The sequence below is a fragment of the Balearica regulorum genome, chromosome W (genome assembly GCF_011004875.1).
Source record: "Balearica regulorum gibbericeps isolate bBalReg1 chromosome W, bBalReg1.pri, whole genome shotgun sequence".
Taxonomy (NCBI): domain Eukaryota; kingdom Metazoa; phylum Chordata; class Aves; order Gruiformes; family Gruidae; genus Balearica; species Balearica regulorum.
Genome location: NC_046219.1, coordinates 6666682 through 6738036, shown reverse-complemented (window position 1 = coordinate 6738036; position 71355 = coordinate 6666682). Strand labels below are relative to the sequence as shown.

Below are 71355 nucleotides of genomic sequence, written 5' to 3'. Positions count from 1 at the left end.
AGGGATGGGATCAGGAAAGCTAAGGCACGGCTGGAGCCGAATTTGGGAAGGGATGTGAAGAATCATCAGAAGGGCTTCTACAGGTGTGTTGGTCAGAAGAGGAAGACTAAAGAAAACGTACACCGCCCCCACCCCCCTCCGATAAATAAGAGAGGAGATCTAGTGACAACCGACATGAAGAAGGCTGAGGTACTCAACGATTTTTTTCCTCCGTTTTCACTGGCAATCGCTGTTCCCACACCCGTGATCTGGATGATGGGTAGACAGGCTGTACCCTCAGCGAGTTTGCTGATGATACAAAACTGGAAGGAGTGGCTGATACACCAGAGGGTTGTGCTGCCACCCAGAGGGACCTTGACAGGCTGGAGAAATGGGCAGGCAGGAGCCTGGTGCGGTTCAACAAGGGGAAGTGCAAAGTCCTGCACCTGGGGAGGAACAACCCCATGCACCAGTATATGCCGGAGGCCGACCGGCTGGAAAGCAGCTTTGCAGAAAAGGACGTGGGGGGCTCCTGGTGGACCCCAAGTTGAACACGAGCCGACAACGTGCCCTTGCCGCAAAGAAGGCTAAGGATATCCTTAGCCCGATATAGAGGAAAGCAGGGTTTATATATGCTACAATACAGTTGTGTAGACCAATCAAATTGCTCACTATCCCCGGGGGTGCAGGGGGCACCACAGACCACCCTTGGGCAGCTTTGGGGGCACTACCTATTTTTCTAAAAGCCTCCCACCCAGCTTAGCGCAAATCCTATCTTGATCTGCCCTCCAGCCCTCAAGCCACCAGTGCTGAACACACGCTTTGTGTTTTATGTTCTCCCCGGAGGCGTGCAGCTTAGAAACGTCTGCAACTGAAGCGGGGCTTTCAGGGAACAGTTTAGAGCAACTTCTGGCCTGCCCTGCCCCGGCAAAAGCAGTCATTTGACTGGAGGGAGCAGCACCAAAAAGCCACAAGCACGTTTGGGGTGGACTTGACTCGGTGCTAAATAACAATAAGTAGTACTTGTAGCTACAACAGCCTCTTCTGAGACCTCGTTGCCCGCCCACAGGGTCGCAGCACTACGCGGAGCAGATCCCTCCGCGGACTCGCCCAACGTCTTCTCCCTCCACCCCCAGGTCGGATCCCTCCGCGCCCCGAGGCCACGCAAACTCCCTGAGCCCCGGTAAGCACCAGGTCGACGAGGGCGGACCCGCCGAGGGGGCGGGGACAAGCGAAAACGACAGACGAGACAGCCAATCGAGACGCGGGATCGGCCGGCGGCGATCTGGCGGCCCAATGGGCGCCGCGGAGGGCCTGGCCGAGTGGAGGAAGCGCGGGGGCGACAACGGGCGTTGTCGTGGCTGACGAGATTATTGGGGCGCGGGCTGCCCGGCCGGTGGCGCCACTGCTGTCTTCGGAGAGGTCACCGGCAAGGTGCTTCGCCGCCCACGTCATCTACGAGGACGAGGAGGTAGCCGCGGCTTTGCTCTGTGCGCGGTTCCTCTTCCCTTCCCCCCCTCCTCCCGCGCTCGCAGGCACCCTGAGCCGAGGACCCGTCGCGCGGTGCCCGGGAGCGCGGCAGGGCGAGTGGCGGCGTTGCTGCGGGTCGGTGGAGGGATGGGGGACGGACGGGGCCTCTCTGGGTTGTGGCGCTCTCTACTGCACCATCCCTAAAGCATCGCGCTTCTTCAGTGCTTCCTCCCCCCTTCCCTCCCCCCTCCCCTCCCCCCCGGCTGCCGCGGCGCATACTGGGTTGCTGGCGCTTTCCGGCTCGCCTCGGTTCGCAGCCCCACCGTGTCGTGCGCGTGCGTGCGTAGAGGAGGGCCTGTGACGGTAACGCGCTTGGTGGCAACCGCAGACGTTTGCCGCGCGATATCCCTTTGGCACTGCAAGTCGCGCACAGTTTGCTGCCGAGGGGTGGGAGTGGTCCTACCTCGTGTAGGATGCTAGTCTTGAAGCCTTAGATTAAGCACATGCAGTCAGTCTCCTCGGGGATTCTGGGCTCTCTGTGTGTGTGTGTAAATGGCGAGCGTCTGAGTAGTGACCGTAATGAGTGAGTTCCGCATAGGAGACGCGCAGGTCTTGATGTGCCTCGTGGTAGCTTTATAGAGATTTCACAGCTCTGCTGGGCTAGGCTTTGCTTCTGAGCCCCCAAACTTGGATTATTAAAGCAAAGAGTTACAGCTTTTCTTATTTTTCTTGCAACGAAATCTAGGAACCGGTCATCCTGCAGGCTGTAAAAGCTTCCCAGACCTTGTTTCTGTGGTGAAGCGGGACTGTGATAACAGCATGCTTGCAAGGTTCACGGATGCTGGTGCACCACAAAGTGCTAGGAACTAGAGCGAGCAGCTTAGACCGTGGGGGGAAAAAATGCAGCCGTTGCCTACAGGATGTTAACTTTAAGTTAGTATCCCGTATAATTTTTTTTTTTTTTTTTTATTAAAATGCTGAAGACTAGCAGTTAGGGAAGTCTTCTGCTTTTGAAGGTAGGGTTTATGTGCAATATAGAAGACAGGCTCGTACTATGCACTTGCAGGCTTCCTGTGATTATGCTTTTGCTCAATACTTGAGTTCCCTGTACCATGGAAGATGAATGGCCACTGATCTTCCACTTCACTAAATTCTTTGCTGATTCAGTTAGGCCGTTTGCCTCCTGCCTCTGTGTGGACCGCATCAAATAGGAAAAACTGCTTAGGAAATGATGAACCCAAATTAAAACATACCGCAGGTCGCTAATCTGAAGTACTGGCCCGTCTCCTTGCCCCCATCGTCTTGCGTGCTGAATCCCGCTTCTGGAAGGGGCTCTGTAAATATGTTGTCATTTCTGTATAGAAAGTATTAATAGCACGGAAGAAAAATCAATTTTTTGGCTTGTGTTTGGGGTGCCTGGTAATCTGCTTCTGTACGAGTTCAGTGGGGCATGTTGATTTGCTTAAGCTCTTCCCTTTCTCTGAAGTTTTAACTGTTTGCTCTTCCTCCAGTGCCTTGCGTTCCGTGATCTTTCACCCCAAGCTCCGATGCTTTTCCTAGTCGCGCCTAAGGAGCCAATTATCAGGTTATCTGAAGCAGAAGATTCTGGTGAATCTGTAAGTACTGTGGAAGCTTTCTGTACGCTAAACTGTACCTGTAATTAGTTCCTAGTTTACTGGGTTCTTTCCCATCCCCTCTTTTCCTCTTGACAGGGCACTGTAGGCTAGTTTGGGTTTTCTGGCGCTATAATCTTTTGCCTCTAGCTTGTAATGGAATTGAGCTTTCTGACTAAAAGTAGCGATATAAAGCAATGCTCATCCCTGGGTACGTACTTCTGGCGCAAAATGCGGTGTCGCTTTGGAGCGCAGCCTGATGCCAATTGTCGTGGTTTAGAGTGAGAGTAGTAGTACTTCTTCTAATACGGAGAAGAGGGCTTGGGGTTTTTGGCAGGTCAGGGGTGAGGAAGGGCAAAGCTGGTTGAGAGGTGCTGGATGCTTCGCTTTTAGCTGTAAAAGTCAAGTTCAAAGACTTTGTAAACCCACGCAAAATGCAGCCTAAAGTTTATTTCCCACCGGAATTGCTTATGTTGCCTGAAGATATAAATGGGGGCTTTGACCCGGAGACAGACTTAGCTTCCGTGGCTGTTCTGTAGTCTGTTACTGTCTGGCTTGGAAAAAATTGCATAGCGTGCTTCCCCCCTCCCCCCCCCCCCTTATAGCATGCATAATCGGTCTCTGTAGCTTTGCTTGGAAAATGTCAGCGGCAGGCGGACAGACAGTAATTTGAAGCGCAACGGTTGAATTGCTAGGAATTGGCTAACTGGTTTCTCTGGGTGGTTCTCTGCTCTCATTCCTTCCCTTCCTGCCCTCTCCCCTCTTTGTGTGTGGCTTTTAATTTTATTTATTTATGGTTTTGTACTTCCTTCTCCAGCTTCTTGGGCATTTAATGATTGTTGGCAAGAAGCGTGCTGCTCACCTGGGGGGCCTGACCAATGGATTCCGGATGGTTGTGGATGAAGGGCCCGAGGGTGGGCAGTCTGTCTTATCACGTACATCTACGTATTCTGGGTGGCCGTCGGTTGGGCTGGCCGCCTGACTAAGATTTTGGCACCACAAGAGTTGCTGCACGTGTACAAATCGCCACTGAATGGATTTCATCTGTTGCCCGTCAATCTAGCCGCTGTTGATGTCTAATATTTTGTGACACGTGTCTGTGGAAGGTAATGAAAGCTTTGAGCAGCAGTTGCACAATAAAGATTTAGCATGGGGATATCACCTCTGTCTTGTGTGTCTCACTGAGGGAAATAGTTCTGTAAGATAAAATGGTGTCTCCCCGGAGTGGGATGTATGTGGAACGTTTCAGTCTGTTAACGGTGTTCTATGGATAGATAGTGATTTGCCCGGTCATTTGCAGCGTGACGCTGGAACCGCTTAGCGGTCTCCTGCGTCTTGTAGGAAGCAAACTCTTAGCTTTTTGGAAGTGGTACGCAAGTGTATAGCAGCAGCCTACGCTGGCTTTACAAAACTTTAGAAAATACTGTACGTGACGCTACAGGCATGCCATACAAGGGTGGTTTTGGCAGAACCCTGCAATGTGTTGGAAGCATCCGACTCCTGTTGGAGCACTTTATCAATGGCTGTGTGGTAAGGCCCCGTTGATGTCCCTTTTCTGGTGAGGAGGGACGTGGTAGGAGAAAACAGTGGGTCTGAATGGCAGCTGTGGTGGTTCCATAGCATAGTGGAATATCTCTTTTGTTAAATTTGGGTCAGCTGTCCTGGCTCTGTCCCCTCCCGACCTCTTGCCCACCCCAGCTTACTGGACTTGGGGGGCGGGGGGGTTGGAGAGATGGCCTCCATGCTGTGGGAGCACTGCTCGGCAGTAGCCAAAACATCGGTGTGTTATCAACGCCCTTCTAGCTACAACTACAAAGCACAGCACTCTGAGGGCTGCTATGGGGAAAGTTAACTCCATCCCAGCCAGACCCAAACCAAAGCTACGTCACAGGGAGACAGCAAACTTCATCTTTCTTTAACAGCTATTAAAAAAGGGAGATGGGCAAGGGAAAGCAGGGCGATCCTTTGTTGCCCTTGAACGTGATGTTACTGAGGCAGTGGAGGCGCCCGCTGGGAGGCGTCTTCATCTCTTCTATATCCCCAAGCCATCAGGTGAAGTTTGGTGACGCGGGCGTGTAAGTAACCTGAGGACTTCACCTTTATTTAATCTTCCCGAGGAGGAGATGGAAATGATTTACCTGAAGTAGATGGAAACTGGCACGTGATGTTTCCTTGAAACTGCCCTGCTGCAGTGTTTGCTTCCTGAATGACTGAGCTAGGTAACATCTATTGTTCTGTCTGTGTAAACTCCCTAAGGCATCACGAAGGCGCTCCCGCTTCTGGGGGTGGGGGAATTTTGAAGCAGCTAGGTATGGCTTACACATTCCGAGAGACTGGGTGATTACCATGGGTTTTACAAGTCTGTGGTGCTGTATTGGGTCTGGCTGAGATGGAGTTAATTTTCCCCATAGCAGCCCTCCTAGTGCTGTGCTGTGTCTTGGTAGCTAGCAAGGTGTTGATAACACACCAGTGTTTTGGCTATTACTGAGCAGTGCTGGCACACATCGAGGCCGTCTCTCCAACATTTCTCCCCCCACTCAGCAGTAGGCTGGGGGTGGGCAAGATCTTGGGAGGGGACACAGCCAGGACAGCTGACCCAAACTGACCAAAGGGATATTCCATACCATATGACGTCTGCTCAGCAATAAGAAGCTGGCAGATAGGGGGAGGAAGCGGGGGGGCGTTCGTTCTTTTTTACGACGTTTGTCTTGCGGAGCCACCGCTACGCGTGCTGAAGCCCTGCTTCCCGGGAAGTGGCCGGACATCGCCTGCTGATGGGAAGTAGAGGATAATCTTTTGGTTTTGCTTTGCTCCCGTGGGCGGGGGGAGCTATTTTGTGGGGAGGATGAAGGAGCTTGGGAGCATGCTAGCACAAGCAATGGTTATGTGCCTTGCCCTGGCATTTCTGTTATTGCTGTGCTGGGGGAGCTATCTTGTGGAGACGATGGGGGAATACATCTCTCTCCCCCTACCCGGGATGGATGTGGATGGTTTTTAATATGCAGGCTCCCAAGGTCCTTGTTCAAGATATCCATTGAAGGAAGATCTTGTGAAGTCCCCAGGAAAGTGGACTACCGCAGATGAAGGCATCCAGTACCTGAGAGAATTAGCAGTGCTGGGAGTCATCCATAGCGATCTAGATGATGAGGAGGCCTCCAAAGATCTGGAGGATGTCCTGTGCACGCGCGCCACGTGGAGGAAGGTGATTCAAAGTGCCCCAGCGTCCTAGTCTAACAGCTTGGCAGCGATGTATTGCCCGGATATGGACACACCAACTGTGGAGAGAGTGTCACCTTGGCTCCAAAACTTTGAGGAAAATCTCTGTACCTCCTCCTCCTCCTCCCTACGGGCCAGTGCATTGGCTATCAGGGGCACCCCAAGAAATCGGTCCTCTCCTGCCCCGGTCAGAGGGAAAGGGAGCCCCAGGCGTATGCCGCGTGGTGCGCTCTGGTTCTTCCTGCGTGGCCAAGGGGAGGACATGAGGAAGTGGGATGGTGAACCCACCTTTAAGCTGGAAGCCTGTGTACGCAAACCGAGAGGGAAGACAGCTGTTAAGAAGGGGTCACCCAAGAAGGCTGTCTGTGTAGTTGCTGCAGAGCCACAAGGTGGCAGTCGGCGCTCTCCCAGACGTAGAACTAAAATCACCTCCCTTGATCCTGGTGAGGGGACTTCTGGTCTGGCACTGTGAGGGTCGGACAGTGAATACTCTGACCAGGAACAGGAATAGAGGGTCCCTGCCTTTGGCCAGGAGGAGGAAAGGGATGACCAGGTATACTGGACTGTGTGGATGCGATGGCCTGTCACGTCAGACCCACAGAAGTACAAGTCTTGGGTAGACACTGGTGCACAGTGTACGCTGGTAGCATCAGGGTATAGGGGCACAGAACCCACCTGGATCTCTGGAGTGACAGGGGCATGTGAAGAATTGTCTGTATTGGAGGCTGAGGTGAGCTTAACAGGGGACAAGTGGGAGAAGCACCCCATTGTGACCGGCCCAGAGGCCCCTTGTATCCTTGGCATAGATTACCTCAGGAGAGGGTACTTGAAGGACCCAAAGGGGTACCGATGGGCTTTTGGTGTAGCCACCGTGAACGCAGAGAAGATCAAACAGCTATCTACCCTGTCTGGTCTCTCGGAAGACCCCTTTGTTGTGGGATTGGTGTGAGTTGAAGAAGAACAGGTGCCAATTGCTACCAAGACAGTGCACTGGCAGCAATATCGCACAAAGCGAGACTCCCTGGCTCCCATCCATGAGCTGATTCATCAGCTGCAGAGCCAGGGAGTCATCAGCAAGACTCACTCACCTTTTCATAGTCCCATATGGCCAGTGCAAAAGTCTGATGGAGGGTGGAGGTTAACAGTAGACTATCGTGGCCTGAACAAAGCGATGCCACCACTGAGTGCCACTGTACCGGACATGGTTAGAGCTCCCATATGAACTGGAGTCAAAAGCAGCCAAGCGGTATGCCGCAACTGACATCGCCAATGCGTTCCCCTCAATTCCTTTGGCAGCCGAATGCAGGCCACAGTTTGCTTTCACGTGGAGGGGTGTCCAATACACCTGGAATCGACTGCCCCAGGGGTGGAAGCACAGTCCTACCATTTGTCATGGACTAATCCAAACTGCACTGGAAAAGGGTGATGCCCCTGAACCTCTGCAATACATTGATGGCATCGTTGTGTGGGGCAATAAGGCAGGAGAAGCGTTTGAGAAGGGAAGAAGAGTAATTCAGACCTGCGCAGGAGATCCAGTCCTTGGGAATAAAATGGCAGGATGGACGCCGTCATGTGCCTATGGATGTGGTCAACAAGATAGCAACTCTGTCTCCACCAGCTACCAAGAAGGAAACACAAGCCTTCCTGGGCCTCGTGGGGTTCTGGAGAATGCATGTTCCAGGTTATAGTCAGCTTGTGAGCCCTCTCTATCGAGTAACCCGAAGGAAGAACTATTTTGAGTGGGGCCTTGGGCAACAACAAGCCTTTGAGCATATCAAACAGGCGATAGCTTGTGTGGTAGCTCTTGGGCCTGTCCGGGCAGGACCAGCTGTGCAAAATGTACTCTACACTGCAGCTGGGGAGCATGGTCTCACCTGGAGCCTCTGGCAGAAAAGAGCAGGAGGAACCCGAGGTTGACCATTAGGGTTTTGGAGCCAGGGGTATCGAGGATCAGAAGCCCACTACACCCCAACAGAAAAAGAGATACTAGCAGCCTACAAGGGGATTTGAGCCGCTTCAGAAGTTGTCGGTACAGAAGCATCTCTCCTCTTGGCACCGCGATTGCCCGTGCTACGCTGGACGTTGAAAGGAAATCTCGCCTCTACGCATCACTTACCCACTCACTCCACGTAGCGCTGGTTAGCATTGATTACGCAACGGGCTCGACTGGGGAAACCCAACCACCCAGGAATCCTGGAAGAGATCGTGGACTGGCCAGAAGGTAGAGATTTTGGAGCGCTGCCTGAGGAGGTAGCTCGTGCCCAAGAGGCACCGCCATGTAACGAGTTACCAGAAGATGAAAGGCGTTATGCTCTGTTTACTGATGGATCCTGTCGTGTTGTAGGAAACCATCGGAAGCGGAAAGCTGCTGTGTGGAGCGCCACACGACAAGTTGTTGAGGCCACTGAAGGAGAAGGTGAGTCAAGTCAGTTTGCAGAAGTGAAAGCCGTTCAGCTAGCCCTAAAGATTGCTGAACGAGAAAAGTGGCCGGTACTCTATCTCTATGCTGACTCATGGATGGTGGCTAACACCCTATGGGGGTGGATACAGCAGTGGAAGAAGACCAAGCGGCAGCGCAGGGGTGAACCCATCTGGGCTGCTGAGTTGTGGCAGGACATCGCTGCCCGGGTGGAAAACGTGCCTCTAAAGGTACGTCACGCAGACGCTCGCATATCCGAAAGCCGTGCCGCTGAAGAACATCAAAACAATGAACAGGTAGACGAGGCTGCCAAAATTGAAGTAGCTCAGGTGGGCCTGGACTGGGAGCGTAAGGGTGAGCTATTTGTAGCTGGATGGGCCCATGAAACATCAGGACATCTAGGGAGAGATGCAACATACAGATGGGCTCGTGATCGAGGGGTGGACCTGACCATGGAGGCCATCACACAGGTCATTCATGAATGTGAAATGTGTGCTGCAATCAAGCGAGCGACACGAGTAAAATCTCCCTGGAACAGAGGGCGGTGGCTGGGTTTTCGATATGGCGAGGCCTAGCAACTTGACTATATTGGGCACTGCCACGAAGGCGCCAAGGCAAGTGCTACATACTTACCGTGGTGGAAGCAGCTACTGGGTGGCTAGAGACATTTCCTGTAAACCATGCCACTGCCCGAAACACCATCCTAGGCCTTGAAAGGCAAATGTTATGGCGACACGGTACCCCAGAAAGGATTGAATTGGACAACGAGACTCATTTTGGAAATAACCTCATAAGCTCCTGGGCAAAGAAACACGGCATTGAGTGGGTGTATCGCATCGCCTATCACCCACAAGCCTCTGGAAAGACTGAGAGATATAATGGACTGTTAAAGTCTATGTTGAGGGTATTGGGCCATGGGGCATGGAAGCACTGGGATATGAATTTAGCAGAAGCCACTTGGCTGGTTAACACCAGAGGATCTGCTAACCGTCCTGGTCCTGCCCAAACAAAACCCCTACGTACTGTGGGAGGAGATAAGGTCCCCGTAAGTGCACGTGGGGAAGTGGCGGGGGAAGGCGGTGTGGATTGCTCCCCCCATGGGAAAAGGCAAACCCATTCCTGGGATTGTCTTTGCTCAAGGACCTGGGTGTGCTTGGTGGGTGATGCGGAAGGATGGGGAGACCCGGTGTGTGCCTCAAGGAGATTTAACGTTGGGGGAAAAATAATCTATAACGTGTGTTGTGTGTTGCGTGTTGTAGGAAGTAACGTAGCAGGAATGACCTGAACGGACAAAGAGTGAGTTTTGCAAGGAGCCAGACGAGTGCAACAATGACCCAAAGCAAGCCGGTGTTGGTGCCCGACAATTGAACATACTGCTTCTCCTGTCCTGAACACCCATCCTGACGGATTGGGCCCAAGTCATAGGCTGTTAGTGAACATCTGGAGGAGCGGAGGAAGCCCATGGAACGGGAGAGTAACATCTATCTGTTAAAGGACTGGGGATAGTGGTTAATGAGAGCTAAATACAATGGAGTGGTTATAAGATATGTATACACGTATTAAAGCATGCGGGACTTGAGCATGACGCAAATGGTATGGCATAAGGGGTGGAGATTGTCATGGGTCTGGCTGAGATGGAGTTACTTCTCCCCATAGCAGCCCTCCTAGTGCTGTGCTGTGTCTTGGTAGCTAGCAAGGTGCTGATAACACACCAGTGTTTTGGCTATTACTGAGCAGTGCTGGCACACATCGAGGCCGTCTCTCCAACATTTCTCCCCCCACTCAGCAGTAGGCTGGGGGTGGGCAAGATCTTGGGAGGGGACACAGCCAGGACAGCTGACCCAAACTGACCAAAGGGATATTCCATACCATATGACGTCTGCTCAGCAATAAGAAGCTGGCAGATAGGGGGAGGAAGCAGGGGGTCGTTCGTTCTTTTTTACGACGTTTGTCTTGCGGAGCCACCGCTACGCGTGCTGAAGCCCTGCTTCCCGGGAAGTGGCCGGACATCGCCTGCTGATGGGAAGTAGAGGATAATCATTTGGTTTTGTTTTGCTTCTGCGCGTGGCCTTTTGCTTCCGCTGTATTAACCTGCCTTTCTCTTGACCCGCGAGTTTGGAGTTGTGTTTTCCATCTTATTTTTCTCCCCTCCCTGTCCTGCTGAGCCATCCAGCCAAGGTTAAACCACCACAGTCATTTTGGCGCCCAAGGTGGGGCTCGACAACAGCAGTTTTGTATTAAGCGTGCTATAGCTATAGTAGTTATTAAGTGGCGAGCTCCTATGTGGGTCACGGAGTTTGTTAGCTGCAGTGCTTAGGAACATGCTAATACAAATAATGGCTCTGTGCTTTGCCCTGGCATTGATGGTCTTACTGTGCTGGAGGGGGGAGCTATTTTGTGGGGAGGATGAAGGAGCTTGGGAGCATGCTAGCACAAGCAATGGTTATGTGCCTTGCCCTGGCATTTCTTGTTATTGCTGTGCTGGGGGAGCTATCTTGTGGAGACGATGGGGGAATACATCTCTCTCCCCCCTACCTGGGATGGATGTGGATGGGTTTTAATATGCAGGCTCCCAAGGTCCTTGTTCACCCTTACGTGAGCTGTTTAATATTACTAATTAATACCGTTGGCCTATTATGTGTTTTGTGGAATTCGGTCTCGTCCTGGTTTAAGAGAAGACAACTTTTGGGTGAGGCGATACTGAAACGTGCCCTGAGGCGGCCGGTCCCTGGGTGGCAGGGTGTGTGGAAGGATTTGGGCAGGTGCCTAGGATGGCTATCACCTCCCATAACCTGGGACGTGACACCTGAACAGGCAAGCAACCCTGGCAAAGTGACGCGCCACCTGATAGAAGGGTGCCTTGCCTACCCCAATGAAAACCGACAGCTTCTAGCACTGTGCTGGGGCCTGGCCTGTGCCTATCGAGCCACAGTGCAGTACTCTCAGAGGACTGTGGTCGAGGCCGGGACCCAAACTGCATCTGAGCACGCCCTGGTTGAGATAGGGACCCAAACAGCAGCTACGGTAATTGCCCCAGTAGTAAAGAAGAAACAGTGGACCAGGAGGTCGACGGGTCCATATCGTTGATTAGTAAGGGAGGAGGAAGGAGAGGAGGAAAGGTTTGATCAGGAAGCTGGTCCTTCAGCAAAGAAGCGGGAGGAAGGAGTGAGAGAAATCAGACAGGAAGCAGAAACTACCCGGTCCCTGACCTCATCAGAACTTCGAGATATGCGGAAAGATTACAGCCGCCAGCCAGGTGAGCGGATGGCTGCCTGGCTGCTCCGCTCCTGGGATAATGGGGCTGACAGTCAGCAACTGGAAGGTAGGGAAGCCCAACAGCTGGGATCCCTTGCTAGAAACCAGGGAACTGAGAGAGGAATTGGAAAAGAGGCAGCAATTTGCAGTCTCTGGAGACGGCTCCTCTCAAGTGTGAGGGCGAGATATCCGTTGAAGGAAGATCTTGCGAAGTCCCCAGGAAAGTGGACTACCGCAGATGAAGGCATCCAGTACCTGAGAGAATTAGCAGTGCTGGGAGTCATCCATAGCGATCTAGATGATGAGGAGGTCTCCAAAGATTCGGAGGATGTCCTGTGCACGCGCGCCACGTGGAGGAAGGTGATTCAAAGTGCCCCAGCGTCCTAGTCTAACAGCTTGGCAGCAATGTATTGCCCGGATATAGACACACGAACTGTGGAGAGAGTGTCGCCTTGGCTCCAAAACTTTGAAGAAAATCTCTGTACCTCCTCCTCCTCCCTACGGGCCAGCGCATTGGCTATCGGGGCACCCCAAGAAATCAGTCCTCTCCTGCTGAGAGTGTCATCTTCGCTCCAGTGTGTGACCTGCAGGGGTGGCCTCTGTGAGAAGAGGCCAGGGTCTGCCCTCTGCCAGATGTAGCTGGTTCCAGTGAGCTAGGCACCGGGCTCACCGCAGGCCACAGCTGAGCAGCTCAGCGAAACTGGTGGCGCCCCTGTGAATACATATTTAAGAAAGGGCAAAAGGCTGTCTGAGGCAGGTATTTCCCTGCTGCCCGTGGATCCAGCACATGGCTATTTTGACCACGAGCTAGCGGGGCTCGTTGACAGAGTTTTAAACTAGGCTTGAAGGGCGAGCATCATAATATCAGGCTTGCCTGTGACAAATTGTGGGATGACATGCCTAGGTTGGAGTTGGAGACGTGTGCAGGCCTGCAGGGCTGTGACCTTATTGGCATTACGGAGATGTGGTGGGATGGCTCCTATGACTGGAGTGTTGGAATGGAAGGATACAGGCTCTTTAGGAAGGACAGGCAGGGAAGACCAGGAAGGTGTTGCCCTCTATGTCAATGACCAGCTGGAGTGCATGGAGCTCCACCTGGGGATGGATGAGGAGCTGACCAAGAGCTTATGGGTCAGAACTGAAGGGAGCACTGGGGCAGGGGACATCATAGTGGGGGTCTGCTACAGGCCACCTGATGAGGGAGACGGAGCGGATGAGGCCCTCTATAGACAGATGGGAGCAATCTCATGTTCACAAGCCCTGGTCCTTATGGGGCACTTCAACCACCCTGACATCTGTTGGAGGGGCAACGCAGCAGGGCACAAGTGATCCAGGAAGTTCCTGGAATGTGTTGATGACAACATCCTCCTCCAAGTGATAGAGAAGCAAACGGGGAGAGGTGCCATGTTGGACCTTGTTCTCACCAACAAGGAGGGGCTAGTAGAGGGAACTGGCAGATGAACTGGCTAAGCCACTCTCCATCATATTTGAGAAGTCGTGGCAGTCCAGTGAAGTTCCCACTGACTGGAAAAGGGGAAACATAACCCCCAAGAACATGGAGCATATTGTCCTGGAAACTATGTTCAGGCACATGGTGATTGGTGATGGCCAACATGGCTTCACTAAGGGAAAATCATGCCTGACAACTTTGGTGGCCTTCTATGATGGGGTTACAGCATTGGTGGACAAGGGAAAAGTGACAGACGTCATCTACCTGGGCTTGAGCAAAGCATTTGACACTGCCCCACATGACATCCTTGTCTCTAAATTGGAGAGGCAAGGATTTGACAGATGGACCACTCGGTGGATAAGGAATTGGCTGGATGGTTGCACTCAAAGAGTTGTGGTCAATGGCTCAATGTCCAAGTGGAGACCAGTGACGAGTGGCCTTCCTCAGGGGTCGGTACTGGGACCGGCACTGTTTAACATCTTTGTCGGCGACATGGACAGCGGGATGGAGTGCACCCTCAGCAAGTTTGCCGACGACACCAAGCTGTGTGGTGTGGTCGACACGCTGGAGGGAAGGGATGCCATCCAGAGGGACCTTGACAGGCTGGAGAGGTGGGCCCGTGCGAACCACATGAAGTTCAACAAGGCCAAGTGCAAGGTCCTGCACGTGGGTTGGGGCAATCCCAAGCGCAGCTACAGTCTGGGCAGAGAATGGATTGAGAGCAGCCCTGAGGAGAAGGACTTGGGGGTGTTGATTGATGAAAACCTCAACATGAGCCAGCAATGCACTCTTGCAGCCCAGAAAGCCAACCGTGTCCTGGGCTGCATCAAAAACAGCATGACCACCAGGTCGAGGGAGGTGATGCTGCCCCTCTACTCCACTCTCATGTGACCCCACCTGGAGTACTGCATCCAGCTCTGGGGGCCCCAGTACAAGAGAGACATGGACCTGTTGGAGAGAGTCCAGAGGAGGGCCACGAAGCTGATCAGAGGGCTGGAGCACCTCTCCTATGAGGACAGGCTGAGAGAGTTGAGGGTTGTTCAGCCTGGAGAAGAGAAGGCTCCGGGGAGACCTAATTGCAGCCTTCCAGTACCTGAAGGGGGCCTACAGGAAAGATGGTGAGGGACTGTTCATCAGGGAGTGTAGTGACAGGACAAGGGGTAATGGGTTTAAGCTGAAGGAGGTTCGATTTAGATTAGATGTTAGGAAGAAATTCTTTACTGTGAGGGTGGTGAGGCACTGGAACAGGTTGCCCAGAGAGGTTGTGGATGCCCCATCCCTGGAAGTGTTTAAAGCCAGGCTGGATGAGGCTTTGGGCAACGTGGTCTAGTGGAGGGTGTCCCTGCCCATGGCAAGGGAGTGGGAACTAGATGATCTTTAAGGTCCCTTCCAACCCAAACCATTCCATGATTCTATGATTCTATTTCCTGAGGGAACTTTTTCATCCTATTTTCTCCCCCTGTATTGTTGAGGAGGGGCAGTGAGAGAGCAGCCGGCCAAGGTCAACCCATCACAAAGCCTAAAAGGCAGATTCCTCCATGTAGAGGTTGAAGGGGGTTGGTGGTTTAAAGAATGATAGTGACAGGGGTAGGAACAGGACGTTTTGGAGATGGGAAAGTCAGGGAATGTCTGGGGATCCAGTCACTTTGAGGGGGGAGGAATTTCAAGAGAAAAAGCCTTCTTTCTGAGCAATAAGAGGTTCTTGTGAGAAAAAGGATCTAGACTCCATTTTTTTCCTCACTTGGCAATAAAAGCGACAAAGAACTGGAACTCCTGCGTGCAAAGGGATGAAAATGTACAGAGCCTGTTGGATGCTGTGTGTGTGTGTGTGTGTGTGTGTTGGAAACCCAGTAACATCTATAAAGAGGTCATGGAGTAGACGTGAGCTTGGTTACCTTGGTCTTGCTAAACTTGATTAAAACAGAGCCTTAGAGAAGGCAATGCCTTGAGGATGTGAAGGGTAAAAGGACAATAAGTAAGGCTGGAGATGTAGTTCCTGACCCTTTTGTCGGGAAGGATTAGGACTGAATGTTGATTTGACTGAAGTGCAGGTACCAGTCCGTCTTCTGTAACTGAAATTTCAGTAGCAAAGGAGACCCAAAGCTGAGAATTGGGCACCAATGATGCTTTTGATACCGTCCAGGTGTCGCAGGAGAAGAGTCAGAGATCGCTCAGACCGATCTGATCTAGTAGTGAGTTTATTGAGTGCTAATCAGTACATTTAGGTATGTAAAATATCTAATAAGTACAGATGGATTGGCGGTCAATACTCTGCTATTTACTACGCTTAAAGTTAGTATGGGATACAAAGGTTATCGCGCAAGCTTACGATACGTATCTTAAATGTTGCATGCATGCAAAAAAAAGTCACTTGCCAACCCACCGATGCCTGGTGTCAGGTAAGGGATCTCGCAGCCTCAAGGGGTAACCTTGAGAGGCATCCCTATTCAAGGGGAGATCGCCACCGCGCAGCCAGCTGCTATGGAGGGAGAGCTCAACGGACCCTGATGGCTGCAGATATTGCTAGTGTAAAGTGGTTGACTCGTAGTCGGATTTTCTGCTGTGTTCATGCAGTTTTGGCCGCTTATCAGCCCAGTCTCCAGCCAAACCGGCTTGTTGGTTTTGGTGCTGGGTTCTCGGTGATAGCCTCGCACAATCGGATTAACTTTGGTTAGGCCTACTTGTCGAGCATCTGCCTGGACCAAAGTTCAGTTAGTTCAAAGAGGAGGAGTGCATCCGTCACACCAGGTTTCCCCTAGCAATGACCCCAGAGCTCTGAGGGTGGTAGTCAAGGGCATGGGGCCCCAGGTGGTGTTCTCCTCGGTCCTGCCAGTGAGGGGAAAGGGTGGGAGGAGGAGGGCACTGATAATGCAGGTCAATAATTGGTTATGGAGCTGGTGCTGGCGACAGGGTTTTGGGTTCTATGACCATGGGACCCTGTTTGTGGATCAGCGTCTGCTTGGGAGAGAGGGGATCCACCTCACTAAGCGGGGCAAAGGTATTTTTGCCAGTAGGATAGCCGATCTCATTAGGAGGGCTTTAAACTAAGAATGGGGGGGGGGGGGAGGGAGAGAGTAACCAGCAGCCCTGTGAGGGAGTGGCGGACAGGGTCACTGAGCAAAGGGCAGGGGGCGATGTGACAGGAAGGGATCACAAAATCAACAAAATGGGGCTTAAGCAGGGTCACCTCCAGCATTTGCATGTAAGCAAGGAAGTGCCTACAAGGCACTGTTGCGGGGAAATCCCCAAAACCCTTTCTAGGGAGTCAACATGCTGGGGTGCCTCTCTGAAGTGCCTGTACACAAACGCACGCAGTATGGGGAATAAGCATGAGGAGTGAGAGATGCGTGTGCAGTCGCAGGGCTACGATCTTGTTGGGATCACGGAGACGTGGTGGGATGGCTCCCGTGACTGGAGTGTTGCAATGGAGGGATAGGGGCTCTTTAGGAAGGACAGGCCGGGAAGATGAGGAGGGGGAGTGGCCCTTTTAAGTGAGAGAACAGCTGGAATGCATGGAGCCCTGCCTGGGAATGGCTGATGAGCCGACTGAGAGCTTATGGGTAAGGATTGAAGGAGAAGATGGGTAAGGGTGGCATTGTAGCAGGTGTCTGCTATAGGCCGCCCGACCAGGAAGAACAAGCGGATGAGGCCCTCTACAGACAGATAGGAGCAGCCTCGCGTTCGCCACAAAGGACTGTCCTGGTTTTGGCAGGGATAGAGTTAATTTTCTTTCTGGCAGCTGGATTAGGGCTGTGTTTGGGATTTAGGATGAGAATAATGTTGATAACACACTAATGTTTTTAGTTGTGGCCGAGTAGTCAAGGACTTTTCAGCTTCTCATCCTGCCCTGCTAACGAGAAGGCGGGGGGCACCCAAGAAGCTGGGAGGGGACACAGCCAGGACAGCTGACCCAAACTGACCAAAGAGATATTCCATACCATACAACGTCATGTTCCGTTTATAACTGGGGGGTGGGCTGAGAGGCGCGTCCGCTGGGGGCCTGGCGCGGCAGCCGGGGGTCTTGTGCAGCATCGACTTCGGAGTGATGGCGTTTATCTTCCCGATTAACTGTTACGTGTGATGGAGCCCTGTTTTCCTGGAGACGGCTGAATACCTGCCTGCCGATGGGAAGTGGTGAATGAATTCCTTGTCTTGTTTTGCTTGCGCATGTGGGCTGGGAGGCTGGGCGGCTGGGGGTCTTGTGTAGCATTGACCTCAGGTAGTAAGAAATGGTGCTGTTCATCACTTGTTTTGTTTGTATTATTATTATTATTTTCCTTCTTGTGTTTGTCCTATTACACTGTTTTTATCTCAACCCAGGAGTTCTCTCACTTTCACTCTTCCGATTCTCTCCCCCATCCCGGGGGTGTGGGGGGAGTGAGCGAGCGGCTGCGTGGTGCTTAGTTGCCAGCCGGGGCTAAACCCCGACAGGTATTAGCAATTGGAGATTCCCTACTGAGAGGCACCGAAGCACACATTTGCCGTCCAGACGGTTGCTCTAGGGAAGCCTGCTGCCTACCAGGAACTTGCATTCGTGGCGTCACCGAGAGGCTGCCGAGCCTGGTGAACCCTACAGATTATCATCGTATGCTCCTACTATTCCGTGTAGGGTCTGACGAGGCAATTTAGAACCCTCCAAAGAGGCTATATGTCCCTCGGAGCAATGTTAAAAGGATCAGGAGCACAGGTGGTGGTCTCCTCTATCCTCCCGGTCAGAGGAAGGGGTCCAGGAAGGAGGAGACGAATTGAACAGGTGAACGCCTGGTGGCGTAGCTGGTGCCATACGCAAGGTTTTGGCTTCTATGATCATGGATCTACCTTTGAGAAGCCGGGTCTGTTGGGAGCTGATGGATTCACCTGACCAAGCGGGGCAAGAGGGTCTTCGCCAACTAGCTGGCCAGATTTACAAGGAGGGCTTTAAACTAGACTCAGCGGGGGAAGGGGATGGAGTTTTGAGCAACAGAGAAGAGCCAGGGGCTGCTGATGCGTCAGGAACCAACACCTGAGAAATGCTGCAAAGGCTTTGGGCCTTGATCCTCCAAAAAGGTGACATGGTCGACAGCCCAACTGAAGTGCCTCTATACCAATGCACGCAGCACGGGTAACAAACAGGAAGAGTTGGAAGCCACTGTGCAGAAGGAGCAGAAGGGAGCTGGCAGCTCTTTAAGGACGTTTTTCTTAGAGCACAAGAGCTCTCGATTCCCATGCGTAAGAAATCCAGGCAAGGAAGGCAGGAGACCAGCATGGCTGAGTAAGGAAGGACCTTCTGGTCGAGCTGAAGCGCAGGAAGGAAACGCATAGGCAGTGGAAGCAGGGACATGCCTCCTGGGAAGAATATAGGGATGCTGCCCGGGTGTGTAGGGATGGGATCAGGAAAGCTAAGGCACGGCTGGAGCCGAATTTGGGAAGGGATGTGAAGAATCATCAGAAGGGCTTCTACAGGTGTGTTGGTCAGAAGAGGAAGACTAAAGAAAACGTACACCGCCCCCACCCCCCTCCGATAAATAAGAGAGGAGATCTAGTGACAACCGACATGAAGAAGGCTGAGGTACTCAACGATTTTTTTCCTCCGTTTTCACTGGCAATCGCTGTTCCCACACCCGTGATCTGGATGATGGGTAGACAGGCTGTACCCTCAGCGAGTTTGCTGATGATACAAAACTGGAAGGAGTGGCTGATACACCAGAGGGTTGTGCTGCCATCCAGAGGGACCTTGACAGGCTGGAGAAATGGGCAGGCAGGAGCCTGGTGCGGTTCAACAAGGGGAAGTGCAAAGTCCTGCACCTGGGGAGGAACAACCCCATGCACCAGTATATGCCGGAGGCCGACCGGCTGGAAAGCAGCTTTGCAGAAAAGGACGTGGGGGGCTCCTGGTGGACCCCAAGTTGAACACGAGCCGACAACGTGCCCTTGCCGCAAAGAAGGCTAAGGATATCCTTAGCCCGATATAGAGGAAAGCAGGGTTTATATATGCTACAATACAGTTGTGTAGACCAATCAAATTGCTCACTATCCCCGGGGGTGCAGGGGGCACCACAGACCACCCTTGGGCAGCTTTGGGGGCACTACCTATTTTTCTAAAAGCCTCCCACCCAGCTTAGCGCAAATCCTATCTTGATCTGCCCTCCAGCCCTCAAGCCACCAGTGCTGAACACACGCTTTGTGTTTTATGTTCTCCCCGGAGGCGTGCAGCTTAGAAACGTCTGCAACTGAAGCGGGGCTTTCAGGGAACAGTTTAGAGCAACTTCTGGCCTGCCCTGCCCCGGCAAAAGCAGTCATTTGACTGGAGGGAGCAGCACCAAAAAGCCACAAGCACGTTTGGGGTGGACTTGACTCGGTGCTAAATAACAATAAGTAGTACTTGTAGCTACAACAGCCTCTTCTGAGACCTCGTTGCCCGCCCACAGGGTCGCAGCACTACGCGGAGCAGATCCCTCCGCGGACTCGCCCAACGTCTTCTCCCTCCACCCCCAGGTCGGATCCCTCCGCGCCCCGAGGCCACGCAAACTCCCTGAGCCCCGGTAAGCACCAGGTCGACGAGGGCGGACCCGCCGAGGGGGCGGGGACAAGCGAAAACGACAGACGAGACAGCCAATCGAGACACGGGATCGGCCGGCGGCGATCTGGCGGCCCAATGGGCGCCGCGGAGGGCCTGGCCGAGTGGAGGAAGCGCGGGGGCGACAACGGGCGTTGTCGTGGCTGACGAGATTATTGGGGCGCGGGCTGCCCGGCCGGTGGCGCCACTGCTGTCTTCGGAGAGGTCACCGGCAAGGTGCTTCGCCGCCCACGTCATCTACGAGGACGAGGAGGTAGCCGCGGCTTTGCTCTGTGCGCGGTTCCTCTTCCCTTCCCCCCCTCCTCCCGCGCTCGCAGGCACCCTGAGCCGAGGACCCGTCGCGCGGTGCCCGGGAGCGCGGCAGGGCGAGTGGCGGCGTTGCTGCGGGTCGGTGGAGGGATGGGGGACGGACGGGGCCTCTCTGGGTTGTGGCGCTCTCTACTGCACCATCCCTAAAGCATCGCGCTTCTTCAGTGCTTCCTCCCCCCTTCCCTCCCCCCTCCCCTCCCCCCCGGCTGCCGCGGCGCATACTGGGTTGCTGGCGCTTTCCGGCTCGCCTCGGTTCGCAGCCCCACCGTGTCGTGCGCGTGCGTGCGTAGAGGAGGGCCTGTGACGGTAACGCGCTTGGTGGCAACCGCAGACGTTTGCCGCGCGATATCCCTTTGGCACTGCAAGTCGCGCACAGTTTGCTGCCGAGGGGTGGGAGTGGTCCTACCTCGTGTAGGATGCTAGTCTTGAAGCCTTAGATTAAGCACATGCAGTCAGTCTCCTCGGGGATTCTGGGCTCTCTGTGTGTGTGTGTAAATGGCGAGCGTCTGAGTAGTGACCGTAATGAGTGAGTTCCGCATAGGAGACGCGCAGGTCTTGATGTGCCTCGTGGTAGCTTTATAGAGATTTCACAGCTCTGCTGGGCTAGGCTTTGCTTCTGAGCCCCCAAACTTGGATTATTAAAGCAAAGAGTTACAGCTTTTCTTATTTTTCTTGCAATGAAATCTAGGAACCGGTCATCCTGCAGGCTGTAAAAGCTTCCCAGACCTTGTTTCTGTGGTGAAGCGGGACTGTGATAACAGCATGCTTGCAAGGTTCACGGATGCTGGTGCACCACAAAGTGCTAGGAACTAGAGCGAGCAGCTTAGACCGTGGGGGGAAAAAATGCAGCCGTTGCCTACAGGATGTTAACTTTAAGTTAGTATCCCGTATAATTTTTTTTTTTTTTTTTATTAAAATGCTGAAGACTAGCAGTTAGGGAAGTCTTCTGCTTTTGAAGGTAGGGTTTATGTGCAATATAGAAGACAGGCTCGTACTATGCACTTGCAGGCTTCCTGTGATTATGCTTTTGCTCAATACTTGAGTTCCCTGTACCATGGAAGATGAATGGCCACTGATCTTCCACTTCACTAAATTCTTTGCTGATTCAGTTAGGCCGTTTGCCTCCTGCCTCTGTGGACCGCATCAAATAGGAAAAACTGCTTAGGAAATGATGAACCCAAATTAAAACATACGGCAGGTCGCTAATCTGAAGTACTGGCCCGTCTCCTTGCCCCCATCGTCTTGCGTGCTGAATCCCGCTTCTGGAAGGGGCTCTGTAAATATGTTGTCGTTTCTGTATAGAAAGTATTAATAGCACGGAAGAAAAATCAATTTTTTGGCTTGTGTTTGGGGTGCCTGGTAATCTGCTTCTGTACGAGTTCAGTGGGGCATGTTGATTTGCTTAAGCTCTTCCCTTTCTCTGAAGTTTTAACTGTTTGCTCTTCCTCCAGTGCCTTGCGTTCCGTGATCTTTCACCCCAAGCTCCGATGCTTTTCCTAGTCGCGCCTAAGGAGCCAATTATCAGGTTATCTGAAGCAGAAGATTCTGGTGAATCTGTAAGTACTGTGGAAGCTTTCTGTACGCTAAACTGTACCTGTAATTAGTTCCTAGTTTACTGGGTTCTTTCCCATCCCCTCTTTTCCTCTTGACAGGGCACTGTAGGCTAGTTTGGGTTTTCTGGCGCTATAATCTTTTGCCTCTAGCTTGTAATGGAATTGAGCTTTCTGACTAAAAGTAGCGATATAAAGCAATGCTCATCCCTGGGTACGTACTTCTGGCGCAAAATGCGGTGTCGCTTTGGAGCGCAGCCTGATGCCAATTGTCGTGGTTTAGAGTGAGAGTAGTAGTACTTCTTCTAATACGGAGAAGAGGGCTTGGGGTTTTTGGCAGGTCAGGGGTGAGGAAGGGCAAAGCTGGTTGAGAGGTGCTGGATGCTTCGCTTTTAGCTGTAAAAGTCAAGTTCAAAGACTTTGTAAACCCACGCAAAATGCAGCCTAAAGTTTATTTCCCACCGGAATTGCTTATGTTGCCTGAAGATATAAATGGGGGCTTTGACCCGGAGACAGACTTAGCTTCCGTGGCTGTTTTGTAGTCTGTTACTGTCTGGCTTGGAAAAAATTGCATAGCGTGCTTCCCCCCTCCCCCCCCCCTTATAGCATGCATAATCGGTCTCTGTAGCTTTGCTTGGAAAATGTCAGCGGCAGGCGGACAGACAGTAATTTGAAGCGCAACGGTTGAATTGCTAGGAATTGGCTAACTGGTTTCTCTGGGTGGTTCTCTGCTCTCATTCCTTCCCTTCCTGCCCTCTCCCCTCTTTGTGTGTGGCTTTTAATTTTATTTATTTATGGTTTTGTACTTCCTTCTCCAGCTTCTTGGGCATTTAATGATTGTTGGCAAGAAGCGTGCTGCTCACCTGGGGGGCCTGACCAATGGATTCCGGATGGTTGTGGATGAAGGGCCCGAGGGTGGGCAGTCTGTCTTATCACGTACATCTACGTATTCTGGGTGGCCGTCGGTTGGGCTGGCCGCCTGACTAAGATTTTGGCACCACAAGAGTTGCTGCACGTGTACAAATCGCCACTGAATGGATTTCATCTGTTGCCCGTCAATCTAGCCGCTGTTGATGTCTAATATTTTGTGACACGTGTCTGTGGAAGGTAATGAAAGCTTTGAGCAGCAGTTGCACAATAAAGATTTAGCATGGGGATATCACCTCTGTCTTGTGTGTCTCACTGAGGGAAATAGTTCTGTAAGATAAAATGGTGTCTCCCCGGAGTGGGATGTATGTGGAACGTTTCAGTCTGTTAACGGTGTTCTATGGATAGATAGTGATTTGCCCGGTCATTTGCAGCGTGACGCTGGAACCGCTTAGCGGTCTCCTGCGTCTTGTAGGAAGCAAACTCTTAGCTTTTTGGAAGTGGTACGCAAGTGTATAGCAGCAGCCTACGCTGGCTTTACAAAACTTTAGAAAATACTGTACGTGACGCTACAGGCATGCCATACAAGGGTGGTTTTGGCAGAACCCTGCAATGTGTTGGAAGCATCCGACTCCTGTTGGAGCACTTTATCAATGGCTGTGTGGTAAGGCCCCGTTGATGTCCCTTTTCTGGTGAGGAGGGACGTGGTAGGAGAAAACAGTGGGTCTGAATGGCAGCTGTGGTGGTTCCATAGCATAGTGGAATATCTCTTTTGTTAAATTTGGGTCAGCTGTCCTGGCTCTGTCCCCTCCCGACCTCTTGCCCACCCCCAGCTTACTGGACTTGGGGGGCGGGGGGGTTGGAGAGATGGCCTCCATGCTGTGGGAGCACTGCTCGGCAGTAGCCAAAACATCGGTGTGTTATCAACGCCCTTCTAGCTACAACTACAAAGCACAGCACTCTGAGGGCTGCTATGGGGAAAGTTAACTCCATCCCAGCCAGACCCAAACCAAAGCTACGTCACAGGGAGACAGCAAACTTCATCTTTCTTTAACAGCTATTAAAAAAGGGAGATGGGCAAGGGAAAGCAGGGCGATCCTTTGTTGCCCTTGAACGTGATGTTACTGAGGCAGTGGAGGCGCCCGCTGGGAGGCGTCTTCATCTCTTCTATATCCCCAAGCCATCAGGTGAAGTTTGGTGACGCGGGCGTGTAAGTAACCTGAGGACTTCACCTTTATTTAATCTTCCCGAGGAGGAGATGGAAATGATTTACCTGAAGTAGATGGAAACTGGCACGTGATGTTTCCTTGAAACTGCCCTGCTGCAGTGTTTGCTTCCTGAATGACTGAGCTAGGTAACATCTATTGTTCTGTCTGTGTAAACTCCCTAAGGCATCACGAAGGCGCTCCCGCTTCTGGGGGTGGGGGAATTTTGAAGCAGCTAGGTATGGCTTACACATTCCGAGAGACTGGGTGATTACCATGGGTTTTACAAGTCTGTGGTGCTGTATTGGGTCTGGCTGAGATGGAGTTAATTTTCCCCATAGCAGCCCTCCTAGTGCTGTGCTGTGTCTTGGTAGCTAGCAAGGTGTTGATAACACACCAGTGTTTTGGCTATTACTGAGCAGTGCTGGCACACATCGAGGCCGTCTCTCCAACATTTCTCCCCCCACTCAGCAGTAGGCTGGGGGTGGGCAAGATCTTGGGAGGGGACACAGCCAGGACAGCTGACCCAAACTGACCAAAGGGATATTCCATACCATATGACGTCTGCTCAGCAATAAGAAGCTGGCAGATAGGGGGAGGAAGCGGGGGGGCGTTCGTTCTTTTTTACGACGTTTGTCTTGCGGAGCCACCGCTACGCGTGCTGAAGCCCTGCTTCCCGGGAAGTGGCCGGACATCGCCTGCTGATGGGAAGTAGAGGATAATCTTTTGGTTTTGCTTTGCTCCCGTGGGCGGGGGGAGCTATTTTGTGGGGAGGATGAAGGAGCTTGGGAGCATGCTAGCACAAGCAATGGTTATGTGCCTTGCCCTGGCATTTCTGTTATTGCTGTGCTGGGGGAGCTATCTTGTGGAGACGATGGGGGAATACATCTCTCCCCCCCTACCCGGGATGGATGTGGATGGTTTTTAATATGCAGGCTCCCAAGGTCCTTGTTCAAGATATCCATTGAAGGAAGATCTTGTGAACTCCCCAGGAAAGTGGACTACCGCAGATGAAGGCATCCAGTACCTGAGAGAATTAGCAGCGCTGGGAGTCATCCATAGCGATCTAGATGATGAGGAGGCCTCCAAAGATCTGGAGGATGTCCTGTGCACGCGCGCCACGTGGAGGAAGGTGATTCAAAGTGCCCCAGCGTCCTAGTCTAACAGCTTGGCAGCGATGTATTGCCCGGATATGGACACACGAACTGTGGAGAGAGTGTCACCTTGGCTCCAAAACTTTGAGGAAAATCTCTGTACCTCCTCCTCCTCCTCCCTACGGGCCAGTGCATTGGCTATCAGGGGCACCCCAAGAAATCGGTCCTCTCCTGCCCCGGTCAGAGGGAAAGGGAGCCCCAGGCGTATGCCGCGTGGTGCGCTCTGGTTCTTCCTGCGTGGCCAAGGGGAGGACATGAGGAAGTGGGATGGTGAACCCACCTTTAAGCTGGAAGCCTGTGTACGCAAACCGAGAGGGAAGACAGCTGTTAAGAAGGGGTCACCCAAGAAGGCTGTCTGTGTAGTTGCTGCAGAGCCACAAGGTGGCAGTCGGCGCTCTCCCAGACGTAGAACTAAAATCACCTCCCTTGATCCTGGTGAGGGGACTTCTGGTCTGGCACTGTGAGGGTCGGACAGTGAATACTCTGACCAGGAACAGGAATAGAGGGTCCCTGCCTTTGGCCAGGAGGAGGAAAGGGATGACCAGGTATACTGGACTGTGTGGATGCGATGGCCTGTCACGTCAGACCCACAGAAGTACAAGTCTTGGGTAGACACTGGTGCACAGTGTACGCTGGTAGCATCAGGGTATAGGGGCACAGAACCCACCTGGATCTCTGGAGTGACAGGGGCATGTGAAGAATTGTCTGTATTGGAGGCTGAGGTGAGCTTAACAGGGGACAAGTGGGAGAAGCACCCCATTGTGACCGGCCCAGAGGCCCCTTGTATCCTTGGCATAGATTACCTCAGGAGAGGGTACTTGAAGGACCCAAAGGGGTACCGATGGGCTTTTGGTGTAGCCACCGTGAACGCAGAGAAGATCAAACAGCTATCTACCCTGTCTGGTCTCTCGGAAGACCCCTTTGTTGTGGGATTGGTGCGAGTTGAAGAAGAACAGGTGCCAATTGCTACCAAGACAGTGCACTGGCGGCAATATCGCACAAAGCGAGACTCCCTGGCTCCCATCCATGAGCTGATTCATCAGCTGCAGAGCCAGGGAGTCATCAGCAAGACTCACTCACCTTTTCATAGTCCCATATGGCCAGTGCAAAAGTCTGATGGAGGGTGGAGGTTAACAGTAGACTATCGTGGCCTGAACAAAGCGATGCCACCACTGAGTGCCGCTGTACCAGACATGGTTAGAGCTCCCATATGAACTGGAGTCAAAAGCAGCCAAGCGGTATGCCGCAACTGACATCGCCAATGCGTTCCCCTCAATTCCTTTGGCAGCCGAATGCAGGCCACAGTTTGCTTTCACGTGGAGGGGTGTCCAATACACCTGGAATCGACTGCCCCAGGGGTGGAAGCACAGTCCTACCATTTGTCATGGACTAATCCAAACTGCACTGGAAAAGGGTGATGCCCCTGAACCTCTGCAATACATTGATGGCATCGTTGTGTGGGGCAATAAGGCAGGAGAAGCGTTTGAGAAGGGAAGAAGAGTAATTCAGACCTGCGCAGGAGATCCAGTCCTTGGGAATAAAATGGCAGGATGGACGCCGTCATGTGCCTATGGATGTGGTCAACAAGATAGCAACTCTGTCTCCACCAGCTACCAAGAAGGAAACACAAGCCTTCCTGGGCCTCGTGGGGTTCTGGAGAATGCATGTTCCAGGTTATAGTCAGCTTGTGAGCCCTCTCTATCGAGTAACCCGAAGGAAGAACTATTTTGAGTGGGGCCTTGGGCAACAACAAGCCTTTGAGCATATCAAACAGGCGATAGCTTGTGTGGTAGCTCTTGGGCCTGTCCGGGCAGGACCAGCTGTGCAAAATGTACTCTACACTGCAGCTGGGGAGCATGGTCTCACCTGGAGCCTCTGGCAGAAAAGAGCAGGAGGAACCCGAGGTTGACCATTAGGGTTTTGGAGCCGGGGGTATCGAGGATCAGAAGCCCACTACACCCCAACAGAAAAAGAGATACTAGCAGCCTACAAGGGGATTTGAGCCGCTTCAGAAGTTGTCGGTACAGAAGCATCTCTCCTCTTGGCACCGCGATTGCCCGTGCTACGCTGGACGTTGAAAGGAAATCTCGCCTCTACGCATCACTTACCCACTCACTCCACGTAGCGCTGGTTAGCATTGATTACGCAACGGGCTCGACTGGGGAAACCCAACCACCCAGGAATCCTGGAAGAGATCGTGGACTGGCCAGAAGGTAGAGATTTTGGAGCGCTGCCTGAGGAGGTAGCTCGTGCCCAAGAGGCACCGCCATGTAACGAGTTACCAGAAGATGAAAGGCGTTATGCTCTGTTTACTGATGGATCCTGTCGTGTTGTAGGAAACCATCGGAAGCGGAAAGCTGCTGTGTGGAGCGCCACACGACAAGTTGTTGAGGCCACTGAAGGAGAAGGTGAGTCAAGTCAGTTTGCAGAAGTGAAAGCCGTTCAGCTAGCCCTAAAGATTGCTGAACGAGAAAAGTGGCCGGTACTCTATCTCTATGCTGACTCATGGATGGTGGCTAACACCCTATGGGGGTGGCTACAGCAGTGGAAGAAGACCAAGCGGCAGCGCAGGGGTGAACCCATCTGGGCTGCTGAGTTGTGGCAGGACATCGCTGCCCGGGTGGAAAACGTGCCTCTAAAGGTACGTCACGCAGACGCTCGCATATCCGAAAGCCGTGCCGCTGAAGAACATCAAAACAATGAACAGGTAGACGAGGCTGCCAAAATTGAAGTAGCTCAGGTGGGCCTGGACTGGGAGCGTAAGGGTGAGCTATTTGTAGCTGGATGGGCCCATGAAACATCAGGACATCTAGGGAGAGATGCAACATACAGATGGGCTCGTGATCGAGGGGTGGACCTGACCATGGAGGCCATCACACAGGTCATTCATGAATGTGAAATGTGTGCTGCAATCAAGCGAGCGACACGAGTAAAATCTCCCTGGAATAGAGGGCGGTGGCTGGGTTTTCGATATGGCGAGGCCTAGCAACTTGACTATATTGGGCACTGCCACGAAGGCGCCAAGGCAAGTGCTACATACTTACCGTGGTGGAAGCAGCTACTGGGTGGCTAGAGACATTTCCTGTAAACCATGCCACTGCCCGAAACACCATCCTAGGCCTTGAAAGGCAAATGTTATGGCGACACGGTACCCCAGAAAGGATTGAATTGGACAACGAGACTCATTTTGGAAATAACCTCATAAGCTCCTGGGCAAAGAAACACGGCATTGAGTGGGTGTATCGCGTCGCCTATCACCCACAAGCCTCTGGAAAGACTGAGAGATATAATGGACTGTTAAAGTCTATGTTGAGGGTATTGGGCCATGGGGCATGGAAGCACTGGGATATGAATTTAGCAGAAGCCACTTGGCTGGTTAACACCAGAGGATCTGCTAACCGTCCTGGTCCTGCCCAAACAAAACCCCTACGTACTGTGGGAGGAGATAAGGTCCCCGTAAGTGCACGTGGGGAAGTGGCGGGGGAAGGCGGTGTGGATTGCTCCCCCCATGGGAAAAGGCAAACCCATTCCTGGGATTGTCTTTGCTCAAGGACCTGGGTGTGCTTGGTGGGTGATGCGGAAGGATGGGGAGACCCGGTGTGTGCCTCAAGGAGATTTAACGTTGGGGGAAAAATAATCTATAACGTGTGTTGTGTGTTGCGTGTTGTAGGAAGTAACGTAGCAGGAATGACCTGAACGGACAAAGAGTGAGTTTTGCAAGGAGCCAGACGAGTGCAACAATGACCCAAAGCAAGCCGGTGTTGGTGCCCGACAATTGAACATACTGCTTCTCCTGTCCTGAACACCCATCCTGACGGATTGGGCCCAAGTCATAGGCTGTTAGTGAACATCTGGAGGAGCGGAGGAAGCCCATGGAACGGGAGAGTAACATCTATCTGTTAAAGGACTGGGGATAGTGGTTAATGAGAGCTAAATACAATGGAGTGGTTATAAGATATGTATACACGTATTAAAGCATGCGGGACTTGAGCATGACGCAAATGGTATGGCATAAGGGGTGGAGATTGTCATGGGTCTGGCTGAGATGGAGTTACTTCTCCCCATAGCAGCCCTCCTAGTGCTGTGCTGTGTCTTGGTAGCTAGCAAGGTGCTGATAACACACCAGTGTTTTGGCTATTACTGAGCCAAACTAATTAATTAATAATTAATACCGTTGGCGTATTATGTGTTTTGTGGAATTCGGTCTCGTCCTGGTTTAAGAGAAGACAACTTTTGGGTGAGGCGATACTGAAACGTGCCCTGAGGCAGCCGGTCCCTGGGTGGCAGGGTGTGTGGAAGGATTTGGGCAGGTGCCTAGGATGGCTATCACCTCCCATAACCTGGGACGTGACACCTGAACAGGCAAGCAACCCTGGCAAAGTGACGCGCCACCTGATAGAAGGGTGCCTTGCCTACCCCAATGAAAACCAACAGCTTCTAGCACTGTGCTGGGGCCTGGCCTGTGCCTATCGAGCCACAGTGCAGTACTCTCAGAGGACTGTGGTCGAGGCCGGGACCCAAACTGCATCTGAGCACGCCCTGGTTGAGATAGGGACCCAAACAGCAGCTACGGTAATTGCCCCAGTAGTAAAGAAGAAACAGTGGACCAGGAGGTCGACGGGTCCATATCGTTGATTAGTAAGGGAGGAGGAAGGAGAGGAGGAAAGGTTTGATCAGGAAGCTGGTCCTTCAGCAAAGAAGCGGGAGGAAGGAGTGAGAGAAATCAGACAGGAAGCAGAAACTACCCGGTCCCTGACCTCATCAGAACTTCGAGATATGCGGAAAGATTACAGCCGCCAGCCAGGTGAGCGGATGGCTACCTGGCTGCTCCGCTCCTGGGATAATGGGGCTGACAGTCAGCAACTGGAAGGTTGGGAGCAAATGGGAGCAATGTCACGTTCACAAGCCCTGGTCCTTATGGGGGACTTCAACCACCCCAACATCTGTTGGAGGGGCAACACAGCAGGGCACAAGCGATCCAGGAAGTTCCTGGAATGTGTTGATGACAACGTCCTCCTCCAAGCGATAGAGAAGCAGCGAGGAGGGCGCACAGCAAGCTCGCTACCCTGGACTTCAGGAGAGCAGACTTTGGCCTCTTCAGGGACCTGCTTGGTAGAATACCATGGGACAAAGCCCTGGAGGGAAGAGGGGCCCAATACAGCTGGCTAGGATTCAAGGGTCACCTCCTCCAAGCTCAGGAGCGATGCATCCCAACAAAGAGGAACTCGGGCAAAAATGCCAAGAGGCCTGCATGGATAAACAAGGAGCTCCTGGGCAATGCAAACAAAACCAGGAAGCCTATAGAGGCTGGAAGCAAGGGCAGGTAGCCTGGGAGGAATACAGAGAAACTGTCTGCGTAGCCAGGGATAAGATTAGGAAAGCTAAAGGATTTGACGGATGGACCACTCGGTGGATAAAATGAATTGGCTGGATGGTCACCCTCAAAGAGTTGTGGTCAATGGCTCAATGTCCAAGTGGAGACCAGTGACGAGTGGCATTTCTCAGGGGTTGGTACTGGGACCGGCACTGTTCAACATCTTTGTCGGCAACGAGGACAGTGGGATGGAGTGCACCCTCAGCAAGTTTGCCGACGACACTAAGCTGTGTGGTGTGGTCGACACGCTGGAGGGAAGGGATGCCATCCAGAGGGACCTTGACAGGCTGGAGAGTTGAGCCTGTGCGAACCGCATGAAGTTCAACAAGGCCAAGTGCAAGGTCCTGCACGTGGGTTGGGGCAATCCCAAGCGCAGCTACAGGCTGGGCAGGGAATGGATTGAGAGCAGCCCTGAGGAGAAGGACTTGGGGGTGTTGATTGATGAAAACCTCAACATGAGCCGGCAGTGTGCGCCTGCAGCCCAGAAAGCCAACCATGTCCTGGGCTGCATCAAAAACAGCATGACCACCAGGTCGAGGGAGGTGATGCTGCCCCTCTACTCCACTCTCATGTGACCCCACCTGGGGTACTGCATCCAGCTCTGGGGGCCCCAGTACAGGAGAGACATGGACCTGTTGGAGAGTGTGTTGGTTTTGTGTGGCAAGGTTTTGGTAGCGGCGGGGGCTACAGGGGTGGCTTCTGTGAGAAGCTGCTAGAAGCTTCCCCTGTGTCTGACAGGGCCAATGCCAGCCGGCTCCAAGACGGACCCGCCGCTGGCCAAGGCCAAGCCAATCAGCGCCTCTGTGATAACATATTTAAGAAAGAGAAAAACAGTTAGAGAGAGCTTTTTGCAGCCAGAGAGAGGAGTGAGAAGATGTAAGAACATCTGCAGACACCAAGGTCAGTGCAGAAGGAGGGGGAGGAGGTGCTCCAGGCTCCGGAGCAAGATTCCCCTGCAGCCCGTGGTGAAGACCATGGTGAAGCAGGCTGTCCCCCTGCAGCCCATGGAGGGAGGATGAGGGGGTGTAGCGATTCCACCTGCAGCCCGTGGAGGACCCCATGCTGGAGCAGGTGGAGACACCTGAAGGAGGCTGTGACCCCGTGGGAAGCCTGCGCTGGAGCAAGCTCCTGGCAGGACCTGTGGATCCGTGGAGAGAGGAGCCCACGCCAGAGCAGGTTTGCTGGCAGGACTTGTGACCCCGTGGGGGACCCACGCTGGAGCAGTTTGCTCCTGAAGGTCTGCACCCCGTGGAGGAGACTCACGTTGGAGAAGGCCGTGAAGGACTGTCTCCCGTGAGAGGGACCCCACGCTGGACCGGGGGAACAATGAGTCCTCCCCCTGAGGAGGAAGAAGCGGCAGAAACACCGTGTGATGAACTGACCGTAACCCCCACTCCCTGTCCCCCTGTGCCGCTGAGGGGGGCGGAGGTTGAAGCCGGGAGTGAAGTTGAGCCCGGGAAGATGGGAGGGGTGGGGGGAGGTGTTTTTTAAGATTTGATTTTATTTCTCATTCCTCTACTCTGTTTTGCTTAGTAATAAATTAGATGAATTTCCTCTCTAAGTTCGGTCTGTTTTGCTCGTGATGATAATTAGAGAATGACCTCTCCCTGTCCTTATCTCGACCCATAAGTTTTCTTTCATTGTACCTTTTCTCCCCTGTCTAATGAAACAGGGGAGTGATAGAGCGGCTCTGGTGGGCACCTGGCCCTCAGCCAGGGTCAACCCACCACAGAGAGAGTCCAGAGGAGGGCCACCAAGATGATCAGAGGGCTGGAGCCCCTCTCCTATGAGGACAGGCTGAGAGAGTTGGGATTCAGCCTGGATAGGAGAAGGCTCCGGGGAGACCTAATTGCAGCCTTCCAGTACCTGAAGGGGGCCTACAGGAAAGATGGTGAGGGACTGTTCATCAGGGAGTGTAGTGACAGGACAAGGGGTAATGGGTTTATGCTGAAGGAGGTTTGATTTAGATTAGATGTTAGGAAGAAATTCTTTACTGTGAGGGTGGTGAGGCACTGGAACAGGTTGCCCAGAGAGGTTGTGGAGGCCCCATCCCTGGAAGTGTTTAAAGCCAGGCTGGATGGGGCTTTGGGCAACCTGGTCTAGTGGAGGGTGTCCCTGCCCATGGCAAGGGAATGGGAACTAGATGATCTTTAAGGTCCCTTCCAACCCAAACTGTAGCCAAAAAGAAAGGCCTGTAACGAAGGCCTGCTTATATTATACATAATAGGAAAATGTAGCCAAGAAGAAAGGCCTGTAATGAAGGCCTGCTTGTATTATATGTGATAAGAAACTATTCATTATTACTTTAGGTAGAAGGCTAACAATTCTTAGAATGAGCACCTGCTACACATCATGAGAAAAAGGAGGAGCTACAAGACACTTCAAGGTCCTTATGTACATACTTTGCAGAAAGGGAGGACATTAATTGCCTCCAGCAACATCCTTATCTTTCTGAGGCATATAGCAAACAATTACCAACACCGAAATACTGAGAAACTAGGGGAAAGGTAATTTGGGCCAGGGTTCCCACGACCACCGACCCATAAGCCCCCTACCCAAATTATACCACCTACTCAAAAGATAGAGGCGGAGAACAGAACCGAGCATGCGTTCTAGTTTGCATACTAGGCGAAGAAATATGAACCAATTATTGGAACGGGGAGTGTACCACTTTGTAATCTTTGTAACATTTGTGTATAAATATGACAAGAGAACCAGCATTAGGTGTGCCTGATTTGAGGAACTATCCTCCTGACACCCAGCGCTGCAATAAAGGAAATGCCTGCTTCTTAATGCTAAATTAGTGTTAAGGAGTTTTCTTTCATTCCCGAATTTCGGTGACAGTTTTGGCGACCCAGATGGGACAAGGCTTTTGAATCTCAACGGATCCGTGGGATCATAGGACCTCCAGCCGGCACCGAGGGATTCTCGGGGAGACCCTTCGATCCCCCGGACTGAAGAGTTCTGAGCACGTTCCCTGGGACAGGTAAAAGGCATTTCTCTTACTTTTAATTGTGATTTAAGATTTTGGGTTAGAGGCCCCCTTAGCCTTCAAGTAAGCCGTGGCGTGAGCTACGCGAGGGGCTATTGTACTGCAACTTAAGAATTTTGAAAAGAACTTTTGAAAGGTATTGATCAATCAAGAATTTGTGTTTTAATTGTTTTGTGTTGCTTTTGTCACCTTTGTCATTTGTCAATTTTTGTTTTGTGTTTTTTTGTGGTATTGTTTTGTGTTACTTTTGTCATTTGTCAATTTTTGTTCTGTGGATTTTGTGGTATTTGCGTTACAATGGGTAACAAACCTTCGGTGGATGGGGGAATAGTAAAGAAATCTCCCCTAGGGTGCATTTTAAAACGTTGGAAACAAATAGGAGGGGACCCTCTTATAAAAAGACAACTAATTTAGTATTATAATCACTGGTGGTCGATATATAAATTGGATGATCAGGAAAAATGGCCCAAGAATAAGAATTTGTAATATAATACAATATTACAATTGATGTTGTTTTGTAGAAGGGAGAAGAAATGGGATGAGGTACCTTATGTTGATTTGGTTGGTTTTTTTTCACCTTGCGAAATCATCCTGAGTGGCTGAAGGACTGTGGGTTTACCCTGCAAGACCCCCTGGCATCAGCATTAGAAAAGCAGAAAAAGGTAGCAGGAGGCTGTGAAGGTGTTGCTCTGCGTGTAGTACGGGGCAACGGTGTTTGAAGTGCGAGTGTGATGAGGAGGATGATTTGGAATTAATGAAAGATGTTGGAAGTTGCATGGATGGTTTTTGATAACAGGGAGAAAGGGAAGGAAGTTAGAGAAGAGCAACGAGAAAACAAAAGAGAGCGGAGACAGGCAGGGAGAGACAGGGAAAGAGAGGGTAACCTGAGAGCTGTGCTGCAGGGAGCGTCAGCAAACAGTAACTTCAGGGGAGGACGGCAATACTGTGGGGGAGAGGCGGGGCCCCTCCAGCACAAAATACCAGGAATACCTTAGGAGATCATCAGTGTGCCTATTGTAAAGAACTGGGACATTGGAAATGGGATTGTCAGAAATTTAAGGACCGTTTTAGGGGTCCTATGCCTATCAGTCCAGAGGTTCTGGAGGAGGCACGATACAATCAAGAAGCAGCTCCCTTTCCACGTCAGTTCCCCTTAACTAAGTCCTGAAGGGGACCGGGGGAAACCTCCCCAGCAGAACCCCTGGTTACAGTAGAGCTGGGAAAAAGGAAAATAGATTTTCTTGTAGATACTGGGGCGACTTATTCTGTTAAATACTTGTCAAAGAACATTGAGCGATGATACAGTAAACATTGTGAATGCCACAGGGAAAGCGGAACAGCGTGCCTTTTTCCATCCTTTAAATTTTAAGCTCAGAAAACAAAGGGTAACTCACCAATTTTTATATATGCCTGAATGTCCTATACCACTCTTGGGACGGCACCTATTGAGTAAATTGGAAATGCAGATCACCTTTAAAGATGGGGAAGTTCAATTATTAATCCCTGAATCTAAAGCCATCAAGGCAAGAGTTTTTATGTTGCAGGAACAACCTAAGACTAACCAAGGAATTCCCGAGGAGGTGGAGAATGCAGTGACGCCTTTGGTATGGACTAGTGAGGTTCCAGGTAGATCCAGAAGAGCGGAACCAGTAAGAATTATCCTTAAACCTAGAACAAATCCGGTAAGACAAAAACAATACCCATTGAGGATAGAGGCCAAAAAGGGATTAGAAAAGTTAATACTCATCTTTATAGAATATGAGTTGCTCACATAATGCGAATCAGAATTTAACACCCCAACCTTACTCGTTAAAAAAGCCAGGGGGTGAGGAATACAGGTTAGTACAAGATTTACAAGCTGTGAACCAAATAGCGCAGGACATTCACCCGGTGGTGGCAAACCCCTATACATTACTTACAGCCCTCAAAGATAAACATGAATGGTTCACAGTCCTAGATTTAAAGGATGCCTTCTTTTGTATACCTCTCGAAAAACAGAGTCAGGCTATTTTTGCCTTTGAATGGGAGAGCCCAACCACTGGATGAAAAACTCAGCTAACCTGGACTGTGTTGCCTCAAGGATTCAAAATCGTCCAACAATCTGTGGAAACCAGTTAGCTAAAGAATTAGAAATATGGAGAAGAGACCATCCTGGAGGAGTTATGCTGCAATATGTGGATGATATCCTATTAGCAGCAGAAACCTGGGAGGAGTGTATACAAATGACTGTTGAACTTCTTAGGACAAGAAGGATGCAAAGTGTCCAAGAAGGCGGCACAGATTGCAAAACCAATGGTCACTTACCTGGGATTTGAGATTTTACAGGGCCAGCGGAGATTGGGAACAGATCGGAAAGAGGCTATTTGTCAGATCCCAGAACCGAAGACAGCAAGAGATCTGAGGGCTTTCCTGGGAACGGCTGGATGGTGTCATCTGTGGATATCCAACTATGGCCTGCTGGTAAGACCTCTTTACAACATGAATGCGGCAGGCTTTTTGGAGCCTTAAAAAAAAAAAAAAAAAAAAAAAAGGCTTTGATGATGGTGCCTGCACTAGGGCTGCCGGACTTATCTAAGCCCTTCGAACTATTTGCATATGAAAGGCAACATCTCCTTTGGGAGTATTAGCCCAGAAGACTGGGGACCGGAAAAGACCAGTCGGGTATTTCTCTAAGCAACTGGACCCTGTAAGTAAGGGATGGCCAGGATGTTTGCGAGCCGTAGCGGCCACCATCCTATTAATACAGGAAGCCAGGAAATTAACCATGGGGCAAAAAAAAATAATTGTATATGCACCCCATATGGTTACCACAGTTCTAGAACAAAAGGGGGGACATTGGTTATCCCCCAGCAGAATGCTTGAATATCAGGTGATGCTATTAGAACAAGATGATGTAGAGCTCAAAGTCACCTCTGCTGTCAATCCCGCTATGTTTTTAACCATGAATGAGGAAAGTGAGGAATCTTTGAGCCACGACTGTCTGCAAACAATTAAACAAGTCTATTCCCGTCGCTCAGATCTGCATGACGAACCTTTGACTAACCCTGATTTGGAGCTGTTTACAGACAGTAGCAGTTTTGTACAGGATGGGAAACGAAGGGCTGGATATGCTGTTGTTACAACTACAGAAGTTGTGGAGGCCAAGACGCTACCCATCAACACGTCGGCGCAGAAAGCGGAACTGATTGCGCTACGCCAGGCCTTGAGGGTAGCTAAAGGTAAACGGGTAAACATATGGACAGACTCCAAATATGCCTTTGGTGTGGTGCACGCTCACGGAGCCATTTGGAAAGAAAGAGGATTGCTGTCGGCACAAGGATCTTCTATTAGACACAAAGAAGAAATTTTACAACTTCTCCAAGCTGTCCAGGAACCAGAAGAGATTGCTATAATGCACTGCTGGGCACACCAGTTTGGGCAATCCGATGTTAATATAGGAAATCGTTTGGCAGATTGCACTGCCAAGGAGGTTGCACAACAAGGTATTCTAGCACTAATCCCAGCTAGAAGGATACAGCTACCAGGGACTAAGCCTTTTTACAGTGAAGTAGACCGTAAATTGGCATTGCATTTAAAAGCAACAGAAAATTCAGAAGGATGGCTGATAACCCCCAATGAGCAAGTTATTGTGCCACCTCAATTAATGACACAAATAGCTGAGGCCAGACATAAACAAATGCATTGGGGAGGGGAGTCTTTGATTGACAACCTCCAATCACAAGTACTTAGTGTTTGAATGACTAAGATTATAAAATCAGTTACAGAGAAGTGTCCAGTCTGTTTGAAAAACAACCCTCTTAACCAAAGGAGGCCACCCCCAGGGGTTACTAAGCGAGGGAACTCCCCCGGAGATTACTGGCAAATTGATTTTTCTGAGTTACCCAGACAAAATGGCTATCGATATCTTTGGTTTTGGTGGATACCTTTTCAGGATGGCCTGAGGCTTTTCCCTGTCGCACCAACAAAGCACGGGAGGTTGTTAAATGCTTATTAAAGGAAATAATACCTAAGTTTGGTGTACCAATTGGAATGTCCTCAGATAGAGGACCGCATTTTGTGGCTGAGGTTTTGCAACAATTAAGTCAAACCTTGAATATTACATGGGATTTACATACTCCATGAAGACCGCAATCTAGTGGAAAAGTTGAAAGAATGTATCAGACTCTGAAGAGACAAATAAGTAAAATCTGTCAGTAAGCAACATTAAAATGGCCCCAAGCCCTTTCTTTAACACTTCTCCAAATTAGGGTACAACCTTGGACTAATAAAAAGGAAAAACACTTGCAGGTCTAAAGAGATACGTCACCTTATCTGAACCTCTGACTCTTGATACCCCTGTGCATCCATACCAGCCTGGCAACCACGTCTACATAAAGACTTGGAACTCTGAACCACTAAAGGAAAAGTGGAAAGGCCCCTTCCAGATTCTTTTGACAACCTACACAGCAATCAAGGTTGAAGGAATTGAACCATGGATCCACTATACCCGAATTAAGAAAGCCCCCCTGGATCAGTGGCAAGTAACTACGGAAGGACCTCTAAAAATCAAATTGAATCGGGTTTGAAAAAGTATGTCGAATATGTAAGATGTCTTGCTCTGTTAGGACAGGTATGGTCCTGTTCTGGGTATTACTGGCAGTTTCTTTGCTCTCCAGTCAAGGGAACCAACAGGAGCTATGATCTCAAGCCCATAAACAACATACTGGTATAATGGGGAATGTAGGCAAAGCTACCTTACTGACAGTGGTAATACATGGAACTGAGGTGTTTTTAGAAAATGAATGGGGCTTGGAGGATGGCCATTGTGGGAAAATTCCCATAATTAAGGGGAAGGTAGGGAAAGAAATGAAAATAGGATGCAGAATGATAAATGGATCTACACATCAGAGGGCAAATAAGGCCACATCTTGTATAGGAGAAGGTCAAATTACGACCCAATGTATTTCTAGTACCTTAGATTGTTGGCACAATTTTACTTTGGTACAATCTGTGCACGTAATCTGCTTAGGCGTCCGTGATCAATTGGTGGCATTAACATTTAAATTTAAGATAAACGTTATCAAACCTAGCATGACACGATCCCCTAGTCTAAGCCTTCCCACAACATCTGGGCCTGTGCCAACAGTACCCTCTGGATTGACTCCATTTACTTTTAGCATTGGTCTATATGTTGTTAAAAATGTGGGACAACAACAAATCTTACTAAATTAATTTTATTCCCTTAAAAGGGTGGAGTTGTCCATACAAATCAATATCATTGCACTAAAATCCTCATGTTCCCCATTCTTGAACACAGCCCATACTGGATGGCTGGCCTGGTTATGTGGGCAGACTCCCACCTCTCATAGAACACAAAGAGATCTAACTGGCACTTTGGGAACAGGAATGGGAACATTGAACAGTATAGATGTTGAAGTCCTCACCAATAAATTAGCTGCTGTCACTAAGGACGTGCAAGGATTACAACCATCCTCTTCGATCTCCCCTTTCAGCTTTAGGGGCAAATCAGTGGCTGTTACCAGATATATTGCCTCAATGGAAACAAATTAATGAAAATGACCATGAGATAATCCTGGAGGGCCTGGCCAAAGTAATATCTCATTAGCTCTTAGCTGTATTCAAGCCCAACTATGGGTCCAGTCGGTGGTGTCAGCAATCATTAGAGAAGGGGAAGAAGGGGTCTTACCTAGTGAAGTCCCTAAAGTCATTTGGGATAACGCAAATGAATTTGAAAAAGAATTCCAGTCTTGATGGCAGTTAGTGAATTTCACCTACAATCCCACCAACCATAGTGCCACAGCATTTGTACTGACTATATGAAATGCTTCAATACATACCCCTATAGAAATGAATTTAACACTTGTGAGAGAACTTTTACATCATCAAGACCTACAGGAAATTTTGCAGACGTGAAAATGGATGGAAAACATTGATAACCATCCACCACGATACTGAGAAAATCCATCAGATGTTGGAAAGAGTGAAGGAAGATGGGGAGCATAAGTGGTGGGATACTCTGTTTGGATGATCGCCTAACGTTACTGGACTATTGAAGAAAATGTTGCATCTGGTTATTGTATTGCTTTTGCTTGTCTTATTAGGCTTTGTTTTAACTACACTTTTGTATATTAAGCTTTGGATAACGATGAAGCGCTTGATACAGCTCACAATGTTTGCTAGAAGTACTGCTAATACATCTACTGATTTATATATGGCTCTGATAGAAAAAGGTGAAGGTGAAACTTATAAGAATCTAAAAGGATCTGAAAAGTTTCAAAAGGGGGGAATTGTAGCCAAAAAGAAAGGCCTGTAACGAAGGCCTGCTTATATTATACATAATAGGAAAATGTAGCCAAGAAGAAAGGCCTGTAATGAAGGCCTACTTGTATTATATGTGATAAGAAACTATTCATTATTACTTTAGGTAGAAGGCTAACAATTCTTAGAATGAGCACCTGCTACACATCATGAGAAAAAGGAGGAGCTACAAGACACTTCAAGGTCCTTATGTACATATTTTGCAGAAAGGGAGGACATTAATTGCCTCCAGCAACATCCTTATCTTTCTGAGGCATATAGCAAACAATTACCAACACCAAAATACTGAGAAACTAGGGGAAAGGTAATTTGGGCCAGGGTTCCCACGACCACCGACCCATAAGCCCCCTACCCAAATTATACCACCTACTCAAAAGATAGAGGCGGAGAACAGAACCGAGCATGCGTTCTAGTTTGCATACTAGGCGAAGAAATATGAACCAATTATTGGAACGGGGAGTGTACCACTTTGTAATCTTTGTAACATTTGTGTATAAATATGACAAGAGAACCAGCATTAGGTGTGCCTGATTTGAGGAACTATCCTCCTGACACCCAGCGCTGCAATAAAAGGAAATGCCTGCTTCTTAATGCTAAATTGGTGTTAAGGAGTTTTCTTTCATTCCCGAATTTCGGTGACAAAACCATTCCATGATGCTATGATTCTATTTCCTGAGGGAACTTTTTCATCCTATTTTCTCCCCCTGTATTGTTGAGGAGGGGCAGTGAGAGAGCAGCCGGCCAAGGTCAACCCATCACAAAGCCTAAAAGGCAGATTCCTCCATGTAGAGGTTGAAGGGGGTTGGTGGTTTAAAGAATGATAGTGACAGGGGTAGGAACAGGACGTTTTGGAGATGGGAAAGTCAGGGAATGTCTGGGGATCCAGTCACTTTGAGGGGGGAGGAATTTCAAGAGAAAAAGCCTTCTTTCTGAGCAATAAGAGGTTCTTGTGAGAAAAAGGATCTAGACTCCATTTTTTTCCTCACTTGGCAATAAAAGCGACAAAGAACTGGAACTCCTGCGTGCAAAGGGATGAAAATGTACAGAGCCTGTTGGATGCTGTGTGTGTGTGTGTGTGTGTGTGTGTGTTGGAAACCCAGTAACATCTATAAAGAGGTCATGGAGTAGACGTGAGCTTGGTTACCTTGGTCTTGCTAAACTTGATTAAAACAGAGCCCTAGAGAAGGCAATGCCTAGAGGATGTGAAGGGTAAAAGGACAATAAGTAAGGCTGGAGATGTAGTTCCTGACCCTTTTGTCGGGAAGGATTAGGACTGAATGTTGATTTGACTGAAGTGCAGGTACCAGTCCGTCTTCTGTAACTGAAATTTCAGTAGCAAAGGAGACCCAAAGCTGAGAATTGGGCACCAATGATGCTTTTGATACCGTCCAGGTGTCGCAGGAGAAGAGTCAGAGATCGCTCAGACCGATCTGATCTAGTAGTGAGTTTATTGAGTGCTAATCAGTACATTTAGGTATGTAAAATATCTAATAAGTACAGATGGATTGGCGGTCAATACTCTGCTATTTACTACGCTTAAAGTTAGTATGGGATACAAAGGTTATCGCGCAAGCTTACGATACGTATCTTAAATGTTGCATGCATGCAAAAAAAAGTCACTTGCCAACCCACCGATGCCTGGTGTCAGGTAAGGGATCTCGCAGCCTCAAGGGGTAACCTTGAGAGGCGTCCCTACTCAAGGGGAGATCGCCACCGCGCAGCCAGCTGCTATGGAGGGAGAGCTCAACGGACCCTGATGGCTGCAGATATTGCTAGTGTAAAGTGGTTGACTCGTAGTCGGATTTTCTGCTGTGTTCATGCAGTTTTGGCCGCTTATCAGCCCAGTCTCCAGCCAAACCGGCTTGTTGGTTTTGGTGCTGGGTTCTCGGTGATAGCCTCGCACAATCGGATTAACTTTGGTTAGGCCTACTTGTCGAGCATCTGCCTGGACCAAAGTTCAGTTAGTTCAAAGAGGAGGAGTGCATCCGTCACACCAGGTTTCCCCTAGCAATGACCCCAGAGCTCTGAGGGTGGTAGTCAAGGGCATGGGGCCCCAGGTGGTGTTCTCCTCGGTCCTGCCAGTGAGGGGAAAGGGTGGGAGGAGGAGGGCACTGATAATGCAGGTCAATAATTGGTTATGGAGCTGGTGCTGGCGACAGGGTTTTGGGTTCTATGACCATGGGACCCTGTTTGTGGATCAGCGTCTGCTTGGGAGAGAGGGGATCCACCTCACTAAGCGGGGCAAAGGTATTTTTGCCAGTAGGATAGCCGATCTCATTAGGAGGGCTTTAAACTAAGAATGGGGGGGGGGGAGGGAGAGAGTAACCAGCAGCCCTGTGAGGGAGTGGCGGACAGGGTCACTGAGCAAAGGGCAGGGGGCGATGTGACAGGAAGGGATCACAAAATCAACAAAATGGGGCTTAAGCAGGGTCACCTCCAGCATTTGCATGTAAGCAAGGAAGTGCCTACAAGGCACTGTTGCGGGGAAATCCCCAAAACCCTTTCTAGGGAGTCAACATGCTGGGGTGCCTCTCTGAAGTGCCTGTACACAAACGCACGCAGTATGGGGAATAAGCATGAGGAGTGAGAGATGCGTGTGCAGTCGCAGGGCTACGATCTTGTTGGGATCACGGAGACGTGGTGGGATGGCTCCCGTGACTGGAGTGTTGCAATGGAGGGATAGGGGCTCTTTAGGAAGGACAGGCCGGGAAGATGAGGAGGGGGAGTGGCCCTTTTAAGTGAGAGAACAGCTGGAATGCATGGAGCCCTGCCTGGGAATGGCTGATGAGCCGACTGAGAGCTTATGGGTAAGGATTGAAGGAGAAGATGGGTAAGGGTGGCATTGTAGCAGGTGTCTGCTATAGGCCGCCCGACCAGGAAGAACAAGCGGATGAGGCCCTCTACAGACAGATAGGAGCAGCCTCGCGTTCGCCACAAAGGACTGTCCTGGTTTTGGCAGGGATAGAGTTAATTTTCTTTCTGGCAGCTGGATTAGGGCTGTGTTTGGGATTTAGGATGAGAATAATGTTGATAACACACTAATGTTTTTAGTTGTGGCCGAGTAGTCAAGGACTTTTCAGCTTCTCATCCTGCCCTGCTAACGAGAAGGCGGGGGGCACCCAAGAAGCTGGGAGGGGACACAGTCAGGGCAGCTGACCCAAACTGACCAAAGAGATATTCCATACCATACAACGTCATGTTCCGTTTATAACTGGGGGGTGGGCTGAGAGGCGCGTCCGCTGGGGGCCTGGCGCGGCAGCCGGGGGTCTTGTGCAGCATCGACTTCGGCGTGATGGCGTTTATCTTCCCGATTAACTGTTACGTGTGATGGAGCCCTGTTTTCCTGGAGACGGCTGAATACCTGCCTGCCGATGGGAAGTGGTGAATGAATTCCTTGTCTTGTTTTGCTTGCGCATGTGGGCTGGGAGGCTGGGCGGCTGGGGGTCTTGCGTAGCCTTGACCTCAGGTAGTAAGAAATGGTGCTGTTCATCACTTGTTTTGTTTGTATTATTATTATTATTTTCCTTCTTGTGTTTGTCCTATTACACTGTTTTTATCTCAACCCAGGAGTTCTCTCACTTTCACTCTTCCGATTCTCTCCCCCATCCCGGGGGTGTGGGGGGAGTGAGCGAGCGGCTGCGTGGTGCTTAGTTGCCAGCCGGGGCTAAACCCCGACAGGTATTAGCAATTGGAGATTCCCTACTGAGAGGCACCGAAGCACACATTTGCCGTCCAGACGGTTGCTCTAGGGAAGCCTGCTGCCTACCAGGAACTTGCATTCGTGGCGTCACCGAGAGGCTGCCAAGCCTGGTGAACCCTACAGATTATCATCGTATGCTCCTACTATTCCGTGTAGGGTCTGACGAGGCAATTTAGAACCCTCCAAAGAGGCTATATGTCCCTCGGAGCAATGTTAAAAGGATCAGGAGCACAGGTGGTGGTCTCCTCTATCCTCCCGGTCAGAGGAAGGGGTCCAGGAAGGAGGAGACGAATTGAACAGGTGAACGCCTGGTGGCGTAGCTGGTGCCATACGCAAGGTTTTGGCTTCTATGATCATGGATCTACCTTTGAGAAGCCGGGTCTGTTGGGAGCTGATGGGATTCACCTGACCAAGCGGGGCAAGAGGGTCTTCGCCAACTAGCTGGCCAGATTTACAAGGAGGGCTTTAAACTAGACTCAGCGGGGGAAGGGGATGGAGTTTTGAGCAACAGAGAAGAGCCAGGGGCTGCTGATGCGTCAGGAACCAACACCTGAGAAATGCTGCAAAGGCTTTGGGCCTTGATCCTCCAAAAAGGTGACATGGTCGACAGCCCAACTGAAGTGCCTCTATACCAATGCACGCAGCACGGGTAACAAACAGGAAGAGTTGGAAGCCACTGTGCAGAAGGAGCAGAAGGGAGCTGGCAGCTCTTTAAGGACGTTTTTCTTAGAGCACAAGAGCTCTCGATTCCCATGCGTAAGAAATCCAGGCAAGGAAGGCAGGAGACCAGCATGGCTGAGTAAGGAAGGACCTTCTGGTCGAGCTGAAGCGCAGGAAGGAAACGCATAGGCAGTGGAAGCAGGGACATGCCTCCTGGGAAGAATATAGGGATGCTGCCCGGGTGTGTAGGGATGGAATCAGGAAAGCTAAGGCACGGCTGGAGCCGAATTTGGGAAGGGATGTGAAGAATCATCAGAAGGGCTTCTACAGGTGTGTTGGTCAGAAGAGGAAGACTAAAGAAAACGTACACCGCCCCCACCCCCCTCCGATAAATAAGAGAGGAGATCTAGTGACAACCGACATGAAGAAGGCTGAGGTACTCAACGATTTTTTTCCTCCGTTTTCACTGGCAATCGCTGTTCCCACACCCGTGATCTGGATGATGGGTAGACAGGCTGTACCCTCAGCGAGTTTGCTGATGATACAAAACTGGAAGGAGTGGCTGATACACCAGAGGGTTGTGCTGCCATCCAGAGGGACCTTGACAGGCTGGAGAAATGGGCAGGCAGGAGCCTGGTGCGGTTCGACAAGGGGAAGTGCAAAGTCCTGCACCTGGGGAGGAACAACCCCATGCACCAGTATATGCCGGAGGCCGACCGGCTGGAAAGCGGCTTTGCAGAAAAGGACGTGGGGGGCTCCTGGTGGACCCCAAGTTGAACACGAGCCGACAACGTGCCCTTGCCGCAAAGAAGGCTAAGGATATCCTTAGCCCGATATAGAGGAAAGCAGGGTTTATATATGCTACAATACAGTTGTGTAGACCAATCAAATTGCTCACTATCCCCGGGGGTGCAGGGGGCACCACAGACCACCCTTGGGCAGCTTTGGGGGCACTACCTATTTTTCTAAAAGCCTCCCACCCAGCTTAGCGCAAATCCTATCTTGATCTGCCCTCCAGCCCTCAAGCCACCAGTGCTGAACACACGCTTTGTGTTTTATGTTCTCCCCGGAGGCGTGCAGCTTAGAAACGTCTGCAACTGAAGCGGGGCTTTCAGGGAACAGTTTAGAGCAACTTCTGGCCTGCCCTGCCCCGGCAAAAGCAGTCATTTGACTGGAGGGAGCAGCACCAAAAAGCCACAAGCACGTTTGGGGTGGACTTGACTCGGTGCTAAATAACAATAAGTAGTACTTGTAGCTACAACAGCCTCTTCTGAGACCTCGTTGCCCGCCCACAGGGTCGCAGCACTACGCGGAGCAGATCCCTCCGCGGACTCGCCCAACGTCTTCTCCCTCCACCCCCAGGTCGGATCCCTCCGCGCCCCGAGGCCACGCAAACTCCCTGAGCCCCGGTAAGCACCAGGTCGACGAGGGCGGACCCGCCGAGGGGGCGGGGACAAGCGAAAACGACAGACGAGACAGCCAATCGAGACACGGGATCGGCCGGCGGCGATCTGGCGGCCCAATGGGCGCCGCGGAGGGCCTGGCCGAGTGGAGGAAGCGCGGGGGCGACAACGGGCGTTGTCGTGGCTGACGAGATTATTGGGGCGCGGGCTGCCCGGCCGGTGGCGCCACTGCTGTCTTCGGAGAGGTCACCGGCAAGGTGCTTCGCCGCCCACGTCATCTACGAGGACGAGGAGGTAGCCGCGGCTTTGCTCTGTGCGCGGTTCCTCTTCCCTTCCCCCCCTCCTCCCGCGCTCGCAGGCACCCTGAGCCGAGGACCCGTCGCGCGGTGCCCGGGAGCGCGGCAGGGCGAGTGGCGGCGTTGCTGCGGGTCGGTGGAGGGATGGGGGACGGACGGGGCCTCTCTGGGTTGTGGCGCTCTCTACTGCACCATCCCTAAAGCATCGCGCTTCTTCAGTGCTTCCTCCTTCCTTCCCTCCCCCCTCCCCTCCCCCCCGGCTGCCGCGGCGCATACTGGGTTGCTGGCGCTTTCCGGCTCGCCTCGGTTCGCAGCCCCACCGTGTCGTGCGCGTGCGTGCGTAGAGGAGGGCCTGTGACGGTAACGCGCTTGGTGGCAACCGCAGACGTTTGCCGCGCGATATCCCTTTGGCACTGCAAGTCGCGCACAGTTTGCTGCCGAGGGGTGGGAGTGGTCCTACCTCGTGTAGGATGCTAGTCTTGAAGCCTTAGATTAAGCACATGCAGTCAGTCTCCTCGGGGATTCTGGGCTCTCTGTGTGTGTGTGTAAATGGCGAGCGTCTGAGTAGTGACCGTAATGAGTGAGTTCCGCATAGGAGACGCGCAGGTCTTGATGTGCCTCGTGGTAGCTTTATAGAGATTTCACAGCTCTGCTGGGCTAGGCTTTGCTTCTGAGCCCCCAAACTTGGATTATTAAAGCAAAGAGTTACAGCTTTTCTTATTTTTCTTGCAATGAAATCTAGGAACCGGTCATCCTGCAGGCTGTAAAAGCTTCCCAGACCTTGTTTCTGTGGTGAAGCGGGACTGTGATAACAGCATGCTTGCAAGGTTCACGGATGCTGGTGCACCACAAAGTGCTAGGAACTAGAGCGAGCAGCTTAGACCGTGGGGGGAAAAAATGCAGCCGTTGCCTACAGGATGTTAACTTTAAGTTAGTATCCCGTATAATTTTTTTTTTTTTTTTTATTAAAATGCTGAAGACTAGCAGTTAGGGAAGTCTTCTGCTTTTGAAGGTAGGGTTTATGTGCAATATAGAAGACAGGCTCGTACTATGCACTTGCAGGCTTCCTGTGATTATGCTTTTGCTCAATACTTGAGTTCCCTGTACCATGGAAGATGAATGGCCACTGATCTTCCACTTCACTAAATTCTTTGCTGATTCAGTTAGGCCGTTTGCCTCCTGCCTCTGTGGACCGCATCAAATAGGAAAAACTGCTTAGGAAATGATGAACCCAAATTAAAACATACGGCAGGTCGCTAATCTGAAGTACTGGCCCGTCTCCTTGCCCCCATCGTCTTGCGTGCTGAATCCCGCTTCTGGAAGGGGCTCTGTAAATATGTTGTCGTTTCTGTATAGAAAGTATTAATAGCACGGAAGAAAAATCAATTTTTTGGCTTGTGTTTGGGGTGCCTGGTAATCTGCTTCTGTACGAGTTCAGTGGGGCATGTTGATTTGCTTAAGCTCTTCCCTTTCTCTGAAGTTTTAACTGTTTGCTCTTCCTCCAGTGCCTTGCGTTCCGTGATCTTTCACCCCAAGCTCCGATGCTTTTCCTAGTCGCGCCTAAGGAGCCAATTATCAGGTTATCTGAAGCAGAAGATTCTGGTGAATCTGTAAGTACTGTGGAAGCTTTCTGTACGCTAAACTGTACCTGTAATTAGTTCCTAGTTTACTGGGTTCTTTCCCATCCCCTCTTTTCCTCTTGACAGGGCACTGTAGGCTAGTTTGGGTTTTCTGGCGCTATAATCTTTTGCCTCTAGCTTGTAATGGAATTGAGCTTTCTGACTAAAAGTAGCGATATAAAGCAATGCTCATCCCTGGGTACGTACTTCTGGCGCAAAATGCGGTGTCGCTTTGGAGCGCAGCCTGATGCCAATTGTCGTGGTTTAGAGTGAGAGTAGTAGTACTTCTTCTAATACGGAGAAGAGGGCTTGGGGTTTTTGGCAGGTCAGGGGTGAGGAAGGGCAAAGCTGGTTGAGAGGTGCTGGATGCTTCGCTTTTAGCTGTAAAAGTCAAGTTCAAAGACTTTGTAAACCCACGCAAAATGCAGCCTAAAGTTTATTTCCCACCGGAATTGCTTATGTTGCCTGAAGATATAAATGGGGGCTTTGACCCGGAGACAGACTTAGCTTCCGTGGCTGTTTTGTAGTCTGTTACTGTCTGGCTTGGAAAAAATTGCATAGCGTGCTTCCCCCCTCCCCCCCCCCTTATAGCATGCATAATCGGTCTCTGTAGCTTTGCTTGGAAAATGTCAGCGGCAGGCGGACAGACAGTAATTTGAAGCGCAACGGTTGAATTGCTAGGAATTGGCTAACTGGTTTCTCTGGGTGGTTCTCTGCTCTCATTCCTTCCCTTCCTGCCCTCTCCCCTCTTTGTGTGTGGCTTTTAATTTTATTTATTTATGGTTTTGTACTTCCTTCTCCAGCTTCTTGGGCATTTAATGATTGTTGGCAAGAAGCGTGCTGCTCACCTGGGGGGCCTGACCAATGGATTCCGGATGGTTGTGGATGAAGGGCCCGAGGGTGGGCAGTCTGTCTTATCACGTACATCTACGTATTCTGGGTGGCCGTCGGTTGGGCTGGCCGCCTGACTAAGATTTTGGCACCACAAGAGTTGCTGCACGTGTACAAATCGCCACTGAATGGATTTCATCTGTTGCCCGTCAATCTAGCCGCTGTTGATGTCTAATATTTTGTGACACGTGTCTGTGGAAGGTAATGAAAGCTTTGAGCAGCAGTTGCACAATAAAGATTTAGCATGGGGATATCACCTCTGTCTTGTGTGTCTCACTGAGGGAAATAGTTCTGTAAGATAAAATGGTGTCTCCCCGGAGTGGGATGTATGTGGAACGTTTCAGTCTGTTAACGGTGTTCTATGGATAGATAGTGATTTGCCCGGTCATTTGCAGCGTGACGCTGGAACCGCTTAGCGGTCTCCTGCGTCTTGTAGGAAGCAAACTCTTAGCTTTTTGGAAGTGGTACGCAAGTGTATAGCAGCAGCCTACGCTGGCTTTACAAAACTTTAGAAAATACTGTACGTGACGCTACAGGCATGCCATACAAGGGTGGTTTTGGCAGAACCCTGCAATGTGTTGGAAGCATCCGACTCCTGTTGGAGCACTTTATCAATGGCTGTGTGGTAAGGCCCCGTTGATGTCCCTTTTCTGGTGAGGAGGGACGTGGTAGGAGAAAACAGTGGGTCTGAATGGCAGCTGTGGTGGTTCCATAGCATAGTGGAATATCTCTTTTGTTAAATTTGGGTCAGCTGTCCTGGCTCTGTCCCCTCCCGACCTCTTGCCCACCCCCAGCTTACTGGACTTGGGGGGCGGGGGGGTTGGAGAGATGGCCTCCATGCTGTGGGAGCACTGCTCGGCAGTAGCCAAAACATCGGTGTGTTATCAACGCCCTTCTAGCTACAACTACAAAGCACAGCACTCTGAGGGCTGCTATGGGGAAAGTTAACTCCATCCCAGCCAGACCCAAACCAAAGCTACGTCACAGGGAGACAGCAAACTTCATCTTTCTTTAACAGCTATTAAAAAAGGGAGATGGGCAAGGGAAAGCAGGGCGATCCTTTGTTGCCCTTGAACGTGATGTTACTGAGGCAGTGGAGGCGCCCGCTGGGAGGCGTCTTCATCTCTTCTATATCCCCAAGCCATCAGGTGAAGTTTGGTGACGCGGGCGTGTAAGTAACCTGAGGACTTCACCTTTATTTAATCTTCCCGAGGAGGAGATGGAAATGATTTACCTGAAGTAGATGGAAACTGGCACGTGATGTTTCCTTGAAACTGCCCTGCTGCAGTGTTTGCTTCCTGAATGACTGAGCTAGGTAACATCTATTGTTCTGTCTGTGTAAACTCCCTAAGGCATCACGAAGGCGCTCCCGCTTCTGGGGGTGGGGGAATTTTGAAGCAGCTAGGTATGGCTTACACATTCCGAGAGACTGGGTGATTACCATGGGTTTTACAAGTCTGTGGTGCTGTATTGGGTCTGGCTGAGATGGAGTTAATTTTCCCCATAGCAGCCCTCCTAGTGCTGTGCTGTGTCTTGGTAGCTAGCAAGGTGTTGATAACACACCAGTGTTTTGGCTATTACTGAGCAGTGCTGGCACACATCGAGGCCGTCTCTCCAACATTTCTCCCCCCACTCAGCAGTAGGCTGGGGGTGGGCAAGATCTTGGGAGGGGACACAGCCAGGACAGCTGACCCAAACTGACCAAAGGGATATTCCATACCATATGACGTCTGCTCAGCAATAAGAAGCTGGCAGATAGGGGGAGGAAGCGGGGGGGCGTTCGTTCTTTTTTACGACGTTTGTCTTGCGGAGCCACCGCTACGCGTGCTGAAGCCCTGCTTCCCGGGAAGTGGCCGGACATCGCCTGCTGATGGGAAGTAGAGGATAATCTTTTGGTTTTGCTTTGCTCCCGTGGGCGGGGGGAGCTATTTTGTGGGGAGGATGAAGGAGCTTGGGAGCATGCTAGCACAAGCAATGGTTATGTGCCTTGCCCTGGCATTTCTGTTATTGCTGTGCTGGGGGAGCTATCTTGTGGAGACGATGGGGGAATACATCTCTCTCCCCCTACCCGGGATGGATGTGGATGGTTTTTAATATGCAGGCTCCCAAGGTCCTTGTTCAAGATATCCATTGAAGGAAGATCTTGTGAACTCCCCAGGAAAGTGGACTACCGCAGATGAAGGCATCCAGTACCTGAGAGAATTAGCAGCGCTGGGAGTCATCCATAGCGATCTAGATGATGAGGAGGCCTCCAAAGATCTGGAGGATGTCCTGTGCACGCACGCCACGTGGAGGAAGGTGATTCAAAGTGCCCCAGCGTCCTAGTCTAACAGCTTGGCAGCGATGTATTGCCCGGATATGGACACACCAACTGTGGAGAGAGTGTCACCTTGGCTCCAAAACTTTGAGGAAAATCTCTGTACCTCCTCCTCCTCCTCCCTACGGGCCAGTGCATTGGCTATCAGGGGCACCCCAAGAAATCGGTCCTCTCCTGCCCCGGTCAGAGGGAAAGGGAGCCCCAGGCGTATGCCGCGTGGTGCGCTCTGGTTCTTCCTGCGTGGCCAAGGGGAGGACATGAGGAAGTGGGATGGTGAACCCACCTTTAAGCTGGAAGCCTGTGTACGCAAACCGAGAGGGAAGACAGCTGTTAAGAAGGGGTCACCCAAGAAGGCTGTCTGTGTAGTTGCTGCAGAGCCACAAGGTGGCAGTCGGCGCTCTCCCAGACGTAGAACTAAAATCACCTCCCTTGATCCTGGTGAGGGGACTTCTGGTCTGGCACTGTGAGGGTCGGACAGTGAATACTCTGACCAGGAACAGGAATAGAGGGTCCCTGCCTTTGGCCAGGAGGAGGAAAGGGATGACCAGGTATACTGGACTGTGTGGATGCGATGGCCTGTCACGTCAGACCCACAGAAGTACAAGTCTTGGGTAGACACTGGTGCACAGTGTACGCTGGTAGCATCAGGGTATAGGGGCACAGAACCCACCTGGATCTCTGGAGTGACAGGGGCATGTGAAGAATTGTCTGTATTGGAGGCTGAGGTGAGCTTAACAGGGGACAAGTGGGAGAAGCACCCCATTGTGACCGGCCCAGAGGCCCCTTGTATCCTTGGCATAGATTACCTCAGGAGAGGGTACTTGAAGGACCCAAAGGGGTACCGATGGGCTTTTGGTGTAGCCACCGTGAACGCAGAGAAGATCAAACAGCTATCTACCCTGTCTGGTCTCTCGGAAGACCCCTTTGTTGTGGGATTGGTGCGAGTTGAAGAAGAACAGGTGCCAATTGCTACCAAGACAGTGCACTGGCGGCAATATCGCACAAAGCGAGACTCCCTGGCTCCCATCCATGAGCTGATTCATCAGCTGCAGAGCCAGGGAGTCATCAGCAAGACTCACTCACCTTTTCATAGTCCCATATGGCCAGTGCAAAAGTCTGATGGAGGGTGGAGGTTAACAGTAGACTATCGTGGCCTGAACAAAGCGATGCCACCACTGAGTGCCGCTGTACCAGACATGGTTAGAGCTCCCATATGAACTGGAGTCAAAAGCAGCCAAGCGGTATGCCGCAACTGACATCGCCAATGCGTTCCCCTCAATTCCTTTGGCAGCCGAATGCAGGCCACAGTTTGCTTTCACGTGGAGGGGTGTCCAATACACCTGGAATCGACTGCCCCAGGGGTGGAAGCACAGTCCTACCATTTGTCATGGACTAATCCAAACTGCACTGGAAAAGGGTGATGCCCCTGAACCTCTGCAATACATTGATGGCATCGTTGTGTGGGGCAATAAGGCAGGAGAAGCGTTTGAGAAGGGAAGAAGAGTAATTCAGACCTGCGCAGGAGATCCAGTCCTTGGGAATAAAATGGCAGGATGGACGCCGTCATGTGCCTATGGATGTGGTCAACAAGATAGCAACTCTGTCTCCACCAGCTACCAAGAAGGAAACACAAGCCTTCCTGGGCCTCGTGGGGTTCTGGAGAATGCATGTTCCAGGTTATAGTCAGCTTGTGAGCCCTCTCTATCGAGTAACCCGAAGGAAGAACTATTTTGAGTGGGGCCTTGGGCAACAACAAGCCTTTGAGCATATCAAACAGGCGATAGCTTGTGTGGTAGCTCTTGGGCCTGTCCGGGCAGGACCAGCTGTGCAAAATGTACTCTACACTGCAGCTGGGGAGCATGGTCTCACCTGGAGCCTCTGGCAGAAAAGAGCAGGAGGAACCCGAGGTTGACCATTAGGGTTTTGGAGCCAGGGGTATCGAGGATCAGAAGCCCACTACACCCCAACAGAAAAAGAGATACTAGCAGCCTACAAGGGGATTTGAGCCGCTTCAGAAGTTGTCGGTACAGAAGCATCTCTCCTCTTGGCACCGCGATTGCCCGTGCTACGCTGGACGTTGAAAGGAAATCTCGCCTCTACGCATCACTTAACCAGCACTACGTGGAGTGAGTGGGTAGCATTGATTACGCAACGGGCTCGACTGGGGAAACCCAACCACCCAGGAATCCTGGAAGAGATCGTGGACTGGCCAGAAGGTAGAGATTTTGGAGCGCTGCCTGAGGAGGTAGCTCGTGCCCAAGAGGCACCGCCATGTAACGAGTTACCAGAAGATGAAAGGCGTTATGCTCTGTTTACTGATGGATCCTGTCGTGTTGTAGGAAACCATCGGAAGCGGAAAGCTGCTGTGTGGAGCGCCACACGACAAGTTGTTGAGGCCACTGAAGGAGAAGGTGAGTCAAGTCAGTTTGCAGAAGTGAAAGCCGTTCAGCTAGCCCTAAAGATTGCTGAACGAGAAAAGTGGCCGGTACTCTATCTCTATGCTGACTCATGGATGGTGGCTAACACCCTATGGGGGTGGCTACAGCAGTGGAAGAAGACCAAGCGGCAGCGCAGGGGTGAACCCATCTGGGCTGCTGAGTTGTGGCAGGACATCGCTGCCCGGGTGGAAAACGTGCCTCTAAAGGTACGTCACGCAGACGCTCGCATATCCGAAAGCCGTGCCGCTGAAGAACATCAAAACAATGAACAGGTAGACGAGGCTGCCAAAATTGAAGTAGCTCAGGTGGGCCTGGACTGGGAGCGTAAGGGTGAGCTATTTGTAGCTGGATGGGCCCATGAAACATCAGGACATCTAGGGAGAGATGCAACATACAGATGGGCTCGTGATCGAGGGGTGGACCTGACCATGGAGGCCATCACACAGGTCATTCATGAATGTGAAATGTGTGCTGCAATCAAGCGAGCGACACGAGTAAAATCTCCCTGGAATAGAGGGCGGTGGCTGGGTTTTCGATATGGCGAGGCCTAGCAACTTGACTATATTGGGCACTGCCACGAAGGCGCCAAGGCAAGTGCTACATACTTACCGTGGTGGAAGCAGCTACTGGGTGGCTAGAGACATTTCCTGTAAACCATGCCACTGCCCGAAACACCATCCTAGGCCTTGAAAGGCAAATGTTATGGCGACACGGTACCCCAGAAAGGATTGAATTGGACAACGAGACTCATTTTGGAAATAACCTCATAAGCTCCTGGGCAAAGAAACACGGCATTGAGTGGGTGTATCGCATCGCCTATCACCCACAAGCCTCTGGAAAGACTGAGAGATATAATGGACTGTTAAAGTCTATGTTGAGGGTATTGGGCCATGGGGCATGGAAGCACTGGGATATGAATTTAGCAGAAGCCACTTGGCTGGTTAACACCAGAGGATCTGCTAACCGTCCTGGTCCTGCCCAAACAAAACCCCTACGTACTGTGGGAGGAGATAAGGTCCCCGTAAGTGCACGTGGGGAAGTGGCGGGGGAAGGCGGTGTGGATTGCTCCCCCCATGGGAAAAGGCAAACCCATTCCTGGGATTGTCTTTGCTCAAGGACCTGGGTGTGCTTGGTGGGTGATGCGGAAGGATGGGGAGACCCGGTGTGTGCCTCAAGGAGATTTAACGTTGGGGGAAAAATAATCTATAACGTGTGTTGTGTGTTGCGTGTTGTAGGAAGTAACGTAGCAGGAATGACCTGAACGGACAAAGAGTGAGTTTTGCAAGGAGCCAGACGAGTGCAACAATGACCCAAAGCAAGCCGGTGTTGGTGCCCGACAATTGAACATACTGCTTCTCCTGTCCTGAACACCCATCCTGACGGATTGGGCCCAAGTCATAGGCTGTTAGTGAACATCTGGAGGAGCGGAGGAAGCCCATGGAACGGGAGAGTAACATCTATCTGTTAAAGGACTGGGGATAGTGGTTAATGAGAGCTAAATACAATGGAGTGGTTATAAGATATGTATACACGTATTAAAGCATGCGGGACTTGAGCATGACGCAAATGGTATGGCATAAGGGGTGGAGATTGTCATGGGTCTGGCTGAGATGGAGTTACTTCTCCCCATAGCAGCCCTCCTAGTGCTGTGCTGTGTCTTGGTAGCTAGCAAGGTGCTGATAACACACCAGTGTTTTGGCTATTACTGAGCCAAACTAATTAATTAATAATTAATACCGTTGGCGTATTATGTGTTTTGTGGAATTCGGTCTCGTCCTGGTTTAAGAGAAGACAACTTTTGGGTGAGGCGATACTGAAACGTGCCCTGAGGCAGCCGGTCCCTGGGTGGCAGGGTGTGTGGAAGGATTTGGGCAGGTGCCTAGGATGGCTATCACCTCCCATAACCTGGGACGTGACACCTGAACAGGCAAGCAACCCTGGCAAAGTGACGCGCCACCTGATAGAAGGGTGCCTTGCCTACCCCAATGAAAACCAACAGCTTCTAGCACTGTGCTGGGGCCTGGCCTGTGCCTATCGAGCCACAGTGCGGTACTCTCAGAGGACTGTGGTCGAGGCCGGGACCCAAACTGCATCTGAGCACGCCCTGGTTGAGATAGGGACCCAAACAGCAGCTACGGTAATTGCCCCAGTAGTAAAGAAGAAACAGTGGACCAGGAGGTCGACGGGTCCATATCGTTGATTAGTAAGGGAGGAGGAAGGAGAGGAGGAAAGGTTTGATCAGGAAGCTGGTCCTTCAGCAAAGAAGCGGGAGGAAGGAGTGAGAGAAATCAGACAGGAAGCAGAAACTACCCGGTCCCTGACCTCATCAGAACTTCGAGATATGCGGAAAGATTACAGCCGCCAGCCAGGTGAGCGGATGGCTACCTGGCTGCTCCGCTCCTGGGATAATGGGGCTGACAGTCAGCAACTGGAAGGTTGGGAGCAAATGGGAGCAATGTCACGTTCACAAGCCCTGGTCCTTATGGGGGACTTCAACCACCCCAACATCTGTTGGAGGGGCAACACAGCAGGGCACAAGCGATCCAGGAAGTTCCTGGAATGTGTTGATGACAACGTCCTCCTCCAAGCGATAGAGAAGCAGCGAGGAGGGCGCACAGCAAGCTCGCTACCCTGGACTTCAGGAGAGCAGACTTTGGCCTCTTCAGGGACCTGCTTGGTAGAATACCATGGGACAAAGCCCTGGAGGGAAGAGGGGCCCAATACAGCTGGCTAGGATTCAAGGGTCACCTCCTCCAAGCTCAGGAGCGATGCATCCCAACAAAGAGGAACTCGGGCAAAAATGCCAAGAGGCCTGCATGGATAAACAAGGAGCTCCTGGGCAATGCAAACAAAACCAGGAAGCCTATAGAGGCTGGAAGCAAGGGCAGGTAGCCTGGGAGGAATACAGAGAAACTGTCTGCGTAGCCAGGGATAAGATTAGGAAAGCTAAAGGATTTGACGGATGGACCACTCGGTGGATAAAATGAATTGGCTGGATGGTCACCCTCAAAGAGTTGTGGTCAATGGCTCAATGTCCAAGTGGAGACCAGTGACGAGTGGCATTTCTCAGGGGTTGGTACTGGGACCGGCACTGTTCAACATCTTTGTCGGCAACGAGGACAGTGGGATGGAGTGCACCCTCAGCAAGTTTGCCGACGACACTAAGCTGTGTGGTGTGGTCGACACGCTGGAGGGAAGGGATGCCATCCAGAGGGACCTTGACAGGCTGGAGAGTTGAGCCTGTGCGAACCACATGAAGTTCAACAAGGCCAAGTGCAAGGTCCTGCACGTGGGTTGGGGCAATCCCAAGCACAACTACAGGCTGGGCAGGGAATGGATTGAGAGCAGCCCTGAGGAGAAGGACTTGGGGGTATTGATTGATGAAGAGCTCAACATGAGCCAGCAGCGCGGGGCTGGAACTAGATGATCTTTGTGGTCCCTTCCAACCCAAACCATTCTATGATTCTATGATTCTATGAGTAGTGGAGAACAAAGGTGTTCAGTACAGAGGTGCGGGGGGTGTGTGTGGGGGAGGGGGTGGTGGGGTGGGTCTGTTTAGCTTTACTGAAGTAATGTTGGGCTGTGAAGTCTCCCCCTCACCCCAGGCACTCAGTTGATTGAGTAGTAGACCGTCAGGCACCACATCTGTTAAGATGAGCAATTTGCTCATCTCTTGCCTTTGTTCAGGTCGGTGCTTATCAGTACAAGATAAGCAAGTTGCTCAATCTGTGCTCTCACTCAGGTCTGACCCTGCTACTTTCTGCTGACTCACAGTGACCTTGTAGTATTCAGCACCAACAAGCCTGGACAAGTCTGGCATCCCACAGTTCATTAAAAGAGTGTGAGTGTATCTGAGTTAGCCACACCAGCATGGGGGAAGTGAATGTCACTCAGCCCAACCCAGAGTATAAAAACTGAACAACTAACAAAAGAATTTCAAAGCGAGCAATGGGCTTGAGATGGCTTCAACTCGAGTATTCCTTCCAAGTGACTGGGGACGCCTAGTGTCACAGAACCTCACAAACTAGGCCAGTTCAGTTAACAAATGAAAAAAAAAAGAGATTTATTTTACAAGATGGAAGGAAAAAAATCAAACTAAGTTTTATTCTAACTGAAACCACTCTGGCTCCAACAGACATTAACAATCCACAGGTTCAGGATATCAGATGGGATATTAGTACTACACCGCTGACTTAAGAGCTCCTAAGATTTATGGTTGATGACCCAAAATGCGAAAAATCACTCAACCATGTAAGATGAGGTCTCTCAATCTGTACAGAAGATGAACCATAGGTGGCGTCCCAACCCACAGGGAGAGCCTCCGACTGCAGACCCACTGCTCTGAGGGAGACCTACTGAAAATGGCTCTTTCGCAGGGCTCCATTTATACCCAATTCAAATCTGACCTGTGGTCATATATGGTCACATAGGTCTCCTATTGGCCGAAGACCTCAGCTTTGTCTCCCGTCAACTGAAATGGCCACTGCCACGTGGGCATAATTCAAACTGTGGTGGGAAGGTTTTCCCGTGGGCTTTGTCAGGGCGGGTGTATCTGCCACACAATTCACCCCATGACCGCAGTCATGATTCGATTGGTTTCCTTGGAGCGAAGGTACTGTTGTCCAAAAAGCGGATTCGTTGCCCGGTGTGCAATAAGTCAATTCTCACACACACAGGAGAGAGATTGCTTTTTATTCAGGCCTGGGTGCTCAGTGGATTTCGACAAATCAAGCACCCTAATGCCGGTTCTCTTGTCATATTTATACACAAAAGTTACAAATTAGCACACTCCCAGTTACAGTGATTGGTTCAGATTTCTTCGCCTAGCATGCAAACTAGAACACATGCTCAGTTCTTTTCTCCGCCTTTATCTTTTGGGTAGGTGGTATAATTTGGGTAGGGGGCTCATGGGTCGGTGGTCGCGGAGACCCTGGCCCAAATTACCTTTCCCCTAGTTTCTCAATATTTCTGGCACTTCCAAATGGTTCTTCAGGGTCTGTTGATCAGACTAATGATTTCTTCTACCTCTTGACAATCACGTCTTAATTGATTCATTGTTTGGGTGAATATTAACTAACATAACAGTAGGACTGTACAATAGCCATCCTTAGCAGCACCTAGCAACTATTTGCAAAATTATCATCTGTGACATTCCTAACTATGGAACTATGAAGAACTATCTGTAACTTCTTAGCTACAGAACCATGATTAACCTTTAAATTTGGTGCAAGATATCAATTCCCCCCTTTGAGACTTATATAGCTTAAAGCACTTTTAAGTCTCACATTAATCCATTATATTTTCCTGGCCTACAAAGGGGTATGCCCTGGACAGGGCAACAAGTAATGATAATCACAATTGCAAACAACAAAACGAATACAAATAATTGTTTCAACCAACTTAAATCGGGAAGCCATGAAGTCAACCAAGAGAGGTCCAATCCTTCTTGTTCTGTAAATTTAGAAGCCAACTCTTTCAGCTGTTGGATTTTCTTTTCTATCAGCAGCGAATTGTCAGAAAGATTGAAACAACACATCCCCTTAAATTCTTCACACCCGTGATTGTGCCTCAGTAATAAATAGTCTATAGCTGCTCGATTTTCTAAGGTAGCCTCTCTGATGTGAACCATTTCAATTCCCAAAGCTGTCATCTCACCATCACTGTACAAGGAGACTTGGGAATCACAATCTTCAGGCAACTGATGGACAGTTCTTTTCGATCTGTTTTCATGCTTTAAATCTTCCTTACTTAATAGTAAAGGTGCCAATCTTCCTATGGAGCAAGGACCTCCAGTTATATTAGCTGGCACATAGGTATAAGCAATTCGTCCACAAAGTAAAAACCACCCTAAAGGTAATTTGGTATGGGAGCTCAAAACCTGTGTTGTATTACAGGTCAAAGGGGATTGAAATTGTGCTAAGTTTTCACATTTTGAGGAACACAGTGTTTAGCCAGAAGAGTTCCTCGTATTTTAACTTTCAGCATTCCTTTTTCCTTGATTCTAGTTGTCCTTCCCATACTATACAATTGGTGATAAGTCAGATTAGCATCAAAACTCTTAAACACTGCATAGTTCTTTAATAACTCCAAAGGGGTTGGAACTCCTATTAAACAGGAACTATACATTTCTGCTACCGAATTCCCTGCATCCAAACAAGAGGAGGAGATGTTGGTTACTTCTTTGGCTAATAGCTCCCAAATGTTTCTATTTCAATTCCATTTTGGTCAACACAATAGATACTATTCCTAGGAAAACTATAAAACTATATAAAAATATTTCTCCTTGGATATAATCTACTTGAATAAATGATTCGGCACGATTCATCAAATGCAACTCGGTCTCAATTTCAAAGGTTCCTTTTGTATGGATGTCCACAGATGAGAAGGTGTCTTCTTTATCCTAGCATAGTGGATCCACGATTCGACACCCTTGAGCTTCACTGCAGTATTTGTGGTTAGCAGCACCTGGTAGGGTCCTCTCCACCTTTCCATGAGTGGTTCGTCTTTCCACGTCCGTAGGTATACTGAGTCTGCAGGCCTGAAGGTATGTACTGGTGAATCCAAAGGCACAGGAGCTTTAACCTGCATGTATCTGTGGAGAGAGTTAATGACCTTGCTCAAAGTTATTAAATAATCACTCAAAATTTGTTCTCCTTTCAGGTGCATCTGACTATCTTTTCCTGTCAAATTTGCAACATTCCATATAATATTTCAAATGGACTAATTTTCTCTTTTGTTCTAGGTGTTATTCTAATTCTAAGTAGTGCCAGTGGTAAAACCTCAGTCCATTTCATTTGCGTTTCTTGACATAATTTCCTAATGTGCTGCTTGATTGTTTGGTTCATTCTCTCTACCTTTCCACTAGACTGTGGTCTCCATGGCATATGCAAATCCCATTTAATTTGTAAAAGTTTAGAAACTTCCTGAATGATTTCTGCTATAAAATGGGGTCCTCTATCTGATGAAAATCCTTCAGGGACTCCAAATCTAGGTATTATTTTTTTTAGAAGCACTTTTACTGCATCTCTGGCTTTATTGGTGCGACATGGGAAAGCTTCTGGCCAGCCCGAAAAGGTATCAACAATTACTAATAAATATTTATACCCCTCGCATTTTGGTAACTCCAAAAAATCAATTTGCCAGTGATTCCCAGGCGTAGAGCCTCTTTTTACCTCTCCTGGTAAGGGTCTTTTCTGAACTTTAGGATTATTTCTCAAACAAATCTCACATCCTTGTGTAATACCTTTGATGATCTTCAACATATTAATGCCTACTGCATATGTTCTCACCATTTCTACTAAGGCTTCAGCTCCCATATGAGTAGTACCATGAGTTTGTTTCATGAGTTCCCTCATTATCTGGGGAGTAACTATACATTGTCCACCTGGAGTTTTCCACCATCCTTCAGGGGTCTTTAAACATTTTAGAAATTCAGCCAGTTTATCTTCTATCCCTGTATATTCAGGAATATTAAGGTTAAAAGTTCTTTCAGGGACTAAGGCTGCTATGTTTGTGAATAGAGCAGTTCTTTTTGCAGTCTCATCAGCCTTTTGATTTCCTTTGATTATATTTGTCCGGATTGATGGGCTTTGCAATGTATCACTGCCACTTCTTTCAGTCTGTTGACTGCTTCAAGCAATCCTTGTGATGCTCTCCTTCCAGATTGCACCATGTGCATGTATTATTATTGGCTCACTTTCCTTCTGACATCTCTAAGGCTCGGGTTAATGCAGTCTGAGCAGGTGTTCACTGGCAGTGGTTGTGCTTCTGTCTCTTTTTCCAGACTAATAACAGCATATCCAGCTTTCCACTCCCCCTTGATGACAAAACTGCTCCCGTCAGTGAACAGTTCCCAATCATGATCTCATAAGGGGTAAGCAGTATATCATCTACATACTGTAACAAGGTAACATTAGCTTTCTTATCTTGTCGCTGCTCCAGTTCCTTCCAAGTACATTACCAAAAATCGTGGGGCTATTCTTGAATCCTTGGGGAAGCATTGTCCAGCATAGCTGCATTTTCCATCCTGTCGTGGGACTTTCCCATTCAAAGGCAAACAATTTCTGGCTTTGTTCTTCATAGAATCATAAAATCATAGAATGGTTTGGGTTGGAAGGGACCTCAAAGATCATCTAGTTCCAACCCCCCTGCCATGGGCAGGGACACCCTCCACTAGACCAGGTTGCCCAAAGCCACATCCAACCTGGCCTTAAACACTTCCAGGGAGGGGGCCTCTACAACCTCTCTGGGCAACCTGTTCCGGTGCCTCACCACCCTCACAGTAAAGAATTTCTTCCTAACATCTAATCTAAATCGACCCTCCTTCAGCTTAAACCCATTACCCCTTGTCCTGTCAAAGAAGCAATGAATATGTATGTTTTGATCCTACATAACCTGTGTGTTGGTGATCACCTGGCATGCACGTTGGGTGGAGCTATCCCCCGTGCATCCAGCGCTGCAATAAAGAATGCCTGCCTTTTAACACTACATTGGTGTTACGAGGTTTATTCCCGGGTTTCAGTGACAATATCATTTCCCCAGGGTTTTCAGAAATATTTAATGGATAGCTTTGTAGAAAAGGCAGAAAATACTAACTGTCCTAAGTATTAGGATAATTCCCGTTTCCCACTTTTTCTTAAGCCCCTTTCCAGCTTATCAATGGATTTGCTTAGATATAAAATTACACTCAGTTCCTCCGAATAGTTTTTTCTTTTCTCTCTGAACAGTTTTACAAATAGTTTTCACTTTCATATTAATATATGCTAACATTATCTATCTGTGACTTTGCTCAGCAATAAAATGATTGCTATTTAATAGTTCTAGAGTTTAAAAATATGTCTGCAACTTACCTAGTCCTTTGGAAGACATTAGCAGGCAAGGAACTTCTAACTTATATACTTAGTTATTTGCATAAATTGAAAACTAAAACACTTCTGTCTGACAGTATTACTTATAGAATCAGTAAAAGGACTCATGAGAATACATTTTATGTTTCTTGAGAGTATCAAGCAGAAGCATCAAGAACTCTTGCACAGAAGCACAGGGACAAGCATGAAGGAATTGATTTCAGTGCAAAAGCTGAAATGTTTCTTTAAAATACTAAGCTATTGAGAGAGAGGGAAAAATGAACATGTAAATGATAGCAACTCAAAATGCTCTCCTATAAAGCTGAAAACACAAGTACATTATTTCCCTAGACAATAAAAAATAGCCACATATAGAAAATATTTTCAGACAATATTAAAGGTTAAAAGTTAATGATCTGGGTCCAGCTATATCCAAAATGAAAGCTACAAGAAAATATAAGTATACAACATAAGTAATGCCATAGAAGCAGACTTATGCAAAATTAATGGCATCGAATAAAAACTATAGGGAAAGAGACCACACAGTTACATATTTATACTATATCGCATATTCAAACATCTTTGATGATTCAAAAGAACAAACAGGCTGCAGTCAAGATCAAATCAGAAAATAATGAAAAATGGAAGGCAAAAAAAAAAGGAAATAATGAATAAAAATAAAATCCTAAACCAGAAAAGCAATCGCTTCAATCTGAAGTCAACTTATAACTCTTTTCTACCATCAAAAAACAAAAAAAAAATCATAAAAAAAGAAAGCTCTACAGTAGTCACACAGAAATAAATATAGAAATCTTACAGAGCACAGGAAAGAGCTTTGACAGAAATAAGTTGCTGGCTGATGCCAATAGAACTATGGCAACTATGGAGGAAAATAATTGACTGATGGAAATATAACAAATAGCAAGAGACAAAACACATTTTAAGCTAAATTATAACAGAATATAATCTATCCTTTCACAAACATCCAACAGACTCCCTGCACAATCACCTTCTGGTCATCAAATGCTGATGTGCAGCATAAGGAATTCCTAGTAGATTTAATGATTCCTACATGAAAACCACTTACCCCTCTGAAAAAAAAAACAAACCCACAGAACTGAGATTAAACGCTTAAACACAGAAAAAAGCAAAATTTACTATGAGTATTGGGTCAGCATTTCTGACAGCTCTTTTGCAGGTGCCAAAGAACTGAAGCAGACTGAGCAAATAAAAAATACAGAGAAAGATAAAAAGCATTAACTTGACTTGAATTCCATATGCAGAGAGAATACTGTTAGTCTATTTCTGTCACAGATTATAAGCGGACACATACGGCTATATTCAGTCCTCCTCTACAGGCCTGATTAACAGGCTTCAGATTCTTCTCAGTTGAACCATTTCTCTCTGCTGTGGCAAAAATCTGGATACATAATTTATTTGAAACCACTCAATTGCTTTTAGAAGCAGCTGAAGAAACCATTTCCTTTTTCAGTGGATATGTAAGTTGCAGCCAGACAGGACCTTAAAGCACAGCTGTATATGGTGAAAGCATTTGATTTGTTCAATATTTTCCCCTATCTTTCTAAGGGTTTTGGGTGGTGGGGGTTTTTTTAAGGGCTGAGTGCTCTGGTTTAATTCTGCATATTTTTAACAACATTTATTTGGCATCAGATGTGTCCTTTTTGAGTTTACCTATTTGGAAATATTTTAATGGCATGAGTTCATCCTCATTTTTGTGATTTTGTGGGGCTTTGTGTATCCAATGTGGAACTTTTAGAAATATGAAGACAGAAGGAGATATTAATCTTGCTCATGGTAAAGAGGTCACAGGACAGACATCACAACTCCAATACACTTGAGTACTGTTTGCAGATGTGTATCAGCATTGGTAGTTTTCCTTCATCCCCTCCATTTTACTGGACAAATAAACAGCCTCCAAAATCAATGAGTTTACTTTTCCAGGCTTAATCAACTTGCTATTTGTGGAGATGAATAGTACATAACCAATATGGAATTATCAAGTTTCATCAGATTAATACAATTACCAAATATTTCTCTCTATTTAAGCATATCTTCCATTAGAGGGAGTGTGATGGGTCAACCTTGGCTGGCTGCCAGATGCTCACTCCTCCTCCTCCCTGGGAGGGCAACAAAGCTGGTGAAAGGGCTGGAAGGTGTAAAAGTCAGTTCTTCACTGGCTGAGGAGGGAGACAAGGACTTGTAGCATAGAATTACCAAGGGAATTCATTCTTTTATTTTAGCTATGTGCATAGCGGTGCCCCAGCCTAATGCATGGAGGACCCCAATACAGAGGAAAGTAGAGTTTATATATGTTACAATACAGTTGTGTAGATCAATCAAATTACTCATGATAAGGGGTGGGCTAATCAGTTATTATTGCTCGTGTAATCGGTGTGTATTTATGCTGTGCAGGATCAGTACATGCTTGTCCTGTGCAGGTAGTGCAGATGTATGGTCAGTGGGATGTTCATCTTCATTGTTCTAAACTGATGTCCCGTGCAGGTGTGTGTGGGTTTATATTGGATTCTGGTTGATTGCAGTTCTGGCTGTGGTTATATGCCTGGTTTCATTGAAAAGTAAATCTACTCTTTTATCATCAGTATGGGGTGTTCTCAGCTGGTAAGAGTTGGCTTAGGTTGAGTCTTCAGGTCACATTGACCCTGAGGTAAAAGCTCATAGTCTCAGGTAGTGTTTGTTCTTCTAAGCAAGTCGTATTGCAGTTAGTATCTTGCCTTTCACAAAGGCACGTCCTATGAGGAGCGGCTGAGGACACTGAGATTGTCTAGTTTAGAGAAAAGGAGGCTGAGGGGTGACCTCATTGCTCTCTAGAGCTTCCTGAGGAGGGGAAGTGGAGAGGAGGTGCTGATCTCTTTTCTCTGGTATCCAGTGATAGGACACAGGGGAACGGTTCAAAGCTGGGTGAGGGGAGGGTCAGACTTGACATTAGGAAACTTTCCTTTTACCAAGAAGGTGGTCAAACACTGGAACAGGCTTCCTAGAGAGGTGATCGATGCCCTGTGCCTGTCAGTGTTTGCGAGGCATTTGGATAATGCCCTTAATAACATGCTTTAACTTTTGGTCAGCCCTGAAGTGTCCAGGCAGTTGGACTAGATGATCGTTGCAGGTCCCTTCCAACTGAACTATTCTATTCTATTCTCAACATGACAGGGGGAGAAAATAAGATGAAAAAGCTCATAGGTCAAGATAAAGATAGGGAAATCACTTACCAATTACCATCATGGGCAAAACAGACTTGAATTAGGGAAGATTAATTTAATTTATTGCCAATTAAAAAAAGAGTAAGCTGGTGAGAAACAAAGACAAAAACCTTACCCCAACCACCGTTTTCCCAGGCTCAACTTCATTCCTTCATTCCCAACTCCTCTACCTCCATCCCTTCCATCTCCCCCATTCCTGAGCGGCACAGGACAGATAAGGAATGGGGGTTTTAGTCAGTTCATAACACTTCATATCTGCCACTCCTTCCACCTCACACTTTTCCCCTGCTCCAGCATGGGTCCTTTCCATGGCCTGCGGTCCTTCACAAACTACGCCAGAGTGGGTTCTATTATGGAATCATAGAATCATAGAATTGTTTTGGTTGGAAAAGACCTTTAAGATCATCGAGTCCAACTGTTAACCTAGCACTGCCAAGTCCAACCACTAAACCATGTCCCTAAGCACCACATCTATGCGTCTTTTAAATACCTCCAGGGATGGTGACTCAACCACTTCCCTGGGCAGCCTGTTCCAATGTTTGATAACCTTTTCGGTGAAGAAATTTTTCTTAATATCCAATCTAAACCTCCCCTGGCACAACTTGAGACCTTTTCCTCTTGTCCTTTCGCTTGTTACATGAGAGAAGAGACCAACACCCACCTCGCTACAACCTCCTTTGAGGTAGTTGTAGAGAGCGATAAGGTCTCCCTTCAGCCTCCTCTTCTCTAAACAACCCCAGTTCCCTCAGCTGCTCCTCATAAGACTTGCTCTCTAGACCCTTCACCAGCTCTGTTGCCCTTCTCTGGACATGCTCCAGCAGCTCAGTGTCTTTCTTGTACTGAAGGGCCCAAACCTGAACACAGTACTCAAGGTGCGGCCTCACCAGTGCTGAGTACAGGGGGACAATCCCTTCTCTAGTCCTGCTGGCCACACTGTTTCTGATACAAGCCAGGGTGCTCTTAGCCTTCTTGGCCACCTGGGCACACTGCTGGCTCATGTTCAGCCGGCTATTGACCAATACCCCCAGGTCCTTTTCTGCTGGGCAGCTTTCCAGCCACTCTTCCCCAAGCCTGCAGCGTTGCATGGGGTTGTTGTGACCCAAGTGCAGGACCTGGCACTTGGCCTTGTTGAACCTCATACAGATGGCCTCGGCCCATCGATCCAGCCTGTCCAGATCCTCAAGCAGATCAACACTCCTGCAAAAATTGGTGTCGCCTGCAAACTTACTCAGGGTGCACTCGATCCCCTCGTCCAGATCATTGATAAAGGTATTAAAGAGAACTGGCCCCAATACTGAGCCCTGGGGAACACCACTTGTCACCAGCCACCAAGTGGATTTCACTCCATTCACCACAACTCTTTGGGCCTGGCCATCCATCCAGTTTTTTACTCAGCAAAGAGTACGCCTGCCCAAGCCATGAGCAGCCAGTTTCTCCAGGAGAATGCTGTGGGAAACGGTGTCAAAGGCTTTACTAAAGTCTAGGTAGACAACATCCACAGCCTGTCCCTCATCCACTAAGTAAGTGGGTCACCTTGTCATAGAAGGAGATCAGGTCAGTCAAGCAGGACCTGCCTTTCATAAACCCATGCTGACTGGGCCTGATCACCTGGTTGTCCTGTATGTATTGCGTGATGGCGCTCAAGATGATCTGCTCCATAACCTTCCCCGGCACCGAGGTCAGACTGACAGGCCTGTAGTTCCCTGGATCCTCCTGCTGGCCCTTCTTGTGGATTGGCATCACTTTTGCTAACCTCCAGTCAACTGGGATCTCCTCAGTTAGCCAGGACTGCTGATAAATGATGGAAAGTGGCTTGGTGAGCACTTCTACCAGCTCCCTCAGTACCCTTGGGTGGGTCCCATCCAGCCCCATAGACTTGTGAGTGTCCAGGTGGTGTAGCAGGTTGCTAACCATTTCCCCTTGGATTTTGGGGGCTTCATTCTGCTCCCCATCTCTGTCTTCCAGTTCAGGGGGCTGGGTACCTGGAGAAGAACTTGTCTTACTGCTGAAGACTGAGGCAGAGAAGGCATTAAGTTCCTCATCCTTTTCCTCATCCTTTGTCACTATATTTCCCCCTTGCATCCAATAAAGAATGGAGATTCTCCTGAGCTCTCCCTTTGTTGCGAATGTATTTATAGAAACATTTTTTACTATATTTTACAGCAGTAGCCAGATTAAGTTCTCGCTGGGCTTTGGCCCTTCTAATTTTCTCCCTGCATAACCTCACAACATCCTTGTAGTCCCCTTGAGTTGCCTGCCGCTTCTTCCAAAGGCTATAAACTCTCCTTTTTTTCCTTAGTTCCAGCCAAAGCTCTCTGTTCAGCCAGGCCAGTCCTCTTCCCCACTGGCTCATCTTTCAGTACATAGGGACGGCCTGCTCCTGTGGCTTTAAGATTTCCTTCTTGAAGAATGTCCAGCCTTCCTGGATTCCTTTGCCCTTCAGGATTGTTTCCCAAGGGACTCTCTCAACCAGTGTCCTGAGCAGGCCACCATCTGCCCTCCAGAAGTCCAAGGTGGCAGTTCTGCTGACCCGTCTCCTTACGTGTCTGAGAATTGAAAACTCTGCTTAGGGACATGGTTTAGTGGTTGGACTTGGCAGTGTTAGGTTAACGGTTGGACTTGATGATCTTAAAGGTGTTTTCCAATCAAAACGATTCCACGATCCTACGATCCTATGATTCTATGATTCTCTATCGTTTCATGATCGCTATGCCCAAGATGGCCTCCAACCGTCACATCACCCACAAGTCCTTCTCTGTGTATTGGGTCTGGTGAGATGGAGCTTAGTCGGGGAAGGAAATCAGTGTCGTGTAAACCAACCCATGATCAGAAAACCCAAAATCCTGCTGGTGAGACCAGTCTTGGAGCCAGGTATTATTATGCTGGCTCTTCCTGTTTCTTCCCTCATCATTCCTTGCAACTGGAAGGATAGAGGAGAACACTACTTGTGCTTCTGATCCTTTAACCAGTTGTCCCAAGGCCCTGAAGTCTCTTTTGATTGCACTTGGACTTCTTGTTGCAACTTCATCCCTGCCTACCTGAAAAATCAATAATGGATAATAATCTGCGGACCATACCAGGGTAGGAAACTTTCTCTTCGCGTCTTTAACCTGAGCCCCAGGGAGACAGCAAACTTCCCTAAGAAGTGGGTCCGATCTGCATATTGGACCTTGTGTTCCCCTCAGGAGAGAGTCTCCTATGACAATGATCCATCTTTTTTTCTTTATGGAAGCAGTTTTGATGCAGGGTGTAGGCCGACTTAACCTTGGCAACACCTCCAAGCTAGATGACCCATCGTCCTCCTTATTGTTTGGTTCCACTTGCAGAGCCTCATACCTGTTATGCAAGGGCACCTGGGAAGATGGGGTAATCACAGGGCAGATACGTGCTTCAGGGAAATATCTGCTCCACCGTTTTCTCTTCCAAAACTTCCATGGGCTTCCTTTCCCCCGGCCCCCACAGCACTTTGCTTTTTCTTAAATATGTTATCACAGAGATGCTAGAAGGTTTGCTGATTGACTCAGCTTTGGCCTGCAGTGAGTCCATTGACAAGTTTTCCGGAACCATCTGTGTCTGGCAGAGGGCAGCTCCTGGCCTTTTCTCACAGAGACCACCCCTGCAGCCCCCCCCACCCCAACCAAAACCTTGCCACGTAAGCCCCAAACAACTACATCTCTAATTTTTAAAATAATTCTTTCTCTTTTCTACTTCATTGCTAAAACACTAGTGCAAGTCATTTGTTTTGAACCTATGAATTGTAGCTTCTTCCTCTGCTGATTATTTGTATGCATGGTGTAAGAGATACAGCTTAAGCATTACAGAGCATGAGTGCACATATTGGGTCACAGAACAGTTTTGATTTTTTTGCAGTGACAGATATGAACTATATATGTAAGGAAAATCTCTTTTTTAAAGGAACAATGACCAATTTCCTGTTATCTCTTATCTTGCCTACTAAAAGCTCGAAAGTAGTCATGGATGAGTAAAGTTGCCAACTTGATCAGTTTTGTTTAAATAATTGTCTAATATGCTCTTGTTGTAATGAAAATGCTTCATCACCAGATGGCAGTGATGCCTGAGACTGATCACTGAGTTTGCTCTGAGAGGCACAGCAAGGCATGTGGAAGGAAGTGGTAGAATTTGGTAGGGAGAATGGGTAGTCATATTGACAAAATTCTTTTATCTCCTTTTTAAGTATCTACAATGGAGGTCAGAAAGGATCATTTTCTCCTTTGTCAAGTACAAAGAAAGACTGGAAGGAAGTGCAAGTGAAATTCAGCTCAAGTATACAGATTAAGGACACCTTTCTTAAAGAAATGTGTTCACACTTCATCTCTTTTGCAATTGTTCTTTAGAATAATTAACACCCAGAGACATTTCCAAGGTTACACTAATTGTATACAAGAATTCTGCTGATTGCAGTTCCCAGAAAAGCAAATGTGCAAGAATGTTTTTCTATTTGAATGGTTAGCAAGGGTCTGAAATTACAGTTTTCTGCTAATTTTAAGGTGTCAGCTAACTATAGCTATTGAGACATTGACTGGTCTTAAAGTTTTCTTTCTCTTGCAGTTCTGCTTACACACAAGTTTCCCTATGAGATTTATTTGAATATAAATAATGTATAGGACCCATTCTGCATCAAATGCTCCTTTGAATTCACTGCTATTCTAATCTACTTACTTTATCTTTGTTGTGGTTTTACCCCAGCCGGCAGCTGAACACCACGCAGCCACTCGCTCACTCCCCCCCTCCCCCAGCAGGATGGAGGAGAGAATCAGGAGAGTGAAAGTGAGAAAACTCGTGGGTTGAGATAAAAACAGTTTAATATGACAAACAAAAAAAAAGAAAATAATAATAGTAATAGTAGTAATAATAATAATAATATACAAAACAAGTGATGAACAGCACAATTTCTCACCACCTGAAGTTGATGCCATGCAAGACCCCCAGCTGTCACGCAAGGCCCCCAGCTGCCCTGCCTCTCAGCCCACCCCCCCAGTTATAAATGGAACATGATGTTGCATGGTATGGAATATCCCTTTGGTCAGTTTGGGTCAGCTGTCCTGGCTGTGTCCCCTCCCAGCTTCTTGGGAGCCCCCAGCCTTCACGTTGGCAGGGCGATATAAGAAGCTGAAAAGTCCTTGCTTACTTGGCAACAACTAAAAACATTAGTGTGTTATCAACATTATTCTCATCCTAAATCCCAAACACAGCACTACACCAGCTGCCAGAAAGAAAATTAACTCTGTCCCTGTCGAAACCAGGACAATGGTTTACATATAATAAACACAAATGACTTCAAATGAGTGCTCACTATTCTACTTAATGTATCCATAACATGGAATCTACTGTTAAGATTATGGGTTTAAATTTCAATATTTAAAGTTTAATTTAAAAGCTCTGAGTGGAAATTACTTTATTGAAGTAGGTGAGGACACTGAAGGGGAAATTCAAATTGTAACTACTCAACAATGGTAATTTGTGACAGAGGAATGATCTGATATGGCAGGCAAGAAGGCCTAACTGCAGAACTAGTTAAACTGGCTGGAAGCAGGAATGCCAGATGAGGAACTCAGTTGGCAGGGAACGCAGCAACAGCAACAGTAAGTTCTGTGGCCAGCACGAGGCTGGTGTGGCTTGGGCATTGCCAGGAATAACTGCGGGAGATTTAAATGGCCCTAGGGAGCGCTAGCGACCCAGAGCACTGTGAACAGTATGCAGCACGGCAGTTTGCACGGGAGGGCGCACAGGAAGGGCCCTGTAATCTGCTTGTAGGCCCACAGCCCAGGGAAGTGCTCTAGGTCTCTGCCAAAATGGTGGGCACTTGCCTCAGAGCTAAAGCCAGTGTTCCTACAGAGAACATCTCCCCTGAGATGTCTGATGCATCCACCCAGACAGAAGTGGTAAGGAAGGAGACTTCAGTATAGGCGGTAGGTTGCAGCGAGTGCCCAGACCCTTCTCCTGGAGAAAAGGTCAGTACCTGCACAAGGTGTGCACAGGTTGATGATCTGTTGCGCCAGGTGGCCGAGTTGCAGGAAACAGTAAAAAGACTGCGCAGTATTAGGGGGGTCGAGACAGAGATAGATGATAGGTGGTTTCATAACCAAGTACCTGTAGCAGGCACCACTGAGAATGAGGCACCTTGGACCCTGGTGACCCACAAAAGCAGGACTCCACTTCAGTCTCCACCCTCCAGCTTCACAACCAAAATCAGATATG

At 49.4% G+C, this 71355-nt stretch overlaps 2 protein-coding genes across 2 annotated transcripts in view; both read left to right on the top strand.

The window, feature by feature from the left end:
* Positions 1 to 4223, top strand: part of LOC142599124 (adenosine 5'-monophosphoramidase HINT1-like) — a 21641-nt gene extending 17418 nt beyond the window's left edge. The window contains 3 exon segments of the mRNA XM_075738795.1: positions 2961 to 3065; positions 3880 to 3990; positions 3992 to 4223. Coding sequence (XP_075594910.1) covers positions 2961 to 3065; positions 3880 to 3990; positions 3992 to 4048 — 273 coding nt within the window. The 3' untranslated portion in view covers positions 4049 to 4223.
* A 15877-nt stretch (positions 4224 to 20100) lies between these two features.
* On the top strand, positions 20101 to 48552 carry LOC142599207 (adenosine 5'-monophosphoramidase HINT1-like). Its single transcript, XM_075739135.1, is given in 5 exon segments — positions 20101 to 20211; positions 21719 to 21823; positions 47292 to 47396; positions 48209 to 48319; positions 48321 to 48552. Coding segments are annotated over 4 exon segments (342 nt in total). The 5' UTR covers positions 20101 to 20211; positions 21719 to 21754; the 3' UTR covers positions 48378 to 48552.
* Positions 48553 to 71355: the final 22803 nt, after the last annotated feature.